At 40.5% G+C, this 63,436-nt stretch overlaps 1 protein-coding gene across 3 annotated transcripts; it reads right to left on the bottom strand.

Moving 5' to 3' along the window:
* Positions 1-25,056: 25,056 nt before the first annotated feature.
* Positions 25,057-61,929, bottom strand: SLC30A5 (solute carrier family 30 member 5). 3 transcript variants are annotated; one of them, XM_010380211.2, is made up of 16 exons: positions 61,531-61,929; positions 55,039-55,161; positions 52,524-52,590; positions 50,956-51,041; positions 47,192-47,279; positions 42,294-42,381; positions 41,025-41,101; positions 40,134-40,304; positions 39,326-39,614; positions 38,936-39,144; positions 38,139-38,296; positions 36,959-37,088; positions 33,639-33,840; positions 31,221-31,447; positions 27,944-28,072; positions 25,057-26,637 (listed from the first exon to the last, which is right to left on the bottom strand). In XM_010380211.2, the coding sequence occupies exons 1-16, from the start codon at positions 61,614-61,616 to the stop codon at positions 26,467-26,469; spliced, it is 2,301 nt and encodes a 766-aa protein (XP_010378513.1). In that variant the 5' UTR covers positions 61,617-61,929; the 3' UTR covers positions 25,057-26,466. The 3 variants fall into 3 exon arrangements, with proteins under 3 accessions (XP_010378513.1, XP_030783514.1, XP_010378514.1); XM_030927654.1 differs by lacking the exons at positions 41,025-41,101; positions 42,294-42,381 and having other exon boundaries at positions 26,187-26,637; XM_010380212.1 differs by lacking the exons at positions 25,057-26,637; positions 27,944-28,072; positions 31,221-31,447; ... (7 more) ...; positions 42,294-42,381; positions 47,192-47,279 and having other exon boundaries at positions 50,932-51,694.
* Positions 61,930-63,436: the final 1,507 nt, after the last annotated feature.

Here is a 63,436-nt window from a genome sequence, read left to right as displayed (position 1 = left end):
GTTTTTTTGTTTTTTTTTTTTGAGATGGAGTCTCGCTCTGTTGCCCAGGCTGGAGTGCAGTGGCACAATCTCGGCTCACTGCAAGTTCTGCCTCCTAGGTTCACGCCACTCTCCTGCCTCAGCCTCCCAAGTAGCTGGGACTACAGGCTCCTGCCACCACGCCTGGCTAATTTTTTTTGTATTTTTCGTAGAGATGGGGTTTCACCATGTTAGCTAGGATGGTCTCGATCTCCTGACCTCATGATCCCATGATCAGCCCACCTCGGCCTCCCAAAGTGCTGGGATTATAGGTGTTAGCCACCGTGCCTGGTGGGTTTTTTTTTTTTTTTTTTGAGACAGGGTCTTACTCTATCACACAGGCTGGAGTGCAGTGGTACAATGACGGCTCAGTGCAGCCTTGACCTCCCAGGCTCAAGCAGTCCTCCCACCTCAGCCTCCCAAGTAGGTGGGACTATAGGTGTGAGTCACCAAGTCTAATTTTTAAATTTTTTGTAGAGATGAGTTCTCAATATGTTGCCCAGGCTGCTTTCGAACTCCTAGGTTCAAGCAATCCTGCCTCAGCTTCCCAGTGTGCTGGGGTTACAGGTGTGAGCCACCATACCCAGCCTTAATCAATGTATTATTATTTTTTGAGATGGAGTCTCTCTCTCTGTTGACCAGGCAATGATGTGATGTTTGGCTCACTGCAATCTCCGCCTCTTGGGTTCAAGCAATTCTCCGGCCTCAGCCTCCTTAGTAGCTGGGACTGTAGGAGCATGCCACCATGCCTGGCTGATTTTTGTATTTTTCGTAGAGATGGGTTTTCACCATGTTGGCCAGGCTGGTCTCGAACTCCTGACCTCATGATCCACCTGCCTCGCCTCCCAAAGTGCTAGGATTACAGGTATGAGCCACTGTGCCTGGGCTCAATATTTTATTTTATATTATTATTTTATTTTATTTTATTTTATTTTATTTTTGAGACAGAGTTTTGCTGTCATCTAGGCTGAAGTGCATGATCTCAGCTGACTACAACTTCTGTCTCCTGGGTTCAAGTGATTCTCCTGCCTCAGCCCCCTAAGTAGCTGGGATTACAGGCATGTGCCATCACGCTCGGCTAATTTTTGTATGTTTAGTAGAGACAGAGTTTTCCTTTGTTGGACAGACTGGTCTCAAACTCCTGACCTCAGGTGATCCGCCTGCCTCAGCCTCCCGAAGTGTTGGGATTACAGGCGTGAGCCACCATGCCTGGCCCTAATCAATATTTTAATGCCTTGGGATAGGAGGAGGAATAAGATGGCTGAATAGAAGCCTCCACCTATTGTCCTCCCTGAAGGAACACCAAATTTGTCAACTGTCTACACAAAAGAACACCTTCATAAGAACCAAAAATCAGCTTAGGTACCGGCTTAGCCACAGTGGGGAAGAGCACTGAGTGGGCTTTTGGGGTCCTTGATTCCAGGCCTTGGCTCTTGAACAGCATTTTTGGACCTATCCCAGGCTAGAGGGGAACCCACTACCCTAAAGCCTGAGTGCCAGGCCTGGCAGCATTCACCACAAGCTGATTGAAGAGTCCTTGGGCCTTAAGTGAACTTCATCAGTACCCTGGCAGTACTCTCTGTGGGCCTGTGGTGGTGGACATGGGGAGAGACTCCTCTGCCCTGGGAAAGGGAGGGAAGAGTGGGAAAACCTTTGTTTTGTGGTTTCAGTGCCAGCTTAGCTGCAGTAGAATAGAGTACCAGGTAGATTTCGAAGGTTTCCAACTCTAGGCCCTGCTACCAGACAACATCTCTGGACCTGCCTGGGGCCTGGGGTAACTCATTGCCCTGAAGGGAAGGACACAAGCCTGGCTGGCTTCACCACCTGCTGATTGTAGAGCCCTCGGGCCTTGAGCAAACATAGGTGGAAGTCAGGTAGTGGGCTGCAGGCAGGATTTGGGCAAGACCCAGGATTGTGCTGGCTTCCGATGTGACCCAGAGCAGTCCTAGTGGTGGTGGCCACAGGGGTGCTTGTGCCACCTATTCCCCCAACTCCAGGCAGCTCAGGAGAGAGAGAGAGAGAGAGAGAGAGAGACTTGGGAGAAAGTAAGGAAAGAGAACAAGAATCTGCTCCTGGTAATGCAGAGAATTCTTCTGGATTTTAACCAAGACCACCAAGGTGGTACCTTCATGAATCTGCAAGATCTACAGCATTACTGGGCTTGGGGTGTCCTCTAATGCAGATATGGTTGCAGTAACCGAAAACTTAGATCACAACACCCAAGGCCCTTTGGGGTTGTTTCCAAGGAGGATGGGTACAAACAAGCCCAGACTGTGAAGACTACAAAAAATACTTAAGTCTTCAATACACAGACACTGACAAACATCCACAAGCTTCTAGACCATTTAGGAAAACATACCCTCACCAAATTAACTAAATAAGGCACCAGGGGCCAGTCCGAGAGAGACAGAGATAAGTGACCTTTCAGACAGAATCCAAAGTAGCTGTTTTGAGGAAATTCAAAGAAACTCAAGATAACACAGAGAAGGAATTCATAATCCTATTAGATAAATTTATTTGTTTTTATTTTTTGGAGACAGAGTCTCTCGCTCTATCCCCCAGGCTGGAGTGCAGTGGCGTGATCTCGGCTCACTGCAACCTCCGCCTCCTGGGTTAAAGTGATTCTCATGCCTCAGGCTCCCACCAAGCAGCTGGAATTGCAGGCACATGCCACCACGCCTGGCTAATTTTTGTATTTTTGGTAGAGACAGGGTTTCGCCATGTTGGCCAGGCTGGTCTTAAACTCCTGACTTCAGGTGATCTGCCGCCTGCCTCAGCCTCCCAAATTGCTGGGATTACAGGCGTGAACCACCGTACCTGGCCCTATTAGATACGTTTAACAAAGAGATTGAAATAATTAAAAAGAACCAAGCAGAAATTCTGGAGTTGAAAAATGCAATTGACATACTTAAGAATGTGTCTGAGTCGCTTAGCAGCAGAATTGATCAAGCAGAAGAAAGAATTAGTGAGATTGAGGACAGGCTATTTGAAAATACACAGGCTGGGTGCAGTGGCGCCTGCCTGTAATCCCAGCACTTTGGGAGGCCAAGGTGGGCGGATTATGAGGTCAGGAGATGGAGACCTTCCTGGCTACCACAGTGAAGCCCCGCCTCTACTAAAAAAATACAAAAAAATTAGCCGGGCATGGTGGTGGGTGCCTGTAGTCCCAGCTACTTGGGAGGCTGAGGCAAGAGAATGGCGTGAACCCGGGAGGTGGAGTTTGCAGTAAGCCGAGATCGCGCCACTGCACTCCAGCCTGGGTGACAGAGTGGGACTCCATCTCAAAAAAAAAAAAAAAAAAAAAAAAGCAAGAAAGAAAGAAAGAAAGAAAAAAAAGACACAGTCAGAGGAGACAAAAGAAAAAGGCATTTTAAAAAGTAAAGCATGCCTACAAGATCTAGAAGACAGCCTCAAATGGGCAAATCTAAGAGTTTTTGGCCTTAGGAGGTAGAGAGAGAGAGAGAGGAGTGGAAAGTTTGTTCAAAGGGATAATAACAGAGAACTTCCCAAACCTAGAGAACGATATCAGTATTCAAGTATAAGAAGATTGTAAGGCCGGGAGCGGTGGCTCACGCCTGTAATCCCAGGACTTTGGGAGGCTGAGGTGGGCAGATCACCGAAGGTCAGGAGTTCGAGACCAGCCTAGCCAACATGGTGAAACCCTGTCTCTACTAAAAATACAAAAATTAGCTGGGCCTGGTGGCATGCGCCTGTAAGCACAGCTATTCGGGAGGCTGAGGCACGAGAATCACTTGAACCTGGGAGGCAGAGGTTGCCGTGAGCCGCGATCACGCCATTGCAGTCTAGCCTGGGGGCAAGAGTAAGACTTTGTCTCAAAAAAAAAAAAAAAAAGAAAGAAAATTGTAAAAAAGACAAAAAAAGAAAAGAAAAGAAAAAAAAACCCAAAAAACAAACAAAGAAGAAGGTTGTAGAACACCAAGAATTTAACTCAAAGAGGACTACCTCAAGGCATTTAATAAACTCTCAAAGGTCAAGGATAAAGAAAATCCTAAAAGTAGCAAGAGAAAAGAAACAAATATTAATAACATACAATGGAGCTCCAATTCATCTGGCAGCAGAATTTTCAGTGGAAACTTCATAGGTCAGGAGAGAGTGGCATGACATATTTAAGTGCAGAAGGAAAAAACTTTTACCCTAGAAATAATATGTCCAGCAAAATAAATCCTTCAAACATGAAAGAGAAATAGCCTTTCCCAAATAAACAAAAGCTGAGGGATTTCATCAACACCACACCTGTCCTACAAGAAATGCTAAAGGGAATTCTTCAGTCTAAAAGAAAAAGATGTTAATGAGCAATAAGATATCATCTGAAGGAACTGGGTGCAGTGGCTCATGCCTGTAATCCCAACACTGTGAGAGGCTGAAGAGGGAGAATCGCTTGAGCTCAAGAGTTTGAGACCAGCCTGGGCAACATAGTGAGACCTCGTCTGTACAAAAAAGTTAAAAGAGTTAGCTGACCGTGGTGGCACATGCCTGTAGTCCCAGCTATTTGGGAGACTGAGATGGGAAGAATGCTTGAACCTGAGAGTTCAAGGCTGCAGTGAGCTATGATCGTGCCACTGCTCTACAGCGTGGGCAACAAAGCAAGACCCTGTCTCAGCAACAGCAACAACAACAAAAAATCATCTGAAGTTACAAAACTCACTGGTAATAGTAAGTGCACAGAAAAATACAGAATAACATAACACTGCAATTGTGGTGTATAAACTACTCATTTCTAAAGTAGAAAGATGAAAAGATAGACTGATCAAAAATAATAACTGCGGCCGGGCGCGGTGGCTCACGCCTGTAATCCCAGCACTTTGGGAGGCCGAGACGGGCGGATCACAAGGTCAGGAGATCGAGACCATGGTGAAACCCCGTCTCTACTAAAAATACAAAAAATTAGCCGGGCGCGGTGGCGGGCGCCTGTAGTCCCAGCTACTCAGGAGGCTGAGGCAGGAGAATGGCGTGAACCCAGGAGGCGGAGCTTGCAGTGAGCCAAGATCGTGCCACTGCACTCCAGCCTGGGCGACAGAGTGAGACTCCGTCTCAAAAAAAAAAAAAAATAAAATAACTGCAACAACTTTTCAAGACATAGTACAGTAAGATATGCCTAGAAATAGCAAAAAGTTAAAAAGTGGGGAGACAGAGCTAAAGTATAGAGTTTTCATTAGTTTTCTTTTTCTTTTCTTTTCTTTTTTTTTTTTTGAGACAGAGTCTCACTCTGTTGCCCAGGCTGGAGTGTAGCAGTGCGATCTTGGCTCACTGGAACCTCCACCTGTTGAGTTCACACCATTCTCCTGCCTCAGCCTCCTGAGTAGCTGAGACTACAGGTGCCTGCCACCATGCCCAGCTAATTTTTTATATTTTTAGTAGAGATGGGGTTTCACTGTGTTAGCTAGGATGGTCTCAATCTCCTGACAGTGTGATCTGCCTGCCTTGGCCTCCCAAAGTGCTGGGATTACAGGTGTTAGCCACTGCACCCGGCCCCAGTTTTCTTTTTGCTTGTTAGTTTGTTTATGTTCTGTGTTATAATCAGTTCAAAATAATGGGTTTTTAAGGTATTATTAGCATGCCTCATGCTAACCTCAGATCTAAAAATAGACAGCACAAACACAAAAAGTAAAAAGCAAGAAAATCAACATATGACTAGAGAAAATCACCTTTACTAAAAGGAAGACAGGAAGGAATAAGGAAGAGAAGACTGCAAAAGATTCAGAAAACAAATAACAAAATGGAGGAATCAGTTCTTACGTACAAATAACATCGAATGCAAATGGACTAGACTCTCCAATCAAGACACAGAGTGGCTGAATGGATTGAAAAAACAAGATCCAAAGATCTGTTGCCTACAAGAAACACAATTCACCTATAAAGACACCCACAGGCTGAAAATAAATGGAGGGAGAAAGATATTCCTTGCCAATGGAAACCAAGAAAGAGCAGGAGTAGCTATACTAATATCAGACATAACAGATTTCAAGGCAAAAACTATGAAAAGACAAAGGGCCAGGCACGGTGGCTCACGCCTGTAATCCCAACGCTTTTGGAGGCCAAGGTGGGTGGATCACCTGAGATCAGGAGTTTGAGACCAGCCTGGCCAACATGGCAAAACCCTGTCTCTAAAATGCAAAAATTAGCCAGACCTGGTGGTGGGCATCTGTAATCCTAGCTACTCAGGAGGCTGAGGCAGGAGAATCACTTGAACCTGGGAGGCAGAGGTTTCAGTGAACTGAGATTGCACCACTGGACTCCAGCCTGAACAACAGAACGAGACTCTGTCTCAAAAAAAATAAAGTAAAATAAAAATAATAAAAAGAGACAAAGAAGGTCATTATATAATGATAAAGGGGCCAATTTGACAAATGATATAATAATTGTAAATATATATGTACCGAACACTGGAGCATCCAGATATATATAAAGCAAATGTTATTAGAACTGAAAAGAGAGATAGACCCCAAAACAATAGTAGCTGGAGACGTCAACACTCCACTTTCAGCATTGGACAGAACGTCCAGACAAAACAGAACAAAGAAACTTTGGACTGAATCTACACCATACACAGTGGACCTAATAATATTTACCTAACATTTCATATAACAGCTGCAGAATATACATTCTTCTCCTCAGCACATATATCTTTTCAAGGACAGACCATATGTTAGGCCATGAAACAAATCTTGAAACATTCAAAAAATTCAAATAATATCAAGTATCTTCTCTGACCACACTGGAGTAAAACTAGAAATCAATAATAAGGATTTTTGGAAACTATACAAATACATGAAAGTTAAGAAATATTGCTGGGCGTGGTGGCTCATGCCTATAATCCCAGCAATTTGGGAGGTCAAGGCGGGTGGATCACCTGAGGTCAGGAGTTTGAGACCAGCCTGGCCAAAATGGTGAAACCCTGTCTCTACCAAAAATACAAAAATTAGCCTGGCATGGTGGCAGGCGCCTGTAATCCCAGCTGCTTGGGAAGCTGAGGTATAAGAATTGCTTGAACCCAGGAGGCGGAGGTTGCAGTGAGCTGAGACTGTGCCATTGTACTCCAGCCTAGGCAAAAAGAGCAAAACTCTGTCTCAAAAAAATAAAAAATAAAAATAAAGAAAGGTAAGCAATTTGCTGCTAAATGACCAGTGGGTCAATGAAGATATTAAGAAAGAAATTGAGAAATTTCTTGAAAGAAATGATAATGGAAACACAACATACCAAAACCAATCAGATACAGCAAAAGCAGTACTAAGAGGGATATTTGCAGCTGTAAGTACCTGTATCAAAAAAGAAAAAAAGGCCGGGTACAGTGGCTCACGCCTGTAATCCCAGCACTTTGGGAGGCCGAGGTGGGCGGATCATGAGGTCAGGAGATCGAGACCATCCTGGCCAACATGATGAAACCTTGTCTCTACTAAAAATACAAAAATTAGCTGGATGTGGCAGTGCGTGCTTGTAATCCCAGCTACTTGGGAGACTGAGGCAGGAGAATCACTTGAACCCAGGGGGTGGAGGTTGCAGTGAGATGAGATTGCGCCACTGTACTCCAGCCTGGCAACAGAGCTAGACTCCGTCCCAGAAAACAAAAACAAACACAAAAACAAAAAACAAGAAAAGAAGAAAAACTTCAAATAAATGACCTAATGATGAAGCTTAAAGAACTGGAAAAGCAAGAGGAAACCAAACCCAGAGTTAGTAGAAGAAAAGAACCAATAAAGATCAGAGCAGAAATAAATGAAGTTGAAACCAAGAAAATACAAAACATCAATGAAACAAAAGTTGGTTTTTTTAACAGATAAAGAAAAACGAAAAACCATTAGCCAGCCTATGAAAAAAGACAGAAGACCCAAATAAATAAAATCAGAGATGAAAAAGGAGACATTACAACCAATACTGCAGAAATTCAAAGGACCATTAGAGCAACTATATGCTGTGAGCAACTATATACCAGTAAATTGGAAAATCTAGAAGAAATGGATAAATTCCTAGACATTCATGCAACCTACCAAAATTGAACCATGAAGAAATTCAAAACCTGAAGAGACTAATAAGAAGTAACGAGATTGAAACTGTAACAAAAAGTCTCCCAGCAAAGAAAAGCCTGGGACCTGATGGCTTCACTGCTGAATTTAACCAAACATTTAAAAAGGAACTAATTCCAGTTTTATTCAAACTTCTGAAAAGTAGGGAAGCAAGGAAACTTCCAGACTCCTTATTCAAGGCCAGTATTACACTCATACCAAAACCAGGCAAAGACACATCAAAAAAGAAAACTACAGGCCAATATATCTGACGAACATTGATGCAAAAATCCTAAATAAAATACTAGCAAACTGAATTCAACAATACATTAAAAAGATCAATCATCATGACCAAGTGGGATTTAGCTCAGGAATGCAAGGATGGCTCAACATATGCAAATCAATGAATGTGATACATTATATCAACAGAATGAACCACAAAAACCACATGATTATTTCTATTGATGCTGAAAAAGCATTTGATAGAATTCAACATTCTGGCCGGGCACAGTGGCTCATGCCTGTAATCCCAGCACTTTGGGAGATCAAGGCCTGTGGATCACGAGGTCAGGAGATTGAGACCATCCTGGCTAACATGGTGAAATCCCGTCTCTACTAAAAATACAAAAAAATTAGCTGAGTGTGGCGGCAGAGCTGGCAGTGAACCAAGATGGCACCACTGCACTCTAGCCTGGGTGACAGAGCGAGACTCCATCTCAAAAAAAAAAAAAAAAAAAATCAACATCCCTTCATGATAAAAACTCTTAAAAAAGTGGGTATAGAAGGAACATACCTCAACATAATAAAAGCCATATATAGGCCAGGTGCAGTGGCTCAAGCCTGTAATCCCAGCACTTTGGGAGGCCAAGGCAGGCAGATCACCTGAGGTCAGGAGTTCAAGACCAGTCTGGCCAACATGGTGAAACCCCATTTCTACTAAAAATACAAAAAATTAGCCAGACATGGTGTGTGCACCTGTGATCCCAGCTACTCCAAGGCTGAGGCAGGAGAACCGCTTGAACCCGGGAGGCCGAGGTTGCAGTGAGCTGAGAGTGTGCCATTGCACTCCAGCCTAGGCAACAAGTGCAAAACTCCATCTCAAAAGAAAAAAAAAAGCTATATATGACAGACCCACAGCTGGTATCATACTGAATGGGGAAAAACTGAAAGCCTTTCCTTAGATCTGGAACACACCAAGGATTTCCACTTTCACCACTGTTATTCAACATAGTACTGAAAGTCCTAGGCACAACAATCAGACTTATTCAACATAGTACTGAAAGTCCTAGGCATAACAATCAGACAAGAGAAAGAAAGAAAAAGCATTCAAATTGGAAAGGGAGAAGTTGAATTATTGTTGTTTGTAGATGATATGATCTTATATTTGGAAAAACCTAAAGACTCCACCAAAAAACTATTGAACTGATCAATAAATTCAGTAAAGCTGCAGGATACAAAATTATCGTATGAGGCCAGGCATGGTAGCTCACACTTGTAATCCCAGCAATTTGGGAGGCTAAGACTGGAGGATTGCATGAGTCCAGGAGTTTGAGACCAGCCTGGCCAACATGGAGAAACCCCTGTCTTTTATAAAAAAAAAAAAAAAAAAAAAAAAAAAAAAAAAAAAAGTTATCATACAAAAATAAGTAGGTTTTTTTTTTTTTTTTTTTTTTTTTTTTGAGACAGAGTCTCACTTTAGCATTCAGGGTGGAGTGCAGTGGCATAATCTTGGCTCATTGCAACCTCTGTCTCCTGGGTTAAAGTGATTCTTGTGCCTCAGCCTCCTGAATAGCTGGGGTTACAGGTGTGTGCCACCACACCCGGCTAATTTTTGTATTTTTAGTAGAGACTGGGTTTGACCATGTTGGCCAGGCTGGTCTCAAACTCCTGACCTCAGGTAATTCTCCCACCTTGGCCTCCCAAAGTGCTGGAATTATAGGTGTGAGCCACTGAGCCCAGCATTTTTTTTTTTGAGACAGAGTCTTGCTTTGTTCCCCAGGCTGAAGTGCAGTTTCCGAATCTCAGCTTATGGCAGCTTCTGCCTCCTGGGTTCAAGAAATTCTTCTGCCTCAGTCTCCCAAGTAGCTGGGACTACAGATAAGCATGGCCAGCTAATTGTATTTTTAGTAGAGACAGGGTTTCACCATGTTGGCTAGTCTGGTCTCGAACTCCTGGCCTCATGTGATCTGCTTGCCTTGGCCTCCCAAAGTGCTAGAAGTACAGGTATGAACCTCTGAGCCCAGCTGAAAATCAGTAGTATTTTTTTTTTTTTTTGAGACGGAGTCTCGCTCTGTTGCCCAGGCTGGAGTGCAGTGGCCAGATCTCAGCTCACTGCAAGCTCCGCCTCCTGGGTTCACGCCATTCTCCTGCCTCAGCCTCCCGAGTAGCTGGGACTACAGGCTCCTGCCACCTCGCCCGGCTAGTTTTTTGTATTTTTTTTAGTAGAGACGGGGTTTCACCGTGTTAGCTAGGATGGTCTCGATCTCCTGACCTCGTGATCCGCCCGTCTCGGCCTCCCAAAGTGCTGGAATTACAGGCTTGAGCCACCGCGCCTGGCCAAATCAGTAGTATTTTTATATGCCAACAGCAAACTATCTGAAAAAGAAATTGAGAACATAATTCCATTCACATTAGCTACAAATGAAATTCAAAACCTAGAAATTAACCAAAAAAGTGAAAGATCTCTACAATGAAAACTATAATCGTTGGTGCAAGAAATTGAAGAAGACACAAAAAAATGGAAAAATATTTCATGTTCATGGATTGGAAGAATCAATATTGTTAAAATGCCCATACAACCTAAAACAATCTACAGATTCAGTGCAATCCCTATCAATATACCAATGACATTCTTCACAGAATAGAAAAAAAGAATCCTAAAATTTATGTGGAATCACAAAACACTCAGAATAGCCAAAGCTATTGTGAGCAAAAAGAACAAAAGTGGAAGAATCACACTACCTGACTTCAAATTATACTACGGAGCTACAATAACCAAAACAGCATGACACTGGCATAAAACAGACACATAGACCAATGAACAGAATAGAGAACCCAGAAACAAATCCATACATGTACAGTGAACTTATATTCAACAGAGGTGCCAATAACATACAATGGGGAAAGACAGTCTCTGCAATAAATGGTGCTAGGAAAACTGGATATCCATATGCATAAGAATGAAACTAGATCCTTATCTCTTGCCATCTATGAAAATCAAATAAAAATGTATTAAGCATTTAAATCTAAGACTTCTAAACTATGAAACTACAAAAAGAACACACTGGGGAAACTCTCTAGGATCATTGGACTGGGCAGAGTTCTTGAGTAACATACCATAAACACAGGCAGCCAAAGCCAAAATGTGCAAGTAGGATTACATCAAGTTAAAAAGCTTCTGCCGAGCAAAGGAAACAATCAACGTTGTAGAGAAACCCACAGAATGGGAGAAAATATTTGCAAACTATCGATTTGACAAAGGATTAATAGCCAGAATATGTAAGGAGCTCAAACAACTCTGTAGTAAAAAATCTAATAATCTGATTTAAAAATGGGCAAAAGAGCTGAATAGACATTTCTCAAAAGACATACAAATGGCAAACACATTTATGAAAGGAGTTCAACAGCATTGAGCATCAGAGAAATGCAAATCAAAACCGCAATGAGATATCATCTCACTTCAGTTAAAATGACTTATATTGGCCAGGTTCATGCCTGTAATCCCAACACTTGGGGAGGCTGAGGCAGGCAGATCACTTGAGTTCAGGAGATCGAGACCTGCCTGGCCAACATGTCAAAACCCTGTCTCTACTAATAATACAAAAATTAGCTGGGCATGCTTGCACGCCCCTGTAATCCCAGCTACTTGAGAGGCTGAGATGGGAGAATTGCTGGAACCCAGGAGTCGGTGGCTGCAGTGAGCTGAGATCATGCCACTGCACTCCAGCTTGGGTGACAGAGCGAGACTCTGTCTCAAAAAAAAATAAAAATAAAAAATAAAATAAAATAAAAAGGCTTATAGCCAGAAAACAGGCAATAACAAACACTGGCGAGGATGTGGAGAAAAGGGAACCCTTGTCCACTGTAGATGTGAATGTAAATTAGCACAACCACTATGGAGAACAATTTGGAGGTTCATCAAAAAACTAAAAATAGAGCTCCCATATAATCCAGCAATTCCCCTGCTAGGTATATACCCAAAAGAAAGACTGTCAGTATGTTGAAGAAATATCTGCACTCTCATGTTTATTGTAGTACTATTTACAATAACCAAGATTTGGAAGCAACATAAGTGTCCATCAACAGACCCAGAGAGCAATCAGTGAAGCCTGAAGTAGAATGACAAGGACAGTAGGCTCTAAGAGGGACGTCTCCAAGCAAAAAACTAAATAAATAAAATTGGTAGCTGATGTATTGGAACAGACTGAGAAGAAATTTATAAAACTAGGCAAATGATAAAAAACAAGGCCATGGCTGGGCGCTGCGGCTCATGCCTGTAATCCCAGCACTTTGGGAGGCCCAGGTGGGCGGATCACGAGGTCAGGAGATCGAGGCCATCCTGGCTAACACGGTGAAAACCCGTCTCTACTAAAAATACAAAAATTAGCTGGACGTGGTGGCACATGCCTGTATTCCTAGCTACTCGGGAGGCTGAGGCAGGATAATCACTTGAACCCAGGAGCCTGAGGTTGCAGTGAGCTAGGATCACGCCACTGCACTCCAGCCTGGCAACAAAGCGAGACTCTGTTTCAAAGAAAAAAATAAAAAAACCAAACCTGAAAACAAACAAACAAACCAAAAAAACAAGGCCATATTAAACCTGGAGCAAACTAGAAGTTAATATGGAAAATGGAAATATAATCATAATATGGTACACAGGGCATTGTGGCAATTTATAGTCATAATATTGGAAACACTGAATATTGGTTTAACAAAAGGTTATGATTTACATCAGAGAAATGCAAATTAAAACCAAATGGAGATACCGTCTCACACTGGTCAGAATGGCTATTATTAAAAAGTCAAAAAACAACAGCTGTTGGCAAGGATGCAGAGAAAATTGAATGCTTAAACACTGTTGATAGGAATGTGAATTTGTTAAATCCCATGGAAAACAGTATGGAGATTTCTCAAATAACTAAAAATAAAACTATCATTCTACCCTGTAATCCTACTACTGGGTTTCTACCCAAAGGAACAGAAGTTGTTTTATCAAAAAGATGCCTGGCTTGGCTGGGCGAGGTGGCTCACTCCTGTAGTCCCAGCACTTCGGGAGGCTGAGGTGGGTGGATCACTTGAGGTCAGGAGTTCAAGACTAGCCTGGCCAACATGGTGAAACCTCGTCTCTACTAAAAATAAAAAAATTAGCTGGACGTGGTGGCTCACGCCCGTAATCCCAGCTCTTTGGGAGGCTGAGGCAGGAGAATTGCTTGAACCTGGGAGGTGGAGTTTGCAGTGAGCTGAGATTACGCCATTGCATTCCAGCCTGGGCAACAGAGCGACACTCTGTCTCAAAAGAAAAAAAAAAAGACACCTGGCTCATGCCTGAAATCACAGCCCTTTGGGAGGGCGAGGTGAGCAGATCATTTGAGGTCAGGAGTTGGAGACCAGCCTGACCAACATGGTGAAACCCCATCTCTACTAAAAATACAAAAAAACAAACAAACAAAACAAAATTAGCCAGGTATGGTGGCGCATGCCTGTAATTCCAGCTACTTAGGAGGCTGAGGCAGGAGAATCTCTTTAACCTGAGAGGCAGAGGTTGCTGTGAGCCGAGATCACGCCACTGCATTACAGCCTGCACGACAGAGTGAGACTCTGTCTCAAAAAAAACCAACAAACAAAAAACTTAAAAAAAGAAGACATCTGAACTCATATGTTTATCGCAGCACTGTTTACTATAGCAAAGTCATGGAATCAATCTAGGTGCCCATCAACAGTGGATTGAATAAAGAAAATGTGGTACATATATACCATGAAATACTATGCAGCCACAAAAAAGAAGAAGAATATCCTTTGCAGCAACATGGATGGAGTTGAAGGCCATTATGCTAAGTGATCTAATGCAAGAATAGGAAACCAAATACTGCATGTCCTCACTTCTAAGTGGGAGCTAAACAATGAATACATGTAAACGCAAAGAAAAACAGACACCGGGGATCATTAGATGGGAAGGGAGTAGGATGTGGGCTGAAGAACCACCTATTGGGCACTATCCTTACTGCCTGAGTGATGGGATAGTTGGGACCCCAAGCCTCAGCATCACACAATTTACCCATGTAACCAACCTGCACACGTACTCTTTAATCTATTATAAAAGTTGAAAGTTTTAAAAATTTAGGTTTTAGATGCTGTCTGTAATGATTGAGGAGGTTATACAATAAAAAGTCCTCCCCCACAAAGGAAAATATATTAAAAGTTACAGTGGCTCATGCCTGTAATCCCACACTTTAGGAGGCTGAGGTAGGAGGATCGCTTGAGGCCAGGAGTTCCAGACCAGCCTGGGCAACATAGTGAGACCCTGTCTCTGTTTTAATCAAAAAAAGAAAAAAGTTTCTTGAGTATCATTTAAGAATATTCTGTGGGCTGGAAGCAGTGGCCCATGCCTGTAATCCTAGCACTTTGGGAGGCCAAGTAGGGGAATCACTCGAGCTCAGGAGTTTAAGACCAGCCTGGGCAACATGCTGAGACCCCGTCTCTATTACAAAAAAAAAAATTAATTTTTAAATAAGAATGTTCTATGAAAATGTGAGAGTACATAGATTTTAAAAGTCTTTAGATCTTTTTTTTAACTTTTAAAAAAATTATTTTTGGCCAGGTGCGGTGGCTCATGCCTGTAATTCTAGCACTTTGGGAGGCCATTGCTGGTGGATCACCTGAGGTCAGGAGTTCAAGACCAGCCTGGTCAATCAACATAATGAAACCCTGTCTCTACTAAAAATAGAAAAATTAGCCAGATGTGGTGGCACATGCCTGTGAATCCCAGCTACTTGGGAGGCTGAGGCAGGAGAATTGAACCTGGGAGGCAGAGGTTGCAGTGAGCCAAGATCGTGCCACTACACTCCAGCCTGGGTGACAGAGCAAGACTATGTCTTTTTTTTTAATAGAGTTGGAGATCTCAGTATGTTGCCCAGGCTGGTCTTGAACTCCTAGAAACAAGGGATCCTCCTTTCTCAGTCTTCCAAAATGTTGGGATTAAAGGCATGAGCCACCAAGTTTGGCCAAGAATCTCTAAATCTTTAGAGAAAAAAACAAGTAACAGAATATCGTATTGAGGCATGAAGTTTCAAGACACATATGACCCTACTCCTATCCCAGTGTACGCATGTGTGTGGGCATGGAGATTATGCAGCTTGGCTTAGAAGTAAGAGTGTTTTGGAATCAGCACCTGAGAAGGTAGTGAAAACTGTTTTTGTTATATTTAGAATGTGGTCTGTATGTATTTAAATTTTTCTTGAATTGATTCTTATGCAAAAAAGCCTCCTTTGCATGGAGGCTCTGTTTATTGTGATTAATTATAGTACTCCAGCAAGGGGAACTTGTTTCTCTTTCTACAGAAACTGCTCTGGGACATAAGTTATGTCCCCTGGGGTGAAGTATTTCACAAGTAAATATCTTACATATTTGAGAAATCTTCCATTACAAGGCTTAAGTTTAATCCTCGTAAGTCCTTCAATTTTCTTAGTTAAGTGACGGCAAGAAGATAGAGGCAGCTAAAAGGAAATGAAGAGAGAGGGCAAATAATAAAAGAGAAGGTCTGAAAGAAAAGTGGCAGAGATTGAGGGCCTTCTACTGGACCTGGAAATTGAAGTAAGGGTTCTCTTCCACAGTCCACTCCTACTGTGTCTGATGCTACTCTGTTTGCACAGTGAGTTGTCTTCCTGGAAGGCACAGTAGCCTGAGGTTCCAAGGCTGGGACTGAGTGACATGGGATTCAGTAACAGAGGAGATTTGCAAGCACAATTTAATAGCCTTACATTGGTGCTCACCTGTGCTTTACAATCTGCTATTTGGTGGGGTCAAGGGTGGAAAGAGGTGAATGGCACCATTGATCCAAAAACTAGTGTACATAGTTGAGGAATCTGAAGCTCTGAGTTTAAGTTGAATTGCTATGGAGCCAGGATATGGTTGAGCCAATCTTCATAATCATAGCTTAATCCATTGTTTTTTTCTGATTATCAACAGTATATGCCGTCTCCTCCATAAAGGTTTTTCTAATCTCCCAGGAAAAGGGGTTCTTGTCCTCTTCTGAACTCAAAACAATATTACTTTTGCCTTTCTTCCAGCATGCATCTCTTCATGCCCTCTATTTTTACATATTTGTATATGCTCAATAAACAGTGCTTTCCTGTGAGGGCAGAAACCATATCATACCTCTTTTGCATCATACACACTGCTTTACATATATTAGGTCTTTAATGCATCTGTTGACTAAATAGATACCTTTAACAAAATAGTTCCCATAGATTAATTTGGGACTATTCCCTTGATTTAATAGGACTACAAGGGATCTACCTTATGTTTACTGAATCCAAACCCCATGACTTAAAATGTGGGAATAAGACACTGGCAGTTAGATCACTACTATGGTGGGGAGACTTTTTCCTAGGCCAGCCCATCTCACTGTATCAATTTGCAGTCTTTCATATTAGGCAAGCCTATCCTGTTCTTAAGGAAAATCGAGGCAAACAACGACAGGAAAGTCTGCTTGAAGTCAGGCATTTGTAAAGTGTAAGTTAGTATAATTTACCTGATGCTTTTTTACAGGGTTAGACAACTAACCCCCTTATGGTTACCTAACATGTCTATGGTAAAGTTAACTCATAACAAACAATAAAAAGAGGATGAGTAATAGATCTATTTTATTTTATAATTTTATTTTATTTTATTTTATTTTTTGAGATAGAGTTTTGCTCTTTGCCCAGGCTAGAGTACAGTGGCACAATCTTGGCTTACAGCAACCTCTGTGAGAGTAATAGATTTTTTTTTTTTTTTTTTGAGACAGAAGTCTCTCTTCTCAGCTCACTGCAACCTCTGCCTCCCGTGTTCAAGCGATTCTCCTGCCTCAGTCCCCCGCCCCTCTTCCCCCAACCCATCCCAAGTAGCTGTCCCCTAGATCCTGTAATCCTGCCACTATGTCTGGCTAATTTTTGTAGTTTTAGTAGAGACAGGGTTTCACCATGTTGGCCAGGCTGCTCTTGAACTCCTCACCTCAGGTGATTCGCATGCCTTAGCCTTCCATAGTGACGGGATTACAGGCGTGAGCTGCCATGCTGGGCCAGAGAGTAACAGATCGTTAACCTGGTATTCAAATACCCACAAATCCCTGCTCCTAAGCTTCCTAACTGTAGACCTATTTATCCCATGTCTGTAGGCCAAGATTATGTAAAACTGAACTGCTAATGGGTTTACATGGTTCACTCCAGGTGGACTGAATCCCTTTACCATCATACTTCCAAAGCTTACTAGTCCCCTAGGTCTATCAAATGCCACTTCCTCTTTCTAGCCTTGCCCTCTTCTCTTCAGCTAAAAGTAACCTCTGCCTGACTTAATGGCTCATTCCTGTAATCCCAGCTTTTTGGGAGGCTGAGGTGGGAGGATCGCTGGAGCCCGGGAGTTTGAGACCTACCTGGACCATATAGAACCTGTATCAACAAAAAATAAAAAATTAGCTGGGCGTGGTAGCACGCACCTGTAGTCCCAGCTACTATAGGAAGGCTGAGGTGGGAGGATCACTTGACCCCAAGAGTTCAAGGCTGCAGTGAGCCATAATCACGCCACTGCACTCCAGCCTGGCAACAAAGCAACACCCAACTCATAAAATAAAAGTAACTTCCACATTCTGAAGTTTGCTATTTACTTATGGCATCAAATCTCTCTAATCTTTGAGTTACTTATGTCTTCTCTTCCCTGCTGTAACAAGCATATTGAAGGAAGGGTTTATGTCTGATTCGTCTTTTTATCTTAAAGAGCAAGCTTACAAATAAGGGGCCATGAATATGTTACTTTGTTCAAGTCACCGTCCTCTCTCACTTCAGCTTCAGCAAAAGCCTTCCAACTGTACCCGAGATTCTACTCTTGCTCTCCTACCCTGATACTTTTGAAACACATTGGCTCAAGTCAGTACCTTATTTGGAGCCATCCACAGACTTTCCAAGTTCTCAACATGCTGTCTGTCTAAGTTTGCTGCTATCACTGGCCTCTTGCTTTTTTTTTTTTTTTAAATCATGCTAAGCACCTCCTGTCTCAAATGTCCTTGCATTTCATTTGATGTTCTCTCAGTCTAGAATAGTAGTTGTTAGTAGAAGATAGTTTAGAATCCTGGAGACTGCCTCCTGACTTCAATGCAGTGCTGAAGTCTTCTTCCATAGAAATCCTCTTCAACCACTCTCTGGCACCTCTATAACTCTGTCCTTGAACCCTGCTTTAGTTAAGTCTCAACCCTGAATCCAAAGTGCCTAGTTTAGAAAGCTGGCTTTCCCACTTACAACGTGTATGATTTGGGGCAGGTTAATTAACCTTTTCCTGCCTCAGTTTCTGCATCAGTAAAATGGAAATAATAATTACACATATTTATTGTTTAGAACAGTGTCCATCTGGAACATGGCAAAAGTTCAGTAAGTTATTGCTTTTCTTCATAGCATTTACTACATTTTATTACATACTGGTCTTGTCTTCTACATTAGAAGTAAGCTCCATTAGGGCAGGACTTTGTATTACGGATGACTTTATCGCTAGCTCCTAGTGCAGTGTATTTAGTGTAAAGGCCTTCAGTATTTGTTATGAGTTAATTTATTGAATGTTTAAAAAGCCATAAATTGCGATAACAGAAGAAAAGAATTATAATTAAAAATAAAACACAGTCCGGGCATGGTGGCTTATGCCTGTAATCCCAGTACTTCGGGAGGCCGAGGTGGGTGGATGGATCACAAGGTCGAGATCGAGACCATCCTGGCCAACATGGTGAAACTCCGTCTCTACTAAAAACAAAACAAAACAAAAATTAGCTGGGCGTAGTGGCACGCACCTGTAGTCCCAGCTACACGGGAAGCTGAGGCAGGAGAATTGTTTGAACCCGGGAAGTGGAGATTATAGTGAGCACAGATTGCACCACTGCTCTCCAGCCTGGCAACTGAGTGAGACTCTAAAAATAAATAAATAAAAACATAAATAAAACACAAAAAGCCATAAATGATTGTATTATTTTCTTAAACAGGCTTGCTGTAACTGTGTGAATATTAACACATCTATTTATTAAAGTTTGTTGCACGGAGAAACCTTGGGTTTTAAATTCAAATAGCAAATAACCATAAAGTGGAATAATATGTACCTGAATGAGTCTAGTTGACCTTACTGCATTATCAAACTTGACTAACTAAAGGAAACTTTTTTTTTTTTTTTTGAGACAGGGTCTGGCTCTGTCACCCAGGCTGGAGTGCAGTGGAGTGATCTTGGCTCACTGCAACCTCCACCTCCTGGGCTCAAGCAATCCTTCCGCCTCAGCCTCTCAAGTAGCTGGGACTGCAGGCGTGAACCACCATAACTGGCTACTTTTCGTATTTTTTATAGAGACAGGGTTTTGCCATGTTGGGCAGGCTGGTCTCTAACTCCTGGCCTCAAGTGATCGGCCCGCCTTGGCCTCCCAGAGTGCTGAGATTACAGGCATGAGCCACAGTGCCCGGCCTAAAGCAAACTTAATATGTGATAATATCAGTGTGCTAGAAGGAAAAAAAAAAAAAGCACAAGATGATTACATAAAGTGCTTAATACAGTGCCAAGCACAAAGTAGCTTCTAAATAATTAAAAGCAAAATAAAAAATACTCGAAAAAGAAAATGTCATAATGTAGAAATTATAGTTTAAGACTTGACAACTGTATACACGTGTAACCACCACCCTGATCAAGATACAGAACATTTCCATCACTCCAAAAAGATCCTTCCTGCCCCTTTCCAACAAATCTCTTATTTTCCCAAGATGACCAGAATAAGGACCTTCCAAAGATGTCCATGCCCTAATGCCTGGAACCAGTGAATATGTTACCTTACCTGGCAAATGGAACTTTGAAGACTTTGAGATGGGGAGGATATCCTGGATTACCTGGGTGGGCCCAGTGCAATCGCATGAGTCCTTAGAAGTAGAAGAGGAAAGCAAAACAGGTCAGAGAGGTGCAGTGGTGAAAGAAGAGGGAGGAGAGATCTGAAGCATGAGAACTATGTGACCCACTCTTGCTGGTTGTGAAGATGGAGGAAGGGGACCACAAGCAAGGAATGCAGGTGGCCTCTAGAAGTTGGGAACACCAGTGAAGAAACAGGGACCACAGCTTTATGTCTGTAAGGACTAAATTCAGCCGAAAACCTTAATGACCAAGGAAACAGATTTCTCCTGTAGATCCTCCAGGAAGAAACACAGCCCAGCTGTCACCCTGAATTTGGCCCAATGAGACTCATCCTGGACTTGTGACCCACAGAACTGTAAGGCAATGAATTGTTTTTTAAAAAAATCTTTTACTAATCAGCCTTCTCAGGTTGAAAATGCATGTTAAGCCACTAAGTTTGTGGTAATTTGTTACAGCAGCAATAGAAAACTAATACAAACCCACTTTCTGTGCTCTATCAGTATGTATTAGTCTTATCTGTTCTTGGACTTTATATACATGAATTTGAAAAAAAATTTTGGAGACAGGATCTCACTCTGCCTCCCAGGCTGGAGTGCAGTGGTGCAATCACAGCTTACTGTAGCCTCAACCTGGGCTCAAGAGTGATCCTCCTATCTCAGCTTCCCAAATGATGGGACCACAGGTGCATGCCACCATGACTGGGTAATTTTTGTATTTTTTTAGAGATGGGGTCTTGCCACATGGCCCAGACTGATCTTGAACTCCTGAGCTCAAGCAATCTGCCCACCTTGGTCTCCCAAAGTGCTGGGATTACAGGTGTGAGCTGCTGTGCCCTCTGGACTTCATATAAATGAAATGAATACAGTGTGAACTCTGTCTGCCTTCTTTCACTTAATATGTTTTTGAGATTCTTCTAAATGTAATGGTAATTTCACTTTTTACTGCTTATTATTCCATTATGAATACATGACAGTTGACTTATCCATTCTCTTATTGATGGACATTTGGGTTGTTTCTAGTTTTTTTTTGCTATTACGAATACATATTCTTGTGCAAGTCTTTTTGTAAACACATGCTTCATATTGGGTAAATACCTAGGAGTGAAAATGCTGGGTCGCAGGATGCATGTATTACTTAATTTTAGCAGTGAGTTCCAGTTGCTCCACGTCCTCACCACTTCACTGAACTGAGCACTTACGATCTGTGTAGTTTATTCTATGATTTTTGTTTTTTTGTTTTTTGAGACAGAGTATTGCTCTCTTGCCAGGCTGGAGTGCAGTGGCGCCACCTCGGCTCACTGCAACCTCTGACTCCCTGGTTCAAGCGATTCTCCTGCCCTCAGCCTCCTAAGTAGCTGGGATTATAGGCACGCACCACCACGCCCAGCTAATTTTTTTCTTTTTTTCTTTTTGAGATGGAGTGTCACTCTGTTGCCCAGGCTGGAGTGCAATGGCATGATCTCGGCTCCACCTCCCGGGTTCAAGCGATTCTCCTGTCTCAGCCTCCTGAGTAGCTGGGATTACAGGTGCGAGCCACCAGGCCTGGCTAAGTTTTGTATTTTTTTTTTCAAGTAGAGACGGGGTTTCATCATGTTGGTCAGGATGGTCTCGAACTCCTGACCTCATGATCCACCCACCTTGGCCTCTCAAAGTGCTGGGATTATAGGCGTGAGCCACCGCACCCGGCCCAGCTAATTTTTTTGTATTTTTTGTAGAGACAGGGTTTCACCATGTTGGCCAGGATGGTCTCAATCTCCTGACATCGTGATCCGCCCACCTCAGCCTCCCCAAGTGCTGGGATTACAGGCGTGAGCCACCACGCCCAGGCCATTTATTCTATGTTAAAAACACCTTAATAAAAATATCAGGAAAGAAAATATGTAACAGAATGGTGTTTCTATATGCACTGCATATGACCATCTTTGAACATCTGTGTCAGAAATGTGCTATGGATACAAGGAATAAGACAGAAAAAGGGCCAGGTATGGTGGCTCACGCCTGTAATCCCAGCATTTTGGGAGGCTGAGGCAGGCCGATTGCCTGAGGATAGGAGTTCCAGACCAGCCTGGCCAACACGGTGTCTCTAAAAATACAAAATTAGCTGGGCATGGTGAGCACGTGCCTGTAGTCCCAGCTACTCGGGAGACTGAGGCAGGAGAATCAGTTCAACCTGGGAGGTGGAGGTTGCAATGAGCAGAGATCGCACCACTGCATTCCAGCCTGTGTGACAGAGCAAGACTGTCTTTAAAAAAAAAAAAAAAAAAAAAAAAAATTGGTAATTTACCATTTTAATTAAATAAGTAATTTACCAGAAAATTTTCCTTCTGGAAAATCACTCTAAAATGAAATGAACTTTAGTGGCTTTATAAATGAGCTCAGCCATCTAAATATAATCTTCCTATATATTTAATTTGCTACTAATTAAGGCCATAAGAAATGTTTCTCTCTTTCCATTTTAAGACATCTAACATTGCTGGCAGGAAGGTAAGCTGTTACCATCTCAATGGAGTAAAATTTAGTAATATTTTTCAAATTTATAAATGTTTCAAACCCTTTGACTCTGAAATTCCACTTGTAGGAACTTACCCTACATATTTATTTGCACACATGCAAAATGTCTGTATAAGGCTATTCATATTAGTATTGTCTAGAATAGCAAAAGATTAGAACCAATCTTAAAAAAAAAATCCATCAATGGAGTTATTAGGCAGCTAAAAAAAGAATGCTTTTTACTGTTTTAATTATGGAATAATTTCTAAGTGAAAAATAATACACACATTTTTTCTTGTGTATGCATATAACATCTGGAAAGATAGTCTAGAAACTGACAAGAATGGTCGTTTCTAGAGAGGAGAGCTGTGTATGTGAGTGAAAGAAGTGGAAGTCTTTATGCCATTTACTCTTCTGAACTTTGGACCATGTGACTAATAACTAGTAAAAACACACATCTCTGCATTACTATAGTAGACATTTTAGGGGAGAATCATAATCTAAAGTAAAACCAGGATCCTTTGGTTAGAGATATCGAATTATGTAGCTTAATTTTCTGATGAAATTAGAAAAGTTTAAAATTTGATCAGTTATTTCTGTTTTTTTAGAGATGGGGATCTCTCTATGTTGCTCAGGCTGGTCTTGAACCCCTGGGTTTAGGTGATCCTCCTGTCTCAGCTTCCCAAAGTGCTGGGATTATAGGTGTAAGCCACTGTGCCGGGCCTTGATCAGTTATCACGTTAAAGAAACAATAAATTTATATTATAAAAGATGTAAAATTTATTCTAAGTCTACATCATGAGCTCCCAAATTGGTAATAGAAAACCATGGTTGGAGAGAAAGGGAAGGAAGATAAATTAATGGTGTGGTATATAACCACCATCACCTTTCTTGGGGCAAATGAAGTATTAGACAGGCTTCTGGGCCAGGTGCAGTGGCTCATGCCTACAATCCTAATACTTTGCGAAGAAGAGGTGGGAGGGTCACTTGAGCCGAGGAGTTCCGAGACTTGCAAGGGCAACATGTTGCAACCCTGTCTCTACAAACAAATAATTAATTAGCTGGGCGTGGTAGTGTACACCTGCAGTCCTACCTACTGGAGAGGCTGAGGTGGGAGGATTGCTTGAGCTCAGGAGTTCAAGGCTGCAGTGAGCTATGATCATGTCATTGAACTCCAGCCTGGGCAACAGAGACCTTGTCTCTGAAAAAAAAAAAAATCCAAACTCACCTCCCTCAAAACAGGCTTCTATTTTGGGTATTATTTTTAACTTATTTATACATTAAACATCTAATTAATCTCTTGAGATGCTGATTTATAGAAAAAAAGAGACAAGTTAATGATGGCTACCTTTGAAGTCAGGCTTAAAATAGTAACAATTCTTTGACTTTATTTAGCCTTTTTCAACTTACAGTGCATTTCCACATACATTATACTTTTTGTTCCCAAATCCTGTGCAGATTTGAGCAGGTTTTATTTAGTTTATGTATGAGGAAAAAAAAAAAAAGATATCTCAGAGAGGCTGATTTGCCTAAAGTTCCATGAATTTTTTTTTTTTTTTTTTTTTTGAGATAAGATCTTGCTGTGTCACCCAGGTTAGAGAGCAGTGGTGCTATCATGACTCATTGCAGCCTTGGCCTCCTAGGCTCAAGCAATCCTCCTGCCTCAGCCTCCCAAGAGGTGTGTGCCACCATGTCCCAGCTAATTTTTAAAAATTTTTGTAGAGATGGAATCTTGCTATGTTGCTCAGGCTGTTCTCAAACTCCTGGGCTCAAGCTATCCTTTCCCTTTAGCCTCCCAAAGTGCCATGATTTCAGGCATGAGACACTGCACCTGGCCTAGTTGCATGATTTGCATGAGCTGAAACACAGTACCCTGGTCCTTTCAGTATTAGAGTTTCCATACTTTCTTTTTTTTTTTTTTGAGACGGAGTCTCGCTCTGTCGCCCAGGCTGGAGTGCAGTGGCCGGATCTCAGCTCACTGCAAACTCCGCCTCCCGGGTTTACGCCATTCTCCTGCCTCAGCCTCCCGAGTAGCTGGGACTACAGGCGCCTGCCACCTCGCCCGGCTAGTTTTTTGTATTTTTTAGTAGAGACGGGGTTTCACCGTGTTAGCCAGGATGGTCTCGATCTCCTGACCTCGTGATTCGCCCGTCTTGGCCTCCCAAAGTGCTGGGATTACAGGCTTGAGCCACCGCGCCCGGCCGAGTTTCCATACTTTCTGATTGTACCTCCCTAACCTTCAGCCCCTGCTCTCTCTCTCACTCTAATATCTCACAATCAATTATTTTTTTGCTGTTTATATGTCTTCTAAGGGAAATGACAATTTTAACTTTGGTGTAATATTTATTGCACCTATCTACTTAAATTTTTCTAATGTACAAAAATTGCATTAAAACATCAATATGCAATTATTTTCCCACCACTCAAAAATTTTAATATGTATTGAAGATTTTGGCAAAAAATATGCAAAAGACAAGGAATATAAAAATAACTTACAACAAATTTCTAAAATCCCTCATATATTAAAATTGGTAAGACAAAAATATGATTTATAATACATGTTTGCCATTGTGCTATATATAAGAAAATAGTACTCATACTAAATTCAACCTACTTATCAAAATCCTTAATATAAGAATGAAAATATTCAGATGGTTATAAATAGACAGGTATTAAAAAGTTTCTTTTGGACAACATTCTTTGGTGCTGCTAAAACTGCATGTTATTATCTATCATATCTAGTTACAACTGGAAATGAAAAAATATAAATTGGATATGACTATAGAAAGTAGTTATAGGGTATTTTGATATCATGGTGCTCAAATGTTTATGGACAAGTTTTACTTATTAAATTTTGAAATAACTACCTATTCTTTGGTATTTCTTATATATGTTCCAGAAATTAGAAAAAAGTTACCTCCATAGGCAGAGAATTCAACTGTGAGTTGACAATTATTTACGATTGTCTTAACTGGCTGTTTCACAACATTATGGAGCTAAGAAAGGATGAAAGCTTACCACTGCTTGGATACCAGCGTGATAAGCAGCTTGGAATGTCAAATATATAACAAGAAATGAAATATCCTACTTTAAAGGAACATGGTAAGTAAATGAATAACATGGACACAACTTAGTATACGTTCTTTAACCTAATAAATTATTCATTTGCAAATATTATCAAAAGTAAAAAAAATTTATTTTATAGAGTGGTTGGTTTTTGTAATACATCAAAAACTGTGATGTTATACACTTCCCTATTCTCACTGCTTATCTCATATCAGTGGTTGAAGTTTCTCCCAAATAATTTAGTTTACATTTAAAGTGGCAATACAGATTTTACTTAATGGACTTAAGTTATAATTAGAAACCAGTTTTATATACAGAAAATCCATAAATATAGAACTTTTATTCCTATTTTATCCTTACGCTATGCAAAAAATGTACTAAAAATTTTTAATTTGGGTCTTTGTAATAAACATGTAAATACATATTTACAATGGAGATACTTCCTGATAGAAAGTAAACAGAAGTAATTTTGGTCTTCACTAGAATCCATCATATCTATTTTTGAAGATGATGTAATACATCATGTTTACTCAAAATTTGATTCCTTTTATACACATAATTTAAATAATTACTCCACTTGTACCATAATGCTTCATCTTGTATTTAAATTTCCTTTAAGAAAGATTCCTTGATCCAGTAGTAGGGAACTCTGTTTCTATACAGTTAATGTGAAATTTTATCCTTCTGGCAATGTCACAAATACTGAGTCATTTAATCTTCATTGTTCATACTCCAGGGGTAATTCTTGAGTTATCTCACATGATGTAAGTACCATCTTTGCAGTATTTCATGGACTCCATTTGTTTTGTCATAGCCAGAACATCATGAAATCCAGTACTTAGGCCAGACATATGTTGAAAGTATGCCTCCTTTTCCACTTGAATTGTTAAATTGTTTACTCCAGCATCTTTAAGTATTCCTGTAACCTGTTATAAAAATCCAGACATTTCGAAGCATTTAGAGTAATGCATTTAGTACACATGTCTTAATATGCTGTACATTGTTGATATGGGTTGAGTATCTTTAATCTGAAAATACGAAATCTGAGATGCTCTAAAATCTGAAACTTTTTGAGTGCCAAGATGGTGCTAAAAGGAAATATGCTCATTGGAGCATTTTGGATTTGGATTTTCAGATGAGGGATGCTCAACTGGTAAGTGTAAGGCGAGTATTAAAAAAAAAAAAATCCCAAATCGAAAACACTTCTGGTTCCAAGCATTTTAGATAAGGAATATTAAACCTGTGTCACATTTTTAAAATAGTTACAGGCCGGGCACAGTGGCCCAGGAAGGCTGAGGCAGGAGGATCGCTTGAGCCCAGGAGTTTGAGACCAGCCTGGGCAACACAGTGAGATCTTGTCTCTAAAATGAATGAGTAAACAAACAAACAAACAAACAGTTACACTAGTCCAAGATAAATCTTCAAAGTAATGTTCATCATTTAGTTAGTTAAAATATTAGACTCTTTTAGGTCAGTAAATTACTGATTTGACATTCACAGCAGAAAAGGAAAACAACCATTGTTTCCAATTTGGCACATCTAGAATAGGGCTTTTTTCTGACCTCTATCTCCAAACATAGCATATACCCTGCCAAATTATTACTAATTTAGGAGTATATTTATAATAACTTATTTTTTGATAATCTACTGGGAACCAAGATGAACCAAATTCATAAATGAATTTTTTTACATTAACTAAAGCTTATCCTCTAAACACAAAACTTCATTTATTTTAGCAATTTTAGATATAAAACAAATCTAGACGTAAAAAGTAAGTGATATTATCATTAGAGTTGGAAGATTAGGCCGGGAATGATGGCTCGCCTGTAAACCCAGCACTTTGGGAGGTCGAGGCAGGCGGATCACCTGAGGTCAGGAGTTTGAGACTAGACTGGCCAACATGGTGAAACCCTGTCTCTACCAAAAATACAAAAAAAAAAAAAAAAAATAGGTGGGCATCGTGACGGGTGCCTATAATCCTAGCGACTTGGGAGGCTGAGGTAGGGAGAACTGCTTGAACCCAGGAGGCGGAGGTTGCAGTGGGCCGAGATCATGCCACTGCACTCCAGCCTGGGCAACACAGTGAGACCCTGTCTTAAAAAAAAAAAAAAAGAGTTGGAAGATTGATATTTTTGAATAGTAAATGACTACTGAGCCATATAACTTATGAGGTGTACAATTTGGGGTATTATTTACCTCAATTGAAATTACTTTAAAAACAAAATATTTTACCTGCTGTACTATTCTTTGTTCTAGCACATCAGATGTCACCTGTATATGAATCGTTCCTGCCACAATACTAGCAGAATGACGCCAAAAATGAGGGTCTCGGTATGATATTAATCCTTCAATTTTCTGTATCTGTCAAATAAAAGAGGTGATATAAACGGTCATACAGGCTACTTTACACAACACAATGGAGATGCTTTCTGACAGAAAGTAAACACACAGGGTCCTTGGTCCAGGATTACTATTAAGCTCATTAAAAAAACAAAACAAAACAAACAAAAAACCAGCCATAATGAGGAGAAGCCAGAAGCAGGAAGGAATAGGTGAGGGGAAATTAGCTTAAATTAAAGGTGCCTAAAATATTCTGATCTATTTCTGGAGGCTACAGATGTGTGGGGGAAAAAGATATCTCACCTAGGAATGATGCTAGTATGGCAGCTCTGAGTTGGAAGGCAAATGGGTCTTACAGGTATCTTTATTTTGTTTTTTTTTTTTTTTTTTTTTTTTTTTTTTTTTTGAGACGGAGTCTTGCTCTGTCGCCAGGCTGGAGTGCAGTGGCACCGTCTCGGCTCACTGCAACCTCTGCCTCCCGGGTTCAAGCAATTCTCCTGCCTCAGCCTCCCAAGTAGCTGGGACTATAGGCGCACGCCACCACGTCTGGCTAATTTTTTTTTTTTTTTGTATTTTAGTAGATATGGGGTTTCACCACGATGCCCAGGCTGGTCTCGAACTCATGAGTTCAGGCAATCCGCCCACCTCAGCCTCTCAAAGTGCTAAGATTATAGGCGTGAGCCACCGTGCCCAGCTGTTACAGCTATCTTTATACCTAAAATGGGCTCTTATCAACAGCAGTACCCTTATTTTCACTAATACAGCACAACTCTGCCTATTCTAACCATTACCTAGACACATTCAATGAACTACAAGGTCTCATTTACACGGATACATTCATATGCACATTATTTGTTATAGAGAGATAACATGTTCAAAAGATATCCTCAATGTTCAACAACAGAGGATTGGTTAAATAAATTATTGACTACCCATATAATGTAATACTGCAGTCGTTAACGATGTATTAGAATATTAATCAACACGACATTATTAAGTGGGAAGAAAATTTATAAAACATTAGCCGGGCGAGGTGGCGGGCGCCTGTAGTCCCAGCTACTCGGGAGGCTGAGGCAGGAGAATGGCGTAAACCCGGGAGGCGGAGCTTGCAGTGAGCTGAGATCCGGCCACTGCACTCCAGCCTGGGCGACAGAGCGAGACTCCGTCTCAAAAAAAAAAAAAAAAAAAAAAAAAAAAAAAAAAAAAAAAAAAAGAAAATTTATAAAACACTACAAAAGCTTTTTATAGAATGGGAAGGAAACAAAAAGTGTTTCTTTTTGTTTCCTGGCAAAATTCCTGGCAAAATTATGTGCCTTTTTTTCCTTTTTTGCACTTTTCTGTATTTTGAAGTTTTCTGCAAAGGGCATATATATATATATACACACACATTATTTATATATATACTTATTATATATTATATATATATTTTTAAGACAGTCTCACTTTGTCGCCCAGGCTGGAGTGCAGTGGTGCGATCTCTGCTCACTGCAACCTCTGCCTCCTGGGTTCAAGCTATTCTTCTGCCTCAGCCTCCTGAATAGCTGGGACTACAGGCACGCACCACCACACCCAGCTAATTTTTGTATTTTTTGTAGTTTTAGTAGAGATGGGGTTTCACCGTGTTGGCCAGGCTGACCTTGAACTCCTGGCCTCAAGTGATCTGCCCACCTCAGCCTCCCAAAGTGCTGGATTACAGGCATGAGCCACCATGCCCAGCTAAGATTGTCTTTTTCTTGACTTAAAGTATTATGCACAGTAAGCCTTTGCCTGTTTATATGTGCTGCAAATGTTTTTTCCTGGTCTGCCTTTTGTGTTTTATATTTGTTAATGAAATCTTCCACCAACTGGCAATTTTCAACTGGTCAAATTTGCAAATTTTATCCTCCCTTTTCAGCTTCTGGTTTCAAGTATATTAAAAAGGCTTTCCCTATCTTTGTGATTATAAACATATTTTTCTGGCCAGGCGTGGTGGCTCACACCTCTAATCCCGGCACTTCGGGAGGCCGAGGTGGGTGGATAGCTTGAGGTCAGGAGTTCAAGACCAGCCTTGCCAACATGGCGAAACCCCATCTGTACTAAAATACAAAAATTAGCTGGGTGTGGTAGGCCTGTAATCCCAGCAACTTGGGAGGCTGAGGCAGGAGAATCGCTTGAACCTGGGAGGTGGAGGTTGCAGTGAGCTGGGATCGCGCCCCTCCACTCTAGCCTGACAACAGAGCAAGACTCTGTTTCCAAAAACAAACAAAAATATTTTTCTGTTTAGTAGTTTCATAATTTTTTTGTCATTTACATATTTAATCCACTGGAAATGTATTTTTATGTAATATGGCATAGAGATAATAGCTTTTTTTTCCCCACCAAGTAGAGAAGTAATTAAACGAAAGTTGGTTATTTATGTCAACTATTTCTCCCCAGTGATCTAAAATACCATCTTTGCTATATACTGAATTCCATAAACTCCTGTGTCTGTTTCTGGACAACCTATTATTTTTATTTCTTCTTTTATGCTATATACCATAATTCTTCATTTATTTTCAGTTTTTATTATTTCTTCTTTTACAGACAACCTATTATTATTATTGTTACTTTTTTTTTTTGTTTTTTTTTTGCGCTGCCCAGGAAACAATCCCAGGTCACAAGAATGGGAACTTATTATTTTTTTAAAAGTTGATTTATGTCTTTATTCTTGTGCAAGGACCAAACTATTTAGTTTTGTCACTTAATTCTGTTACTTTATAATTACAAAGTAGGATCCTATTAATTAATTCTGTATGTTTTCTTAGTCTCAAGCACTAACTCTTCCAAGTAAGTTCCAAATAATTTTAGAACATCACAAACCATAAACAAAAATATCCAATGAAGGCAACTAAATTGAAATCTAAATAAAATAAAATCAACATCATTATAATAAAGAGTCTTCTCATCCAAGAAAATCTTATCCATCTATTCAGTCACTGTTTTAAGTCCTTTAAATAAAACTGTATTTTTCTCATTTATACCTTGCATATTTCTTGTTAGGTCAACTTATTAAATTTTAAATGCTACTTTATATTTCTTTTTTGGCCTCTTTTTGTTTTATTATTTATTTGGTTGTCTGTTTTATTTCCAGCAAAGACTTCAAAAATGTGATTTTCAAGGAAGAAAGTAGTGAAGAAATTACATACAGTACCTTTTCTAAAGCAATATGTAGTTCTTTTTCATATTCTGGTGGCAATCTCAGGAGTAGAACCTGGCAGGCATCTTTAATCAGTGGAACAACACTGAGAAATATTAATATAGCAATAAAAAGAGAACAGAGCGGGTCAGCGATGAACCATCCAAACTGCTCTATAAGAATTGTGGATACAATCACACCAATGCTGCCAAGTGTATCTGCCAAAACATGTAGAAATACACCTACAAATAAAATATACAAGGACATTAAAAATTAAGACACATCTAATTTAGTTTTTTAATACATTCTACCAATATTACTGGATACCTACAGTGCACCACATACTTTGCTACTGGCTAGTACTTCAAAACGCCTAAAACATGATCACTGCCCTCAAGGAATTTATAATACAGTGGTAAAAATAAAAGGACATGGGCACTCATGACACAGCGTGCTGAATTTTATGGTGTACTTTGTCTGGAAAGGCTTCCCAAAAATCATACTTGAGGCAAGTTTTGACATTACCCAAATTACTTATATTAAGCAATCAGAATAAACAATTCATCATAATAAATGATTAGTACTTCCTCCATTTTTTTAATAGTGCAATAAAAATTTCTAAAAAAGGAGTAAGAATTTCCTTTTTGTAGCGAGGGTTCATAATAGCACACTGTGTTTACCTTGCAACTAATATCTATTCAGCTGTTACTATGAAAAGGACTCTATAATTATAATCATTTAAACACTAACATTTAAGAACAAATATATTTTCATTTTCTGTTTTTTTTTTTTTGGATACAGTCTCACTCTGTTGCCCAGGCGGGCGTAAAGTGGTGTAATCTCGGCTCACTGCAACCTCCACCTCCCAGGTTCAAGGGATTTTCGTGCCTCAGCCTCCTGAGTAGCTGAGACTGACTACAGGCGCCTGCCACCACACCCAGCTGTTTTGTATTTTTAGTAGAGACACGGTTTCGCCATGTTGGAGGGACAGGTCTTAAACTCCCGACCTCAGGTGATCTGCCTACCTCGGCCTCCCAAAGTGCTAGGATTACAGATGTGAGCCACCGTGCCTGGCCTCATTTTCTTTTTAAAAAATTTTCTGTGATGGCCGGGCATGGTGGCTCACATCTGTAATCCCAGCACTTTGGGAGGCTGAGATGGGCGGATCACCTGAGGTCGGGAGTTTGAGACTAGCTTGATCAACATGGAGAAAACCCATCTCTACTAAAAAAACAAAAACAAAAACAAAAACAAAATTAGCCGGGTGTGGTAGTACATGCCTATAATCCCAGCTACTCAGGAGGCTGAGGCAGGAGAATCACTTGAACCCAGGAGGCGGAGGTTGTGGTGAGCCGCGATTGTGCCATTGCACTCCAGCTTTGCAACAAGAGCAAAACTCCATCTCAAAAGAAAAAAAAAAAAATTTCTGTGACATCAGAATTCCTGCTATATTTTTATTTTCATTTTAAATTTTTTTCTGTGTTCTACAGCAAGATTCATTTTCATTAAAATTTTTAAAATTTTATTGTGGTAAGAACAATTAAGAAAATTTTAAGGGCACAAAACATTATCAATGACTTTAGGTACAATGTTGTACAGCAGATCTCTAGAACTTGTTCGTCTTGCCATTAATACTTTATACCTGTGGGTTAGTGACCTCCATTTCCCCCTCATCCTAGCCACCATCAATCTATCCTTTGGTTCTATGAATTTCATTCCATGTAAGTGGAAGCATGCAGTATCTATCTTTCCATGACTGGCTTATTTCACTTGGCATAATGTCCTTAAAGTTCATCTATGATGTCACATATTATAGAACTTATTTATTTTTTAAAATTAGATGCCATGCTAATCTTTGCTGTACTCTTCTAATTTTAGTATATGTGTTGCCAAAAAAAGCATAAAATGTCCCTTTTTAAATTTTTTTTTTTTGAGATGGAGTCTCGCTTTGTCTCCCAGGCTGGAGTGCAGTAGTACAATCTTGGCTCACTGCAACCTCTGCCTCCTGGGTTCAAGGGATTCTCCGGCCTCGGCCTCCTGAGTAGCTGGGATTACAGGCACCCGCCACCACGCCCGGCTAATTTTTGAATTTTTAGTAGAGATAGGGTTTCACCATATTGGCCAAGCTGGTCTCAAACTCCTGTCCTCAGGTGGTATTCCTGCCTCAGCTTCCCAAATTGCTGGGATTAACAGGCGTGAACCACCGCGCCCCCAACCAGAATGTCCCTCTTTTTAAAGGGTGAAAAATATTTAATTTTATGTGTATTCAGGTAAAGGTATTTTCTATAGCAATAGCTTCAGACCTTTCTTTTACTCACAGATTGCTTTTTAAAAATCATATCATACCAGAAGCCCAAAACTTAATACAAATAAACACAGAGGGTCAATTTAGAACACAGTCGAAAAGTAGGATAATATTTTGCAAGGACTCACCCCTCATGTTAGCATTCATGCCTCCGCCTGCAGATCCGTGGCTGTGACCATGCCCATGGTCACTGTGTCCATGCATATGATGTGAATGGCTGTGATCAGATGAGTGACAGCTTCCTTGAGAAGCTCCATGGGCATGGCTATGGGCATGGCTAAAGGCACAGATACCAATAAGGTTTACTATCAGCCCTCCAACTGAGACTGGCTAGCAAAAGGGAGAAAAAAAACCCTTTAAATTAGTAATTTAAAAATAAACTTGTTATTTAAAAGTTATTATATAGCTATATATGTTTTTCTGTTTACAGTTTTGAAAGTATTCACAGTAAAACTTTACTAGGTTTCAGTAAGTCCAAATTTTAAAAATATGAATTTTAGAACATTTTAGAAGAAACAGTTTAACTTTCAAATATCAAGCAAAATTGGTAAGTAGAGGAATTTGGACTTATTTCAATTAAGAATGGTATGTACTTGGTTTATGGTTTATGTATAAATAAATGATGCCAAGTTTTGTTTATTTAAGAGTTTGAAAGTACTGCTTACTAGGGCAAGCGTACACTGTACCTGAAATCTTGTTTATATTACTAGGTAAGTTTGAACAGTTCATATGCAAATAATGATAATTTATTAATGAGCAGATTCCAAATATGGTCTTATTATGTCTTAAACATAGTAAAATTTTCCAAAGTAAAACAAGTATAATGAAAAAGCAAACATACAATAGTAATCTCTCATTTATTTAAACTAAAAACAAACTTTTTTCTTTGGTAGAGACAGGGTCTATGTTGCCCAGGCTGTCCTCGAACTCCTGGGCTCAAGTGATCTTCCCGCCTTGGCCTCCAAAAGTGTTGGGATTATGGGATTACAGGCATGAGCCACTATGCCTGGTCTCTCATTTTTTTCTTAACAAAGTGAATGAAATTACTTTAATGGTGCCACAATAACACTCCAAAGGATAAACAAAGTTACTTATCCTTGATTATCTGCTCTTACAAAATGATCTTGAATAGTAGTAGCAGGGTGTTAATTTGCCTACATCTACAATTTAAAGCAATCCATTTGTTTTATAAAAGGAAAATATAAAGTGAGAAGGACAAATATTTTTAATTACTTTTCAAAAGTAGTAAGAGATTTACTTTATTAAATGTGTAGGGAGGTTATTTACTTCTTCCTGTGATTGGGACCATTTGACTCCAGATTTTAAAATGTCATTAGGCTTTATAAGCTTGTAGATGGTTAATGACTTTGCATGAAACCAAGTACTGCTTACAGAGACTACATAATCTCCTAAGTACTCCTTCTCCCCTACTGAAAAATATATCATCATTGTGTATTTTATCAGGAAAATAAAAATGTAGAAGATGAAAGTCTCCTATAATTCTACCACCAAGGGTTAGTCATGCTTAAAATGGTATATTTTCCATCTATGTACTAACATACATACACATAACACCCTTTAAAACCAACAATGTAATCATAATACTCTTTTACAATTTTTTTCTTATTTTGAGACAGAGATTTGCTCTGTCGCCCAGGCTGAAGTGCAGTGGCATGATCCCAGCTTACTGCAACCTCTGCCTCCCAGGTTCAAGCGATTCTCCTGCCTCAGCCACCCAAGCAGGTGGGATTACAGGCGCCTGCCACCACGCCTGGCTTGCAGTTTGTTTTTCACTAGTACATCTTGTAAATATTTTCATGCCAGTATAGATATATCTCATTCTTTTCAGTAGCTCCATAGTATTCTATTATACAGATAACAATTTTATTTAATTACTTTTTTCACTGGTGGACAGTGAATTGTTTCCATTTTTTCACTATTATAAATAAGGGTACAATGAATCATGTACTACTTTTTTTTTTTTTTGACAGAGTCTCTCTGTCACCCAGGCTGGAGCACAGTGGCACAACCTGGACTCACTGAAGCCTCTGCCACCTGGTTCAAGTGATTCTCCTGTCTCAGCCTCCTAACTAGCTGGGATTACAGGTGTGCGCCACCACGTCCGGCTAATTTTTGTATTTTCAGTAGAGATGGGGTTTCACTATGTGGACCAGACTGGTCTCAAACTCCTGACCACAGGTGATCCAACCACCTCGGCCTCCCAAAGTGCTGGGATTACAGGTGTGAGTCACCGCACCCGGACTGATCATGTACTTCTATATGTTTGTGTGAATGTTTATGTATGATAAATATTAAATGTCAAAGGATACAAGCTCTTAAAAATCCAAAAAAGTCTATTTTTCCAAACTTATTCTAGAAACATTTTACTCACATATGCTTCCACCAGCAAGACTCAGAGCTGCTTTTAGTCATTTAACAACTGATTTTCTATGACAAGCCAGGTGCTAGAACTTACGAGTTAATAATACGTAATTCAGGTCCTGAAGATACTTATATATCTTAATTGTGGAAGAATGACAAATTAAACAACTGCAACTCAATGTTGCTAAAAGAAGAATGCACAGAACATAATGAGAATACTGAGAAAAGGAATCTAACAAACTTTGAGGAGATAAGAGGGGGATTAAAATAAAGCATTTACAAAAATTAGCCAGGCGTGGTGGTGGGCGCCTATAGTCCCAGCTACTCAGGAGGATGAGACAGGAGAATCGCTTGAACCCGGGAGGTGGAGGTTACAGTGAGCCGAGATTGTGCTACTGCACCCCAGCCTGGGTGACAGAGCAAGACCCTGTCTCAAAAAAAAAAAAAAAAAAAAAAAGAAAAAAAGTATTTCATTAGAGGAGACACATAAGCAAAATCTTGATGGAGGATGAAGGGCAGAAGTAAGGAAAGGACATGCCAACTACAAGAAACAGCACATGTAAAGCTTTGGTGGTAGAGGGAGAACATTAAAAGTTGCTACAGCTGGCCAGGCACAGTGGCTCATGCCTGTAATCCCAGCACTTTGGGATGCCAAGGCGGGAGGGCTTGAGGTCAGTAGCTCGAGACCAGCCTGGTCTACATGGCGAAACCCTGTCTCTACAAAATATACAAAAATTAGCTGGGTGTGGTGGCACATGCCTGTAATCCCAGCTACTCGGGAGGCTGAGGCATGAGAATCCCTTGGGCCTGGGAGGTGGAGGCTGCAGTGAGCTGAGATCGTGCCACTGCACTCCAGCCTGGAAAACAGAGACTCTGCCTCAAAAAAAAAAAAAGAGAGAATTTCTAAGAGGAAGCAGTATAAATGTGAACAGCAAGATAGGAAGTCATATTGATAAAAATAAAATAAAATCTTCTTAGAGTAATAACTACAAACAGTTAAACTTCAGGACAGAAAAAACTATGTAAGTATGACTAGAAATTCAAATAGGAAAATAAGAAGACTTACTGTTAACATGTGAGTGTCTAATTCTGGAGGATCAATCAATCTAGCCACTGACTCCATAAACACAAAAAACGCTATTACTATTAGAAAAAGTCCATTAATAAATCCAGACAGAATTTCTATTCGGCCGTACCTAAAAACATAGAACATTTTTCAGAAAAGAAAAATGGCAAATATTTTTAAAGTACAAACTTTATAAATAAGGAAACAAGTCCAAATTTTCGTACTACTAAATAATAATATTAGAAAGTTAGCAATATTTTAAATATCATATTAATGCCTGGAAGGTCCTTCATATAGCTAGATATATATAGACATATATATCTATATATATATATATCTGTTTGTTAAAATTTTACATATTCATCAAAGTCCTTCTTTACGGTCTCTCTTTTTTTTTTTTTTTTGAGAACGAGTCTCGCTGTCGCCCGGGCTCGAGTGCAGTGGCCGAATCTCAGCTCACTGCAAGCTCCGCCTCCCGGGTTTAAGCCATTCTCCTGCCTCAGCCTCCTGAGTAGCTGGGACTACAGGCACCCACCACCTCGTCCGGCTAGTTTTTTGTATTTTTAGTAGAGACGGGGTTTCACCGTGTTAGCCAGGATGGTCTCGATCTCCTGACCTCGTGATCCGCCCGTCTCGGCCTCCAACAGTGCTGGGATTACAGGCTTGAGCCACCGCGCCCGGCCTCTTTTTTTTTTTTTTTTGAGACATAGTCTCACTCTGTTGCCCAAGCTGGAGTGCAGTGATGCCATCTTGGCTCACTGCAACCTCCGCCTTCTGGGTTCAAGAGATTCTCCTGCCTCAGCCTCCCGAGTAGCTGGGGCTACAGGTGCGTGCCACCATACCCGGCTAATTTTTGTATTTTTAGTACAGATGAGGTTTCACCATGTTGGCCAGGCTGGTCTCGAACTCCTGACCTCAGGTGATCTGCCTGTCTTGGCCTCCCAAAGTGCTAGGATTACAGGCATGAGCCGCCGTGCTCAGCCAAGGGAGCATAATCTTTGAGCTTAATTCCATTCAGTATTTATCAAATGCCCAATTAATATCCCTTATTTATTTCACATTTTTTAAAAATGAAGATTTGGAAATTATTTGTACTAAAAGTAATATAAGTAATATAATTCTGTTGCTTAACATGGAATTTGCACTTAAGATATACCACCTCAATAGTCAATGTACCTACCCATAGGAGAAAATCCGAGTGGCTTTCCACCTACTCATCAGGGCAGCAAAAAGTCCCATGACCAAAGCAGAGCAGTCAAAGAGCATGTGAAATCCATCTGAGATCAGGCCCAGACTGTTCGTCAACACGCCGTAGAATAATTCCACAAAGGTAAAAAGCTAAAAATATCACACACACACAAAAAAGGGAGGAGTATGTTGGGAACTATGTTTCAGTTAGGAGGATTTTAACCCTTAATTATCCAAATTTACTTGAAGATCTGCTATAATTGTTTAGTTATTTAACTACCACTTATATTAGAAACCCTATTTCACACAAATTGTAAAAAACTAAGATAAATCCATTTTACAAACTATTAAATTGTAAAAAACTTAGATAAATCCATTTTACAAACTATTTAAAACTGGTTTATATGTCTATAAAAAATAATAAACTAGGTTATAAAATGTTAGCAATAGGTGATTTGTAACACTGATTGCTAATAGTGAGATCCTGTAAGTTATTAGAATTCTTTAAATGCTACTATATTTACTGATTTGAAGGAACATACCAAATCAATGCTTCTGAAATGCCTCACAAATTGTTTGCTTAAATGGCTGGGCATGGTGGCACATGACTTAAGAATTGCCTAAGTAGTCTGAATATGATCTTGTAATCTTGCTATTATACTTAGAAGAAATTTAAATTTTAGCCCATCTTATTATCAGAAATTTGGGAAGTACTAAACTTATACAAGAACTATCAAAATTAAAATATTATGCTTTTAGGATATGCCAATTAACATTTAAAAATCTTACCAGATTCAAACACAAGAAGTAAAAGATCTGCCTAGAGTCACTCTCCTCAAGAATTTGTTTTAGTGATTCCTTAATAAACCTAGGGATTGATTGAGAGCTATGCTGAAAAGCGTCACCCATGAAGTTATAAAGAGGTGTTCCTTCAGGAGAATATCCAATAAGGGTACCTTTTTGTCCTCTCTTAGAGGGAGATGATAAGATATTGGCAGCTACAAAGAGAAAAAAAGAATATTGTTTAAATTTTAGAAGTTTAAGCTACCAAAACCAACACAGTAACTGTCAGCACTAAATGCAAGCACTGAAAAATTTCCCAAATTAAGTAAATGATTTGACCATCAAAATCTGTAAATAGAAATTTGTTAAAATAAAAACAAGGGGGAAAATGCTTACACAAAATGAAGAATATAGCACTCACTACCACTCCTCCAGACAGGACGTGTTCAGTGCTCTCCTGGTGTGCTGCTTTGTTCATAGCCCGAAGCTGGTCTGTTATTGGATGTGTCCAAAAATTTCCAAAAAGGAGAGCACTAATAAAAATGGGAAAGGATCCATAACGAGCACATTTGGAAACTTCCATTTTGACTGAACAAATGGAATCCACATAGAAATCCAGGATCATGACAAAAAAGATAACCGTTGCAAAAGGCATAATGAGAGAAAACCAAGACTCGACTTTACTCTAGAAATTAAAAAAAAGAATTGTCAAGACTATACATGTATAAAGTTCACATCTTACAAGATGTTTCTGTTAATCTTTTAATATATAAATAACCGCATGATTCAATATGATTCATAATATGCCAACATATAAAAGCTGTAAGATATTGGTACATTTTCTCAGTATTCTCCAAAGTTTTAAAAAACAAAAGCACTATTGTGTAATCATTCGATAAACACTAGGCGACACACAATCCTTAAGCCTAACACATGGTTAATTGCTGCTTCTTCAAATGATTCTTTTGGGCCATAGGAATGTGAGGGATATATAAATGTAATAGCCTTTGATTTGTATTTTCTATAAACAATAAAATTAACTCCAAATTAAAAAAAAAAAAACTACAAAGAAAAAGCAAAGACAATTTAAGCCACTTTCAACCTCAAATTAAAATACAATTTATTGAATATAGTGAACTAAAAATTTAATAGCAATTCATTTAACTAGCAATTTAATAGCAATAAATTCTTGCTCTTATCTTACCTCAGTTGTCACAGAAAGAACAATGACCCATGGGCACAAGAGAAGCACAGAAACAAGATGAGATAAAGCCTGAAGACGTTTAGCTCCACCAACGTCGATAGAGAGCTTTCTGGAAGCTGTATGAAAACCAACTTTACAACACAAAGCCAGTACTAGCAATAATACTCCACCCTGTGAGTAAAATTAGATAAGTCTCATTAGAAACACATACAGTTCAATAGTCAATCCTTAAATACATGATGTTTTGTTTTGTATTTTTTCCCCAGAGACGGGGTCTTGCTCTGTCACCCAGGCTGAAGTATAGTGGCATGATCACAGCTCACTGCAGCCTCAAACTCCTGTGATCAAAGAGATCCTCCTGTCTCAGCCTCCCAAGTAGCCGGGACTACTGGCACACACCACCACACCAGGCTAACATAATATTTAAAGAAATGGAACTAGTATATTTTTCCCATATACTGAATTACTTAACTACTTAAATGGCAGGCAATGTTATAAATTAACGGTAATTTTTTTTTATTGAGACAGAGTTTCACTTTTGTTGCCCAGGCTGAAGTGCAATGGCGCAACCTTGGCTCACTGCAACCTTGGCCTCCCGGGTTCAAGTGATTCTCCTGCCTCAGCCTCCTGAGGAGCTGGGATTATAAGCATGTGTCACCACATCTGGCTAATTTTGTATTTTTAGTAGAGACGGGGTTTTTCTATGTTGGTCAGGCTGGTCTTGAACTCCCGACCTCAGGTGATCCACCTGCCTCAGCCTCCCAAAGTGCTGGGATTTCAGGCGTGAGCCACTGGGCCCAGCTGATAATTTATTTTAAATGTACCTTTAAAGTTATAGTTGCTACAACTTTTCAGAATCTTTTGATCCTGTTAAGAACAAATAAATCATACCTTGTGATCTGCCACACCTAAGAAGGCAATGGCTGTGTAAAGCATATGAGTTAGAGCACTGTCATGATGTCCTTCAGCTAAGTGAGTTGAAGTAAAGGAAAAAATTCCAAAAAGTCACTCTTTGACACCTGAAGTTCTCCTGAAATTTTAGTTACACTATTTTGGATTGCATATAGACTGATCTGGGGGCCCCAGACCTAATTACTTTCAATAATGTGTTTCACTTAAAAACAAAACAAAATAAAACAATCTAACATTTAATTCCAGGACCTCATTTATAAATTGGAATGCCTGTATTTATTTTGTTGTCTCCAAAACAATTATAATAGTGCTTAAGATAAACTTGCCAGATTTTAGTAGTTAACCTCTAAAAGACATATTGCATACATACTTTAAGTACAACAAAGGTACAAGAGCATGGAATCTCCCTGGACCACTCCTGTCCAGTAGAATTAAGGTTGCCCTTTAAAACTGACTTGTAAAATGAGTCCTAAATCTGTCTTCTAAGTCACTGACCACATAAATCTTAGCAGAGTAAGTGACAAGCAAAAGAGGGTGGGGAATAGAGGTTGTATCACAAGCAACCTGGAGCTTTTCCAAAGTCATACTCTTCTCCCTCATTGTAACAACGAAAATTATTATTAGTTTACTAGTAAGTTTTACCGCAGTAGTATCAGTAATAGAAGAATAAAAACTGGTGCTTGGAGTTCTGCTGGATGGAGTGGGTAAGGATGTATGAATAGAAAATAGAAAAAAGGCATGTCTGTAGAGTAAAATGAGTAGATATATTTGACTAGAGAGTTGGGTTTCTACAAGAGAAGAGTTGGGGCTGAGCTAGAGATAATAATTTAGAGCAAGACAATGAATACTAGGTAAGGGAATTCGAACTTTTTCTTTCAGGCAAGAAGATACCAAAGGGTTTTCATTTATGAGCATTTAAATTGTTAAATTATAAGGGAGCAAACATGTTGAGTGGCAAATCACCTTTTTTTTTTTCCCCAGCACCAGGACATTCCAAAATATTCTTTCAATGTCCCTACCTTTCTGAAAATTTAGGGTACTGTAGGTGATACAGAGACGCTATAAAATATTTAACTTATAATGAGTTTGTTCATTATTTGAATACTGATTTAGAATATCTACATTAATCTATGAAAGTTTCATTCATCATTGATCAGTTTAATTCACTCATCCTTTCTTTTTCCATTGTTCCAGCCGTCTAGTTTTCTGCAAGACTTTAAACAACTCTGATCTATTCCAAAAGGATACGGTGTTCAGCCATTTTAGCCATGAGATCATCATTGTCAAAAAGCAATAAACAGATCACAGCAATAATGAAAAAAGCAGCTCCCCTTGTCTGAAAATAAAGAAAATAACATCAAGGATGACTTTTTCAAGGGTTGATTTTTAAGACCGTAGAAAAACATTTTCTCAAGTAAGCATTTACAAAAATGCATTAAAAAACTGAAAAAACATCTGACATTAAAGCTCTTAGATAAGCTTACAGTATTAGCAGTAAGACATCAAAGAGATATAAATAATGATAACGTTGATTATCTCTTTGCTAACATGGCTAGACATATTACTGTGCACTAATTGTTACTGTTTACAGAATCAACCTTCCTAAATGCTACTTTACTTTTGGTTGAAAAGCCCAAGTAGCTAAAGAATAACAGTAGGAACTTGTTTTACTCTACAATATGCAAGGAATAAAGAATATTCTAGATACTACTCCTCTACAGAAAAATAATCCAGAGGGCACGGTAAAACCAGCAAAGTCATTTCTAAGATCTAGTAAAGTATAAAGTACTTAAAAAGCTGATAAACTTAAAATTTATGTTCTCATTCCAGGGAAATTTTTTTTTTTTTTTCCAGACAGGTCTTGTGTCGCCCAGGCTGGAGTACAGTGGTGTGAACACAGCTCACTGCAGCCTACAATTCCTGGGCTCCAGTGATCCTCTTGCCTCAGCCTAACAAACAGCTGGGACCGCAGGCCATGTGCTACCATGCCTGGTTAATTTTTTATTTGTAGAGACCAGGTCTAGCCATGCTGTCCAGGTTGAGGAAAAAGGTTTTCATAAAAGAAAATTATTAGCTTAGTTTATGTAAATATTTCAGAAGGGTAGCTTCAAGAGCAATCTAAATAGCATTACTATACATTCCTTTTTCTTTTTTTTGAGAAGAGTCTCACTCTGTTGCCCAGGCTGGAGTGCAGTGGCGCAATCTCAACTCACTGCAACCTCCATCTCCCGGGTTCAAGTGATTCTCCTGCCTCAGCCTCCTGAGTAGCTGGGATTACAGGTGCATATCACCATGCTTGGCTAATTTTTGCATTTTTAGTACAGACAGGATTTCACCATGTTGGCCAGGCTGGTCTCGATCTCTTGGCCTCATGATCCGCCCGCCTTGGTCTCCCAAAGTGCTGGGATTACAGGCATGAACCACTGTGCCTAGCTAAATAGCATTACTATACATTCTATATTTACAAATTTACAGGTATAACATGTCTTGTATGATACATATACTTGTAGAATACCTATTATATATGGATACATAAGTGTATTATATATACCTACAATGGAAGTATAATACTTCTATTAAAGTTTACAATGCAAAGTGAGGATACTCTTCTATTCATTATATGATTACCACTATAATGGATAAATTCTCTGTTAGTGTGGTATTACAACAAAATTCAGTATGCTACACATAAGAAAAACCATGTAATTTAAAATTTCTTAAGTTTTCACTGAGTTAGGATATGGCAACATCAACAACAATCAAATACAGAGAACATAACTTAATATTTTGTTAACAAAGAAGGCAACTGAGAATTCTGTAATGCTTCAGTCTCATAATTAAGGAAAAAAAGGCCGGGCACGGTGGCTCATGCCTGTAATCCCAGCACTTAGGGAGGCTGAGGCAGGTGGATCACGAGGTCAGGAGTTCAAGACCAGCCTGACCAATATGGTGAAACCCCGTCTCTACTAAAAGTACAAAAATTAGCCAGGTGCAGTGGCAGGTACCTATAATTCCAGCTACTCAGGAGGCTGAGGCAGGAGAATTGCTTGAACCTGGGCAGTAGAGGTTGCAGTGAGCCGAGATCGTGCCACTGCACTCCAGCCTGGGTGACAGAGTGAAACTCTGTCTCAAAAAAAAAAAGGCCGGGCGTGGTAGTTCACGCCTGTAATCCCAGAACTTTGGGAGGCCAAGGTGGGCAGATCACAAGGTCAGGAGTTCAAGACCAGCCTGGCCAACATAATGAAACCTTGTCTCTACTAAAAATACAAAAATTAGCTGGGTGTAGTGGCATGTGCCTGTAATCTCAGCTACTAGGGAGGCTGAGGCAGAAGAATTGCTTGAACCTGGGAGGTGGAGGTTGCAGTGAGCCAAGATGGTGCCACTGCACTCCAGCCTGGGCAATCCAGTGAGACTCCATCTCAAAAAAAAAAAAAAAGAAAAAGAAAAAACAATCATCAAGTCCTGGACTGATGCCCTGATCCATTTCTCACACTAATGAGAACACTCTCATTTCTAGTTACTTAAGGAGGAAAACTTTTTTTTTAATGTTTTCAAGTCATTTTTATTTCTTTTGTGAGTTGTCATTCCCAGTTTTTTGCTGATTTCCTGCCAAGGATCTTAAACATTTTTAAAACTGAAATGGGTGATTTATACTTTGAAAGAAATGTAAAACTTATTTGTGGCAATTTTTGTTGTTGTTAGTTTTTTGTTTACATACCGATTTCTGTTATACGTTAAGTTTATAATCATTATGAAGCCAAATATAGTCAGTTTTCCCTTTGTGATTTTTTCCATTACTTTCATGCTCAGAATTTTCTCTATCTACATATTTTATTCTATGTTTTTACAAATGTCTATTTTGTAAACTCACAAAGCTCTTCAATCCGTGAAATTTATTTTGGAGTACTCTATTAGTGAGGGGAAAGGATTAAACAGTGGCCCCTGCTTTAATACTAATGACTCAGTTTGAAATCTGCAGGCAGAGTATTCTTTTACTCTGCTCTACTTGGCATATTACTTTGTTCACTTCATTACTTCATTTATCTCCCTCCACTACTTTGCTTGAAAGTCCCTTTCAGACTAGGGACTATTACACTGTATTTGTCTTTATGTATCCTTTCCTCTATGTCTAGGAAAATGTACCATGCACAGGAAGTGTGGGAGATCGGTCTTGGTAGTGGGAGAAATTACAGGAATAGAAGCAAACCTTCTTGGAAGGCCAGGGGGTTTTGCAAGTTTTGAGATACTTTTACTGAAGGCAGCCAGATTCTCTTATCAGAAGCCTAAAAGCTTAAGGCTTAGATACAAGGGAATGTACAGGAGTTTATCTAAATACCTTGTTTACTCATGTTGTCCTAAAACCGACCTTTGATCATTTGCACTCAAGACTGCTCTCTACGTAGGGGATCAGCAATGTTATTTACCCACAAAGCACGTTGATTCAAAGCCTTTGTCATTAAATCTATACTGAATAAATGCCCGCAGCGCAAGCTTGACAGAGCCGCAGCTGCTGACTCTTTATAGCACCCTCCTTAGGGTCTGTAAGTGGCCTGGTCCCCTAGCCCACTCCTTCACTAAATACCTGTGTCTGAGTGCATTTGTCGTTCAGTCAGGGTCTGCCAGTCAGATCCATCAAGGAAGTGTTTAATTTGGTAAAACAGAACCACTGTATAGTTCTAACAGTTTGGAACTGTAGACTGGTAGCTCATTTAACAAAAGGATAATACTTGAATCACTTAGGATGAATAGGAATGCTTAGGTGGCAAAATGTTAGATAAATGTTCATCATAATTTAAGTTTAACAAGGTTTTAGTTATTTTTCAAAAATGATTTACGGGTTTAAGAATGAGTAGAGGGGCGGGAGGCTGAGGCAGGAGAATGGCGTGAACCCGGGAGGTGGAGCTTGCAGTGAGCTGAGATCCGGCCACTGCACTCCAGCCTGGGTGACAGAGCGAGACTCCATCTCAAAAAAAAAAAAAAAAAAAAAAAAGAATGAGTAGGGGGGTTTGGGGGAAAGGTGCATGAGTACAACATGAAAGAGATCATTGTGGTGATGCATCAGTTGTCTGTCTTGCTTGTAATGGTTACACAAATCTACACACGACAAAATTTCATAGACCTACATGCATACATACACACATGCACACACACAATTGTATGTAAAATTGGTAAAATCTGCGTAAGGTCTATGGATTGCACCAATTTCAATTTCCTGTTTTTTTTTTTTAATTTTTGTGGGTACATAGTAGGTATACGTATTTATGGGGTACATGAGATGTTTTGATATAGGCATGCAATGTGTATAATCACATCATGTAAAACGGGGTATCCATCCCCTCGAGCATTTAGCTTTTGTGTTACAAATAATTCAATTATACTATTATAGTTATTTTAAATGTACAATTAAATTATTATTGATTATGGTCACCCTATTGTGATATGAAATACTAGGTCTAATTGCCTGGTTTTGATAGTGTACTTGATTTGGTTAAGAAGTTACCTTTGGGGGAAACTAAATGAAGGGTGAGGGTCCTCTATGTACTATTTTAGCAACCTCCTAGGAATCTATAATCATTTCAAGATCATTTTCCACTGTTTTCATGTTCATAAATTTCTTCAACTACAGATTATTTTATATTTTTACAAACATCTATTTTTGTAAACTTACAGAATTCTTCAAAAACAAAAAAATTTGTAAGAAAAATGTAAAACTAGCAGAAAAAGCCCGTTTTTGTTTTTTGTTTTTGTTTTTGTTTTTTTGAGGCTGAGTCTCACTCTATCGCCCAGGTTGGAGTGCAGTGGCGTGATCTCAGCTCAGTGTAACCTCCGCCTCCTGGGTTCCAACAATTCTCGTGCCTCAGCCTCCAGAGTAGCTGGGATTATAGGTGCCCGTCATCATGCCCAGCTAATTTCTGCATTTTTAGTAGAGACGGAATTTCACCATGTTGGCTAGGCTGGTTTCAAGCTCCTGACCTCATGTAATTCGCTCACCTCAGCCTCCCACAGTGTTGGGATTACAGGCATGAGCCATCACGCTCAGCCTCCCTGCATTCTTTCAAATGGTAAAAGATAAGATTTTATTCCTTTGGATAATATGTGACATACATACTTTCCATTTCCAAGTAACTGATAATGGAAAATTCTACCTTTGCTGGTCCTCCTCCAGAACTGGTGAACAAAACACTGAGTAGTGAAATTACAACAATATCACTGTGTTCAAATAGCAGCAAAGTCCTACAAAAATAAAACATTATCATTCATGAAATGTAATTTATCTTTATCAAGACACATGAATTCAACTAGAGTTAGAGAAAGAAAAACATTTCCCCTTGATTTCACAAAACATAAGAAAAATAAATAGGTACAACCGCTTTAGAAAATAGTTTGGCATTATCTACCTTAGAAAGACTGAAGCTATAAATACCCAATCATACCCCTCATAGAATTACGTCATACAGATTTCTTATTCTTGTATAGATATGTATCAGGTAAGACTTACAAGGTTGCTCATACCAGCACTGTCTGCAGTAAGCCAAAAAATACAGGCAATGTGGCTGGGTGCAGTGGCTCACGCCTATAATCCCAGCACTTTGGGAGGCCGAGGCAGGCGGATCACGAGGTCAAGAGATCAAGACCACTCTGGCCAACATGGTGAAACCCTGTCTCTACTAAATATACAAAAATTAGCTGGGCATGGTGGCATGGGCCTGTAATCCCAGCTACTCAGGAGGCTGAGGCAGGAGAATCACTTGAACTCGGGAGGCGGAGGTTGCAGTAAGCCAAGATTGGGCCATTGCACTCCAGCCTGGTGACAGAGCAAGACTTCATCTCAAAAAAAAAAAAAAAAAAAAAAAAAAATTTACAGGCAACGTATAGCCATGTGCTGTATAACATCATTTTGGTCAATGATAGACCACATATATACAATGGTGGTCCCGTAAGATTATAATGGAGCTGAAAAATTCCAATCACCTAGCGTTAACGCATTACTCATGTGTTTCTGGTGATGCTGGTGTAAACAAGCCTACTGCACTGCCAGTCATATAATACAGTACATACAATTATATACAGAACATAAGACTGCATAATGATAATACATGACTATGCTACTGGTTTAGGTTTAGGTGTTTATTGTACTACACTTTTAATTACTTTAGAATGTAGTACTTTTGCTTGTCAAAAACAAAGGTAACTATATCCTTTGACTTCAAATAGTGGTTTCAAAAAAAAAAAAAGTTAACTGTAAAACAGCTTCAGGCAGGTCCTTCAGGAGGTATCCCAGAAGGCGGCATTGTTATTATAGGAAATGACAATTCCTTGCATGTTACCAACCCTGAAAACTTTCTATTGGGACAAGATGTGGAGGTGGAAGACAGTAATATTGATAATCCTGACCCTGTGTAGGTATAGGCTAATGCGTGCATGTCTTAGTTTTTAACAAAAAAGTGCCAGGAGTAGTGGCTCATGCCTGTAATCCCAGCACTTTGGGAGGGCGAGAAGGGTGGATCCTTGAGCCCAGGAGTTTGAGACCAGCCTAGGCAACATGGGGAAACCTGCTCTCTATCAAAAAAGATACAAAAGTTAGCCAGGTGTGGTGGTAGGTGCCTGTAGTCCCAGCTACTGGTGAGGCTGAGGTGGGAGGATCCCTTGATCCAAGGAGACGGAGGTTGCAGTAAGCCAAGATTGTGCCATATATTCTAGCCTGAACAACAGAATAAGATCCTGTCTCCAAAAAAACAAAAAAAGTTGAAAAAAAATTAAAAACAGAAAAAAGTCATAGAATAAGGACATAAAGAAAATATTTTTGTACAGTTGTACAATGTGTTTATGTTTTAAGCTGTTTTTACAAAAGAGTAAAGTATGCTAAGGTTAAGCTTCTACCTCCTGAGGTCAGGTGATCTCTTCCACCTCAGCCTTCTGGGCAGCTGGGATCACATGCACGCAGCACCATGACTGGCTAATTTTTTGTATTTTTTGTAGAGATGGGATTTTGCCACGTTGTCCAGGCTGGTCTCGAACTTCTGGGCTCAAGTAATCTGCCCACTTTGGCCTCCCAATGTGCTGGGATTAAAGATTTTGCAATTGAGAAACTGCATGATGGTTTTAGTAGAAGAATGAGAGGGCAGTGTTGGTAGTGATAAGGTTAGGAGCTAGATGACTAAATAGGGAGCCAAGTAAAAATGTAAGTACTTCTTCTTTCCCTCCTTATTGTAACACAAAAGGACAGTGATATAGTAACACAAGAACCAAAACATAACTTCATGAATAACAAATTTAAAATATTGCAGATGATAAGCAACAGCAGCACTCAATCATATTCAATTATATTCAAGCATAAGGTGAAAAACCTCTTCCCACGCTAGGAAATTCAGCTAGCTTTCTCACCCCTCCAAGCTGCAGCTGCGGCTAGAGATAGGACATTTCCAATTATACCTACTCTGCATCTGACAACGTACAAAGCAAACAAGTCAAAGGGATCCCAATCCAGAAGCTATTCTATTGGCCATGAGAGGGGAAAGGACTTTTCACAAGGCATTTCCACATTTCTCACCTTTCACTTTCCACTCTGTCTACCCCACTATTCTGACTGAGATCCTTTACAACAGTGGTCTCCAAATCTTTTTGGCACCAGGGTCTGGTTTCCTGGAGGATAATTTTTCCAGACAGCAGTGGTGGGGCCATGTTTCAGGATGAAACTGTTCCACCTCAGATCATCAGACATTAGATTCTCATTAAGGAGCATACAACCGAGATCCCTCCCATGCACAGTTCACAATAGGGTTTGTGCTCCTATGAGAATCTAATGCCAGTGCTGATGTGACAGGAGGCAGAGCTCACGCAGTAATGCTTGCTCCCCCATGGCTCACCTCCTGCTCTGTGGCCTGGTTCTTATTGGGTTACGAAGCCATACTGGTCTGTAGCCAGGGAGTGGGGGATCCCTGCTTTAGAACATTTTTTTTTTTTTTTGAGATGGAGTCTCGCTCTGTTGCCTAGGCTGCAGTGCAGTGGTGTGATCTTGGCTCACTGCAACCTTCGCCTCCTGAGTTCAAGTGATTTCTGGCTAATTTTTGTATATTTTTTAATAAAGGCGGGATTTCGTTATGTTGGCTAGGGTGGTGTCCAACTCCTAACTTCAAATGATCCACCCCTTGGCCTCCCAAAGTGCTAGCATTATAGGTGTGAGCCACAGTGCTGGGTCAAGAACATTCTTCATTTCACTCCTTACCTCTCACTCTCATGGCAAGGCATTTTTTTCTTACACTTATTCACTAAGTAAAATCCTTCGCAGATGGGGAAATGTTAAAAGAATGCTCATACACAGCTGCATGACACAACTCCTATCAAGTGGTTGCTAAGCATTTCCTCCTTAAACCAGTCCACTTGCAGAAAAAGACTAATCTATATATACCTAGGGAAATACGAAATGGGAGTAGTTTACTTTATCCACCACGCATTTAATCTGATAACTGATATACTACTTCTGAGACGTTTATTTATGAGAGTACTTGCAAAACTGTGCAAAAAATGAGTGCTTTTAGAGATTTTGTTCTCCTTCTTATTGGCTGATTTTATTTACCACTTCAGACCTTTTATTATAGCTTCTAAGCTGTTAACAGGGATCACGAATAAATGATTAAAAAGCCGTATATGCTAAAAATTTTCTGAAACTTGGAATTCTAACTAGTAAAACAGCTATGACAAATCATGAATAAATTTATTAATGGTATTCACCAAAGAACTAGTCCAGAAACTCAACAGGTTTCTTCTATTTGTTGAATTCTCTCTGATGTTATAAAAGTGCCAGACACATTTGCACAGATAAATATTTGACATAAAACACAGTGGAACAAAAACAATATTCAAAATGAAGAAATACAAACACACATTCAAAATATGCATTTTTATTTACCTTAGTGGTCCACAAAGAGTGAGGCCAAAAAACCACAAGAGTGAAATAATACACCCAGCAACAGCATGTTTAAATATTTTGATCCACTATAAATGGAAACAAAAAAATTAAAAACTTCAGTCACATATATTTTGCTATATATCCCAATTTTAAATAAAATACAGAAAATAAACAAATATTTTAAAGGTGAAATAATTACGTATTTTGAAATTAAGTAGAACACATAAGATCCCTTGACTGAGTCTAGATTTCCAAGACAGTATTCTGGGCTGGGTGCGGTGGCTCATGCCTGTATCCTAGCACTTTGTGAGGCTGAGGCAGGTGGATCACCTGAGGTCAGGAGTTCAAGACCAGGCTGGCCAATATGGTGAAACCCCGTCTGTACTAAAAATACAAAAATGAGCTGGGTGTGGTGACAGGTGCCTGTAATCCCAGCTACTCAGGAGGCTGAGGCAGGAGAATCGCTTGAGCCTGGGAGGCGGAGGTTGCAGTGAGCCGAGATTGTGCCACCGCACTGCAGCCTGGGCGATGGAGCAAGACTCTTTCTCAAAAGAAAAAAAAAAAAAAGGGACAGTATTCTGTTTTCCATTATCTATATTCTTGTCTGCTGGTACATTTTGAAATCTTTTTCTTCAGAGTACAGTTTTATGATTTCTCAGTTTCTCACTAGTTTCCTAGGATCATTTAACTTTTTGTCTTTAAATTCTTTTCTACCAAGAATTTTTAGTGATCCATTTATCTGAAAGGAGAGAAAAATGTTAAGATGGGGCTTACACTGTTAATCCTATTTTGAAAAATGTTCTTCGTCTCTGAAACAGAAGTACTTAAATTTGTCTTTCTAATAAAAAAATTATGACACAGGTTTGTAAGTCATGGCATAAAGCAAACATGTAGTATGGTATAACTGCTGCCTAAAGAAGTGATGATGTGAGATGATTATGCAAAATGTAGGACAGTTCTAGTATGAACCACAGCTGCCTAAAGAGAATAGTGACAATGATCATGAGGGTGTCACACTGTCACAATGATGAGGCATCATTCCAAAAACTTCATAAGTATTAATTCATTTCTTCCTCACAGTTCCATTAGGAAGTTACTATTATCACCATTTTACAGGTGAGCAAATTAAGGTAGAGAGAAATCAAGTAACTCGCCCAAAGTAAGGGTCAGTAAGGAGGACAGACAGAACACGCCTTTGACTCCAGAAACCTCACTCTTAACCCCTATGCTTTGTCAGCTTTCCAGTGACATTTGTACTAGGCTCTTGGGCATGCTTTCATGTCCAATTTGTAAATCTTTCAGAATAAGAACTGTGTACTGAAGAAAACAATTACATGAATGCTTTATAATTTTTTTTAGCCTCTTGTTTTTTTAAAAACATTTCATGATCTTAGTACTTTATGGTTTAAAGTCTCCATTCAGAAAAGACAAGAGCAAGTTAACTCTAAAATTGTTCTTCGGCATATCTTAAATTATTCATTAAGTACCCATTATCAAAAAATAAGCATTGCATCCTGGCCCACTAAACGAGAAGCTGCTAGGAATAAAAGATTCTGCAAAGATCTTACCTGGTGTTTGGTAATAGTTTTCCCAGAAGAAAATGGCTTTTGAAACAAAACCATAAAAAGTGCAGTCCTGTAAATATTGAAACATTAATATATTAATATTAATCAATATTAAACACAAGATATGGTTTTAAGTAAAGACACTTATTTTAAACAAATATGCCAGAACTTGAAGTGTTATCCTCTGAATAAATCATACTGGAGAATTATACTCATTTTAGTACAACTCCTTTTCAACATTTAGAGAACTTTTTTTTTTTTTTTGAGATACAGTCTTGCTCTGTTGCCAGGCTGGAGTGCAGTGGCGCGATCTTGGCTCACTGCAACCTCCGCCTCCTAGGTTCAAGCAATTCTCCTGCCTCAGCCTCCTGAGTAGCAGGGATTGCAGGCGCGCGCCACCACGCCCAGCCAATTTTTTGTATTTTTAGTAGAGACGGGGTTTCTACTAAACCTTGTTGAAGGTTTTTTTCTACAAAACCTTGTTGAAACCATGTTGGCCAGGCTGGTCTCGAACTCCTGACCTCGGTTGATCTGCCTTCCTTGGCCTCCCAAACTGCTGCGAAAACAGGCATAAGCAACCACGCCTGGCCGAGAACTCTTATTTTCTGTCTTCAGAACTAGCTAACAAGCCACAAAAGGAGTCACAATTTTTTTTATATCTTAAAATACCAAAGAAAATAATTCCTATTTTCTCTAAAATTCAGTAATAAATCTTGAAATAGTATAATGAAAATGAAGAAATTACTAATTATACATCCCTACCTTTCACATTGCCAAAACAGTTGTATAAAAATGCACACAACTTGGCCAGGCACGGTGGCTCAAGCCTGTAACCCCAGCACTTTGGGTGGCTGAGGTGGGCAGATCACCTGAGGTCAGGAGTTGGAGACCAGCCTGGTCAACATGGCAAAACCCCGTGTCTACTAAAAAAAAAATACAAAAATTAGCCAGCCATGGTGGGACACACCTGTAATCTTAGCTACTTGGGAGGCTGAGGCAGAATTGCTTGAACCCAGGAGGCAGAGGCTGCAGTGAGTTGAGACTGAGCCACTGCACTCCAGCCTGGGCAACCGAGCCAGACTGTCTCAAAATAAATAAATAAATAAAAAAAGCACATAACCAGTGGCTTAATATTTCTTAATCAATAATCTATTTCCCAAATTACCAAAATTATACTTCTAAGAGTGTTTTTTTTTTTTTTTTTTTAAATAGAGTCTCGCTCTGTTGCCCAGGCTGGAGTGCAATGGCGCAATCTCAGCTCACTGCAACTTCCGCCTCCCAGGTTCAAGCGATCCTCCTGTCTCAGCCCCCCTAGTAGCTGGGACTACAGGCATGTGCCACCATGCTCGGTTAATTTTTGTATTTTTAGTAGAGATGGGGTTTCACCATGTTGGCCAGGCTGGTCTCCAACTCCTGACCTCAGGTGATCCACCCCCTTCGGCCTCCCAAAGTGCTGGGATTATAAGCATGAGCCACCGTGCCCAGCTGACTCCCAAGAGTCTTTAATAGGTTTTTATTAACAGAGAGGGTGGTCACTATCAATCTCAAGATCCAAGAAATCTTTATTCAGAATTTCTTGTATGTAGGCTGGGCGTGGTGGCTCATGCCTGTAATCCCAGCACTTTGGGAGGCTAAGGCGGGCGGATCACAAGGTCAAGAGATTGAGACCATCCTGGCCAACATGGTGAAACCCTGTCTCTGTTAAAAATACAAAAATTAGCTGGGCATGGTGGTGAGCACCTGTAGTTCCAGCTACTCGGGAGGCTGAGGCAGGAGAACTGCTTGAACCCGGGAGGCAGTGATCTTGCAGTGAGCCAAGATCACGCCACTGCACTCCAGCCTGGCGACAGAGTGAGACTGTGTCTCAAAAAAGAAAAAAAAAAAAAAAGCATTTCTTATAAGTAGAATAATTTCATGTTCATACTGTATGAGGACTGTACTAAGAAAGGATTATGTAGTGAACACAGCCCAACCATGGTTTAACTTAGAAAATAAGGAATATTTGTTCCAGGACAGGCCTCAGATAACACCCTGTGCCTGTTTGAAGATTGGGTTGTATCAGTCAAATAGTGTAGGAATCCCTAGTGTCCCTGAGACCTTTTCAGGAAGTCAGCAAGGTTAAAAGCATTTTCATAAAAATACCAAGACATTATCTGCCCCTTTCACTCTTATTCTCCCAGGAGTGTAGAGCGAAATTGCTAATACTGCAACAGGTTCAATGCTGAGGCACTTATGAGAATCTGGCTATCCTCTATTAAGCCAGATATTAAAACAACTTGCAAAAATCTCATCAAAGTCTGTGTTTAGGCAAGTGATTAGAGCACAACAATCCCTTTTCTTTTCAGTCTCTTTGTACCTCTAATCTTAAGTATACTCCCAGTTAAAAAAATTTATCAAATACTTGTCAGGAGGAACAAACAAAACAAAATATTGCATGTAAAGTTTCTTAAAGACACTCTGTTAAAACAGGATTTTCAAAGAAATAAAAAATATCAAGAAAAAAAATCCACACACTCACCCAAGTTTTAATATAAAAATGAATTGAACAATGTGAACAGCTTTTAGGAGATCATATGATTCGAAAAGTCCGACAGCCTTCAAAAATTTAGTGAAACATAACAACACAATGTATTTTGTTAATCTGAAAAATAAAAGCAGAAACAATTTTTAGTATCATTGAAATTACAAGGAACTCATCAATCTGGTTTTTTAAACGAGGTCATTACAGAAACCCTAGAAATATACATAAACAAAAGATGAAACAAAACAAAGTCCCCAAACAACTCACCATCCACATGATAATTACTGTTGACTTTTTTTTTTAAATCATAGAGACGGGGTCTCAATGTGTTGCCCAGGCTGGTCTCGAACTCCTTGGGTCAAGCGATCCTCCAGCCTTGGTCTCCCAAGTGCTGGGATTACAGGTGTGAGCCACCGTGCCCAACCTACTGTTAACATTTTGAGGCCAGGTGCAGTAGCTTGAGACCAGCCTGGGCAACATGGCGAAAGCCTATCTCTACAAAAAATACTAAGAATTAGCCAGGCATTACGGCACGTGGCAGCAGTCTTGGCTCCTCGGGAGGATCACCTGAGCCTGGAAGGTTGAGGTTGCAGTGAGCTGTGATTGTGTCACTGCACTCCAGCCCGGGCGACAGAGTGAGACCCTGTCTCAAAGTACAAACAAACAGGCCGGGCGCTCATGCCTGTAATCCCAGCACTTTGGGAGGCCGAAGTGGGTGGATCACCTGAAGTCGAACTCAAGACCAGCCTGGCCAACATGATGAAAACTCACCTCTACTAAAATACAAAAATTAGCTGGGCATGGTGGCAGGTGCCTGTAATCCCAGCCATTTGGGAGGCTGAGGCAAGAGAATCGCTTGAACCCGGGAGGCAGAGGTTGCAGTGAGTCAAAACTGCACCACTGCACTTCAGCCTAGATAACGGAGTGAGACTCTGTCTCAAAACAAAAACCAACCAACCACAACATTTTGGGTTTCTTTTCAATGTATATGAATGATTATGTATAGATACAGTCTACTTTAACAAAAAATGCCCAACAAAAAAATGAAAATTTTCTTGATCAAGTTGCTGGACTATTTTGTTATCTGCTTTCTAACTTAGTAACTCCTCCAAACAAATAAGGAGAACTAAATAAAAACTAAATTCTGTTATGAAATGAAAAGACCACAATAAAGGAAGAAATGGAAGAATGGTAAATGGCTTTGGTTTGCGCCTCCTCTGCCTTGTTAAGTGACTACAGTGAGAGTTGTGGTTGAAAGGTCAATTGACTGGACCTAGAGTCCTAAAAAGGCTCAGGAATTGGAAACACCTCAGGAGGGGAATGAGAAGCTGAAAAGAAGAGGATCTCTAGGAGGAAGTCTTCCAAGTAATCAGATTCCCAGGTTCCCGCCCAGCCGGGAGGCAACTCTCTCCTCAAAGACTATTAGGAGTCATGAGTCATAGCCTCTGGCGAGGTCACTTAAATTTCCTGAAGTAGACAACTCTGCTGGCTTTATAAGAGAATGTCCGTGTTTTTAGGAAAAACAAGTATTTAAGGATAAAGAAGCATTAAGTATGTAACTTACTCTCAAATAGTCCAGGGGAAAAAAATACCTGTGTGTGTGCATTTAGAGAGAGAGAGAATAAATCACATGGGACGATACATTAACAATTACAGAATCCAGGCAAAGAATATACTACTCTTGTGACTTTTACATAAACTGGACATTATTTTTAAATGAGTAGTTTAAAAGTGTTATTTATTCAAGGGTGTATTGTCTCAGGTAGGGAAATGTGGTAAACAATCCTTTGCTATTTTATTTGTACTATTTACTTACCAGAGTTACCCTTCTATTGTAGTTTATTGCAGAATCAATCAAATTCAACTCAGGACTGGTTGAATTTTGATGGAGTCCAGGTTGCAAGAGTTTTACTTTATATAGACCAAAAATCAAATACTAGTTATAATCTGCAACAAAAACTAGTTGACAAGTCCTTTAATTGTGGGTATTTTTATGTCCAAATTTACAAACATGGATTATTTTAAACAAAGGTTTATTTTGCTTTAAGTCCTCTTTGCGGGGAAGGGCAGAGGGTCACAGCTAACATTTGTTGGGCACCTGCTATGTTCCAAGTGCTTTGAATACATCATTTCATTTAATTCTTAGAACAGTCCTACAAACCAAGAAGTGGTATCCCTGTTTCACAAAACTGAGTCGTAGAAAAGTAATTTGCCCAAGGTCACACAACTGATAAATGAGCTGGTAGTCCGAGTTGTTTAAAACCCCCTGTATAGTGCCTTCTACATAGTAGATACTTGAGTATTTATTGAATGAATTGAACTTGAATTACACACTGATTTTTTATTTTTTAGCCAGAGAACTGTCGAGCTACGGCAGTAGGCAAAGCCCAAGAGGCAGGTTTGAACCTAAATCCAAATTTCAGTAATTCCAGGTTTAGAGAACCAGGGAATTATCTTCGATCTCAGCTCACTGCAACTTCTGCCCCTGGGTTCAAGTGATTCTCCTGCCTCAGCCTCCTGAGTAGCTGGGATTACAGATGCCTGCCACCACGTCAGGCTAATTTTTGTATTTTTAGTAGAGACAGGTTTTCGCCATGTTGGTTGGCCAGGCTGGTCTCATACTTCTGACCTCAGGTGATCCACCTGCCTTGGCCTCCCAAAGTGCTAGGATTACAGGCGCGAGCCACCACGTTTAGAACCAGGGAATTTTCTAAACCTTCACAGAAAAGTCCACTGATAACTTTTGACAAGACTAGTTAATGGGAATTAATGGTTTATAAATTGGGGGGTGGGGAGGATGGGCCAGGCATGGTGGCTCATGCCTGGGAAGCCTAGGCAGAAGGATCACTTGAGTCCAGGAGTTCAAGACCAATCTGGGCAATATAGCAAGACCCTGTCTCTCCAAAAAGTTTTTAAAAATTAGCCTCCCTTTCCTCTCCTCTCCATCTTCACTTCCTGATAAATCGATGCCATTGTTTTTCCTTCATAACATGAACTAGGAATGTCTCCTTATTAATAATTTTGCTTATCAATATAGGTTACTTAGCCTGGTTTTTCATTTTTAGCCCAACAGTTCATTAATTGGAACTTTAAAAATCAAATAATCCAGGCCAGGTATGGTAGCTCATGCCTGTAATTCTAGCACTTTGGGAGGCTGAGGTGGGAGGATTGCTTGAGCCCAAGAGTTCGAGACCAATCTGGGCAAAATAGCAAGACCTCATCTCTACTAAAAAGTAAAGAATGAACTGGGCATGATGGTGCACACCTGCAATCTCACATACTGGGAAGGCTGAGGTGGAAGGACTGCTTAAGCCCAGGAGTTTGAGATTGCAGTGAGCCACGATTATTTTACTACACTCCATCGTGGGCAACAGAGGAAACGACCTTGTCAGAAAGAAATGGAAGGGGAAGGAAGGAATGAAGGAAGGGAAGGAAAGAAAAAGGGAAGAAGAGAAGGAAAGAAAAAGGGAAGAAAGGAAGGGAAGAAACCACTGAAATCTCTAAGGGTGTTTTTTGTGTTCTATTTTTTTCTAGTACATATACATTTGCTTTATTTTGTTGTTGTTGTTGGTTTTTTGTGGGTTTTTTGCAGTTTTTTTGGGGGGGGGAAGGTGGGGCAGGGTTTTGCACTATCACCCAGGCTCTAGTGCAGTAATGGGATCATAGCTCACTGCAGCCTTGACCTCTTGGGCTCAAGTGATCCTTCTGCCTTAGCCTCTCAAGTAGCAGGAACTACACGCACTGCCACTGTGCTTGGCTAATTTTTATATTTTGTAGAGATGGGGGTCTCACTATGTTACTAGGGCTGGTCTCAAACTCTAGGGCTCAACTGATCCTCCTGCTTCAGCCTACATTTACTTTATACCTAGACAACTGCTGGAGATTTGGTAAGTTTTCCAGAAGGGTCCTCCTGGAAGCCTGGCTTTTGGGATATTGGAGTTAAATGAGAGAATGGGAGGCAGAGTTAAGAGGGGAAACTCCTTTTTAATCTCCACATTTTCCATCCAGGACCTCATCCTTCCTTTACTCTTGCAACCTGAAATAAAGTAAAACTCTTGCAACCTGGAATTCATCAAAATTCAACCAGTCCTGAGTTGAATTTGTTCTGCAATAAACTACAATAGAAGGGCAACTCTGCTAAGTAAATAGTACAAATAAAATAGCAAAGGATTGTTTACCACATTTCCCTACATTACGCTTTACACTCTTGAATAAATAACACTTTTAAACTACTCATTTAAAAATAATTTCCAGTTTACGTAAAAGTTACAATAGTATATCCTTTACCTGGACTCCGTGATTGTTAATGTATCATCCCGTGTGATTTATTATTCTTTCTCTCTCTAAATGCACACACACAGGTTTTCCCCCTGGACTATTTGCCAGTAAGTTACACACCTCATGCTTCTTTATCCTTAAATACTTGTTTTTCCCAAGAACGTGGACATTCTCTTATAAAACCAGCAGAGCTGTTTACTTCAGGAAATTTAAGTGATATGCTTTTTTTTTTTTGAGACGAAGTCTCGCTCTGTCACCCAGGCTGGAGTGCAGTGATGCGATCTCGGCTCACCACAACCTCTGCCTCCTGGGTTCAATCCATTCTCCTGCCTCAGCTTCCTGAGTAGCTGGGATTACAGGCGTGCACCACGTCCAACTAATTTTTTTTTTTTTTTTTGCTATTTTTAGTAGAGACGGAGTTTCGCCATGTTGGCCAGGCTGGTCTCGAACCCCCGACCTCTGGTGATCCACCTGCCTTGGCCTTCCAAAGTGCTGGGATTACAGGCGTGAGCCCCTGCGCCCGGCCTGATATGATACTTTTATCTAATCTACTGTCCATAGTACAATTTTGTCAATTGACCCAGTAACGTCCTTTAAAGCACTTTCCCCCCACCAAATCAGACCAGAATTGCCTACTGCATTTAGTTGTCATGTCTCAATAATTAACATGATATGCTGTTATTTACAAAATGAGATGCTCAAAATAGATTAGAAAATTAAATTTATGCTACAAAAATGCAGTTGCTTTAAGTTCTGTCCTATGTGGTGTTCTTCCATTTTTATAAAAAATGCTTATGTTGGGCCGGCTCGGTGGCTAATGCCTGTAATCCCTGCACTTTGGGAGGCCGAGGCAGGAGGATCACTTGAGGTCGGGAGTTAGAGATCAGTCACACCAACATGGAGAAACCTCGTCTCTACTAAAAATACAAAACATTAGCCAGGCGTGGTGGCCTATGTCTGTAATCCCACGTCCTCGGGAGGCTGCGGCAGGAGAATCGCTTGAACCGGGGAGGCGGAGGTTGCGGTGAGCGGAACGTAAAAGGTTACGTTACAATGCTATTACTACAGCTCTTTTTTTTTTTTTTTTTTTTTTGAGACGGAGTCTCGCTCTGTCGCCCAGGCTGGAGTGCAGTGGCCGGATCTCAGCTCACTGCAAGCTCCGCCTCCCGGGTTTACGCCATTATCTCGCCTCAGCCTCCCGAGTAGCTGGGACTACAGGCGCCTGCCACCACGCCCGGCTAGTTTTTTGTATTTTTTTATTAGAGACGGGGTTTCACCGTGTTAGCCAGGATGGTCTTGATCTCCTGACCTAGTGATCCGCCCGTCTCGGCCTCCCAAAGTGCTGGGATTACAGGCTTGAGCCACCGCGCCCGGCCTATTACTACAGTTCTAAAGAATTTATCACATTTATCACTTTCTTTAAATATCAAAGAAAGTATTTTATTCCAGAATGAGAAGAACTCGTTAAAACTGGAGGCAATGAACACAGTTCCAGTCAAATTGCAGGGCTATATTTTGTGTATCTTTGACACTATCTCAGAACTTAGGAAGGACATACTCGAAAGTGGTCGCTGCACCTGTTGGTCCCTTACTTTTGGGGTTAGTGGGAGAATTGGAGAGAGGAAGTGGGAATTTTCACTTTTTACTCTATGAATTGCTGTGTTGTTTAGATTTTTTTTTTTTTTTTTTGACAACGAAGACACATTTCTTACTTAAGAATAAAATAAAAAAAGGAAATAGGGCTGGACCCTTGATGTGCTCAGTTAATCTGAACATCCAAGTTCACGTATGTACTTTGGTTTCGACGCCTCTCGAGAGATGACGGTGACACCTTCCCCTAATTTATGCAGGGAAACGTCAGAAAGGTTAAGTAGTCACCAGACTATTTCAGGGAGAAACAGCCAAGAGAAAGGCTTCTCACAGATCAGAAAAACCTCTCACTTGAACTGGCGGGCAGTTCTAAGACTGACTGACTGCCTTGTAACCCAGAAATTCAAGCAGAAGCTTTCTGGCTTTAGCGCCTTCATTCTGCAGCGGGCACCCGAAGGGCCCAGGGAGCCCGGAGGCAGCCTGCGCGCGGGGAGGGAGGCAGAGGGAGAGGGCGCGCCGACCCCGGGACGTCCCGGGCTGTCAGCGGGGACCGGACGGAGGCCAGGGAAGGTGTATCCTGAGCGGCCCAGCCGGTCGCTGCCTTTCGGATAGGTCCCTTACCGAGCGCTGGGTACGTCCACCGGCCCGAGGCCGCCGCCGCCGCCGCCCGGGCCGGCCAGCACGTCCCCGCCGTATTTCTCCTCCATTCCGGGGCTCACGAGCCGCCGCCGCTGCCCCTGCCGCGGGGTCTCCTCATGTCTCGCCGCTGTCGCGGAACAGCGGACACAGGCGCGTCACTCCCCCATGGCAGCTGCCCCGTCGGGCTCCCGCAGGCCGGGCCGCCGCTGCCGCTGCCGCTGTCCCCGGCTCCGGCCCCCTAGCACACGCGCGTCGGGACTAGGCCGCGGGCAGTTCCGGCGGCGCCAGGTTCCCGGGAGGCAGCGCCAGTAGGGACGTTGCCAAGCCACGTCATCAGGCCCAGCAACCCTCATTCCCAGGGGCGTGCCCAGCCTTGCGTCTGCGCAAGCGGAACACTTGCCTTTCCTCGCCGCTTCTTAGGCTCCTCCCGCCATGTTGTGGCGCATTGAAGCCCCGCCTCCTATCAGCCTCTCCGGTTGGCGCTCCCGGTGCACTTTCCTGTCCCTGCAGTGCCACCTATGGGCCGTCAGAAGTACAGCGGATTCGTGCAGCGCAGAGGGAGGAGGCGTCGAAAATGTACAGCCAGTGTGATTAAACAAAGTTCACCAATCTTTTCCTCTGCGTTAGGGCTTCTGTTTTTTTTTTTTGTTGTTGTTGTTGTTTTAGATGGAATTTCGCTCCTGTTGCCCAGTCTACAGTGCAATTGTGCGATCTCGGCTCACTGCAACCTCCGCCTCCCAGGTTCAAGCGATTCTCCTGCCTCAGCCTCCCAAGTAGCTGGTATTACAGGCTTGTGCCACCATGCCTGGCTAATTTTGCATTTTTAGTAGAGACGGGGTTTCTCCATGTTGGTCAGGCTGGTCTCGAACTCCTGACCTCAGGTGATCCACCCACCTCGGCCTCCCAAAGTGCAGGGATTACAGGCGTGAGCCACCGCACTTGGCCTAGGGATTCTTAATCTAGGTTAACATACCCTCTGCCTCTTAAGTTTTTGTGAGTATGGATCATTTTTGTGATAAGAAGGCCTCAAGTCTTAAAAGTCCACGTGCCCTTCCCCCAACCAGAGATAACTATTTTTGAAGCTGTAGAGAATCGATTACAAATAGCGGTACAGCCATTTCTTTTGAACAATGCCTTTGATGGACTTTGGAGAGAAGAAACTAGTATTGACCAAAATTTGCCTCCTCAGCAAACTATCCTAGGGCAATTTTCTAGGAGTGACCATGTGCGAATCTTCAGGGCCTTCTCTCCTACTCCTAAGGGAACGTAAAGGCAATTTCCAGATTTCTAAAGAAACATTCTTATCCTGGGCAACATGGCAAAATCCTGTCTCTACAAAAAAATACAAAAACAATTAGCCAGGCGTGGCATGTACCTATGGTCCCAGCCACTCAGGAGGGAGAGGCAGGAGGATCGCTTGAACGTGGGAGGTCAAGGTTGCAATAAGGCATGATCATGCACTCCAGCCTGAGCAACAGAGCAAGAAGGTCTCTGGGGGGAAAAAAAAAAGAAAAGAAAGAAAAAGAAAGGATTCTTCTTTGCCACAGGGAGCCTGGGGTCATCTATCAAATAAAATAGCTGAGGAAGGTGACTGCTTTTGTGGCTTTTTGTGTGGGGCCTGGAGTACTGGTAACTGTCGTTGTTAGAGTCCCTGGAATCTAAGTGTGTAAGGACAGAACATAGAAAAAGGAAGAGGATTTTGTTAAGTGTTGCTGCAAACTGTTTTGTCTTCTTTTTTAGAATTGATTTTCTTTAAATTCTGCCTGTGAAACTGTGTAATTCAGGCACATCTGTAAAAACAAGTCAGATAGTGTTACCTGAAAAGGGGTCCCCATCCAGACCCCAAGAGAGTTTGGATCTCGCGCAAGAAAGAATTCGGAGTAAGTCC

Source organism: Rhinopithecus roxellana, chromosome 3, assembly GCF_007565055.1.
Source record: "Rhinopithecus roxellana isolate Shanxi Qingling chromosome 3, ASM756505v1, whole genome shotgun sequence".
NCBI lineage: Eukaryota > Metazoa > Chordata > Mammalia > Primates > Cercopithecidae > Rhinopithecus > Rhinopithecus roxellana.
Note: the sequence above shows the minus strand (reverse complement) of the source record. Positions and strands in the feature narration are given on the sequence as shown.

Excerpts from the sequence above, each read along its gene's own strand:
- SLC30A5 (XM_010380211.2), bottom strand. The coding sequence starts at position 61,616 with ATGGAGGAGAAATACGGCGGGGACGTGCTGGCCGGCCCGGGCGGCGGC. Across the intron at positions 52,591-55,038 it reads ATTTTTATATTAAAACTTGG|GACTGCACTTTTTATGGTTT; the intron begins GTGAGTGTGTGG and ends CAATATTTACAG. Across the intron at positions 33,841-36,958 it reads TAGACACTCACATGTTAACA|CCAGTCTCAGTTGGAGGGCT; the intron begins GTAAGTCTTCTT and ends CCCTTTTGCTAG.